This window comes from Tachypleus tridentatus, chromosome 4, assembly GCF_004210375.1.
Source record: "Tachypleus tridentatus isolate NWPU-2018 chromosome 4, ASM421037v1, whole genome shotgun sequence".
NCBI classification, from domain to species: Eukaryota; Metazoa; Arthropoda; class Merostomata; order Xiphosura; family Limulidae; genus Tachypleus; species Tachypleus tridentatus.
Window position 1 is genome coordinate 90,463,726 of NC_134828.1, and position 72,089 is coordinate 90,535,814.

The 72,089-nt window shown below is 33.2% G+C and overlaps 3 protein-coding genes across 11 annotated transcripts in view; 1 reads left to right on the plus strand and 2 right to left on the minus strand.

Annotated features, from left to right (window-relative positions):
* The first annotated feature begins 10,454 nt into the window (after window positions 1–10,454).
* On the plus strand, window positions 10,455–40,548 carry LOC143249671 (transcriptional repressor p66-beta-like). 9 transcript variants are annotated; one of them, XM_076499952.1, is made up of 7 exons: window positions 10,831–11,060; window positions 13,302–13,444; window positions 13,574–13,612; window positions 21,401–21,501; window positions 25,648–26,257; window positions 32,854–33,081; window positions 38,629–40,548. In XM_076499952.1, the coding sequence occupies exons 4-7, from the start codon at window positions 21,413–21,415 to the stop codon at window positions 39,565–39,567; spliced, it is 1,866 nt and encodes a 621-aa protein (XP_076356067.1). In that variant the 5' UTR covers window positions 10,831–11,060; window positions 13,302–13,444; window positions 13,574–13,612; window positions 21,401–21,412; the 3' UTR covers window positions 39,568–40,548. The 9 variants fall into 9 exon arrangements, with proteins under 9 accessions (XP_076356071.1, XP_076356070.1, XP_076356063.1 ...); XM_076499951.1 differs by lacking the exon at window positions 13,574–13,612; XM_076499953.1 differs by lacking the exons at window positions 13,302–13,444; window positions 13,574–13,612 and adding an exon at window positions 20,944–21,118.
* Window positions 40,549–42,137: 1,589 nt separating this feature from the next.
* On the minus strand, window positions 42,138–51,836 carry LOC143249672 (tRNA (adenine(37)-N6)-methyltransferase). The gene is given in 6 exon segments (XM_076499957.1): window positions 42,138–43,067; window positions 43,070–43,386; window positions 45,378–45,550; window positions 49,073–49,256; window positions 49,988–50,187; window positions 51,692–51,836. Coding segments are annotated over 6 exon segments (1,614 nt in total). The 5' UTR covers window positions 51,796–51,836; the 3' UTR covers window positions 42,138–42,431.
* Window positions 51,837–67,285: 15,449 nt separating this feature from the next.
* The window catches only part of LOC143249673 (cytochrome P450 307a1-like), a 6,345-nt gene continuing 1,541 nt past the window's right edge, over window positions 67,286–72,089 (minus strand). The window contains exons 2-4 of the mRNA XM_076499958.1: window positions 70,934–71,725; window positions 70,530–70,629; window positions 67,286–70,000 (exon numbers count right to left, since the gene is read on the minus strand). Coding sequence (XP_076356073.1) covers window positions 69,721–70,000; window positions 70,530–70,629; window positions 70,934–71,725 — 1,172 coding nt within the window. The 3' untranslated portion in view covers window positions 67,286–69,720. The remainder of the gene's footprint in view (window positions 70,001–70,529; window positions 70,630–70,933; window positions 71,726–72,089) is intronic.

The following is a 72,089-nucleotide window of genomic DNA, read 5'->3' on the forward strand; positions in this document are numbered from 1 at the left end:
TTTCTTTACACCACAAATTAGGGGATTTGGTCGAGCACCCTCAAACCACCCCTATACAGGAACCTGATAGCAATATAATACTAAAACAAAGGAAGGAGATACTTGATATGTTAAATGTGAGTTACGTCCTTTACAAATTCAGGATATTGAAGCTAATAGTATTAAGGTTGCAATATATTTTGACTTCTGTTAGTGGTTTCAGGAAGAGAAAGCTTTTAGCTAGAATTTCTTACGGACATCATGATACAACTAATGAAATTAATGAGACGTTCCAGAGTGTGATAAAAAAATTCAGCTGTTAATCTATATAACTGAAGTACAAAGAACCTGTGTGTCTGTCTGTTTGACCATTATATAACTACACTTAGGTCGTTGGACCAACATCAACAAAACATTGTGAGATGATAGTTTGGAACAAACGACATGTTAATAGTGGGGTCACGACCCCTCCATTGTCCATTACTGTTATTATTGCGCATTTATCATGTTTGACATTACTTAACGTTACTAACATTCGTATATGACACTACTTTCTCATACCATTGTGGGGAATGGCACACTTAAGGTCCATATAGCATTATATATGGAAGACTTCAATTACAAACGGCAGCTACTATTGCAATAATATATAAATTCAGACAAAGTTTATATTATAACGGCCACCATAACGCTGATATGAAGAGCCGTTTCTTGAGTTATACCCACTTCTTACTTTGATCCGTCGCCTTACAACTTTGTCCCGTAAGATACTTCTACGGCCAGTGACCGCCAATTAACTAATATGTGTGTGTGTGTGTTCTTTTAGCAAAGCCACAAAGGCTATCTGCTCAGCCCACCGAGGAGAATCGAACCCCTGATTTTAGCGCTGTAAATGTGGAAACATACCGCTGTACTAGCGGGGGCATTAACTAATAACGTGGAACAATGTATAATTACTTTAACAGCTGGGAAGCAGATAACGGAAAACATGCTTAACGCTACACTGTGGCCGTCATCTCTTCGTACAAAATCACCCTAACAGTGTATTGAAAAATATATATGTAAGAACGGCTTGTTTGGGTTGAGAAATATTTTTAAGTAGAGGAGCGAGGTCCACAAAGAAAGAAAGAGGTAACTGACCGAAGGCTGACCACCTGCTTGAAAGGGGTTATGTAACTGCGTATCGGAGTGCACGTTAGGGATACACTATACTTATGTTGTAACTCTTAAGGTAAATTGACAGCATGGGCAACCCAGTATCACCAGTTCTAGCCAATATTTTAATGACACAAGTTGAAACACAAGCAATTAACACAGCATTACATCCACCACTATACTGGTACAGATATGTAGATGACACGGTTGCGGGATTCAAATCGACAGAACACATACTTAATTTTTTCAATCACATTAACTCTATACATCCCAACATTAACTTCACATGTGAACAGGAAGAAAGCAATCAAATATCATTTCTTAACCTCAAAATTACAAGAACCGACACACAATTCAAAACAGAAATCCACCGAAAAATCACCCATACTGGACTATACATTCCTTGGAACTCAGCACATGAAACAAAACAAAAGCTCAACATACTAAGAAACCAAATAAACACAGCCATAAAACTATGCTCACCAGATAAAATTAACGATGAATTAGACAAAATAAAACAATACTTCATCAACATCAATAAGTTTCCTCCACAAACCGTAGAAAACATTATACGCACACACCTAGACAAAAAAGCAAAATCGACCACCAAATACAGCTCACGAATCAAAACCACGAAACCATATACTGCTGTATACCATATATTCCTGACATCAGCAAACAAATAACCAACATTTGGCAAAATTAGTAACAAAATATGACATTCCAGTTAATACCAAATTTATTCAAAAACCAGGCACAAAACTGAGGTCTATACTATGTAAAAACTACACTGACAAACACCACACCAACATTATTTATAAAATACAATGTGATAACTGCCACGACTTCTATATTGGAGAAACAAGTAGAAAAATGGAAACCAGATTCAAAGAACATAAAAAGTCACCTTCACACGTTTTCGAACACTGCAAGTCAAATAAACACAACATAACCATAGAAAACACTCAAATACTAAATAAAGAAACAAACATAAACAAACGCAAAATTAAAGAAGCCTTACTTATACAACAACTTAAACCCAAGATAAACCAATATAAAGGAACACCTTTATACCTATATAAATAAAATTATATATTCAAACATCTAATACCGCCCTCTACATTTCGACACACAGTTACACAACCCCCCTTTCAAACATGTGGTCAGCTTCCGGTCAGTTACCTCTTTCTTTCTTTGTGAACCTGACGATGACCGAAGAAGGTCGAAACGTTGTTCGCTCTTCTATGTAAAATATTTTCTCAACCCGAACGAGGCGTTTTTGCATATAAGTAACTGCGTATCGCAATGTAGAGAGCGTGTTTAGATGATAGAATATATAATTTTGTATTATTATTTATTATATTATTTTTAATATAGGTATAAAGGTGTTCCTTTGTATTGGTTTATTTTGGGCTTCATTTGTTGTATAAGTAAGGCTTCTTTAATTTTGCGTTTGTTTATGTTTCTTTATTTATTTAGTATTTGAGTGTTTTCTATGGTTATGTTGTGTTTATTTGACTTGCAGTGTTCGAAAACGTGTGAAGGTGACTTTTTATGTTCTTTGAATCTGGTTTCCATTTTTTTACTTGTTTCTCCAATTTTGAAGTCGAAGCAGTTATCACATCGTATTTTATAGATAATGTTGGTGTGGTGTTTGCAGTGTAGTTTTTACATAGTATAGGCCTCAGTTTTGTGCCTGGTTTTTGAATAAATTTGGTATTAACTGGAATGTCATATTTTGTTACTAGTTTTTGCCAAATGTTGGTTATTTTTCTGCTGATGTCGGGAATATATGGTATGCAGCAGTATATGGTTTCGTGATTTTTTGATTCGTGAGACATATTTACTTTTGTTGGTTGATTTTGCTTTCTGTCTAGGTGTGTGCGTATAATGTTTTCTACGGTTTGTGGAGGAAACTTATTGATGTTGATGAAGTATTGTTTTATTTTGTATTATTATATGTAATATAAAATTCTATATTCAAATATCTGAGCATGCCCTTTACATTTTGACACTCAGTTACACAACCCTTTCAAACATGTGGTCAGCTTCTGGTTAGTTACCTCTTTCTTTGTGAACCTAACGATGACCGAAGAAGGTCTAAACGTTGTTCGCTCCTCTACGTAAAAAAATTTCTCAACCCAAACGAGCCATTTATATATATATATTTTTTCCTTACAAGTGGGTTTTCTCGACATATTGCACAGTGTGTTGTTTTTGTTTTTGAATTTCGCGCAAAGCTAGCCGTCCCTAATTTAGGAGGGTAAGACTAGAGGGAAGGTAGCAAGTCATCACCATCCACCGCCAACTTTTAGGCTATTCTTTTCCCAACGGATAGTGGGAGTGACCGGCACGTTATAACGCCTCCACAGCTGAAAGGGCGAGCATGTTTGGTGTGACAGAGATTCGAACCTGCGACTCTCGGATTACTAGTCGAGAGCTTTAACCACCTGGCCATGCCAGGCCTTGCATACTGTATACCAAGTTTTGCGTTTTAAAATAGTTAAAAATCAGTTGTACGTCCGAATAATGGAACATAAATACAAGACGATTATTAATGTTTTATTAATTTGATGTGAAGGATATTTAACTGTATGCTTAATTGATTAAACTGTTAAACATTACGAAGTTCTTTAACCTTATGTAGAATTTTGGGTGAAGTGATAATGTGTTACGTGTTTTGTTATAACTACGGTACGTAAAAATAAGATCTTTGTATTATTCATCATATTATCTTCTGCCCCCTCACACACACATATTTCTTTTTCAAGTTCATAACCCCGACAAAGGAGGGGTACCTCAGCTTGTTATAAATAATACAATAAATTAAACATTTAGATGTGCAGGTGAAATTTAAATACAAAAGGTACTTAAACTGTCGTCAGCGTCTTTATAATGTAACTTGTATGTTCTTTCAAAGTGACTGAGTTGTAAAATTGTTCTATAACCATGATAAAATATAATAGAAGTAATTATCAAGTTTTTATGCTTTCCATTTAATGGTCTAAGGGAACAGTAAAGGCTAAGTACATGAGCAGGAACATGTTTCAATGATTCACGATATAGTTTCAATTAGGGAACCATGAGCAGAAATTACGTCATTGATCTGACTGCACACTGTTTGTGATTTTACGATTTATTGCATGGTTCTGGTATTATACTATTACGTGTCTTTAACTTATTAAATTACATTAAGTGGAAGAGTAAAGTGTTTTTTATTTATTTTTTAATTCGTTAAGTAATGTTTTATTTTAATTTCAAAAGATTTTGTGTAGTTGTTGTGTAAGTGTTTAACCTCTTTTTTCGTCATTGGCCCAGCATGGCCAAGTGGTTTAATGCGTTCGACTCGTAATCTGAGGGTCGCGGGTTTGAATCCTGTCGCACCAAACATGATCGCCCTTTCAGCCGTGGGGGCGTCATAATGTGACGGTCAATCTCGCTATTCGTTAGTAAAAGAGTAGCCCAAGAGTTGGCAGTGGGTGGTAATGACTAGCTGCCTTACCTCCAGTCTTACATTGCTATATTAAGGACAGCTAGTTCAGACAGTTCTAGTGTAGCTTTGCGCAAAATTCAAAACAAAAAAATTCTTCGTCATTAAAGCGCGTGTACATATTTGTTTAATAAATTTCTTTATTGTGGTTACGAAATATTTGTCATTAAATATTTTTTTGATAATGTATTTCCGTACGTTATCAAGTAATTGAAATTTCCTTTCCTATTTGAGTTAAATTCAGTTTTGCGAAAAATCTCATACGTTTCTAAGTTTCGTTTATTTTATTTTGTTAATTTATTGTTTTATTTTTGTGGTTTTTGCTGTAACGTACAAAACAAGGAAACACACAGTATCTGCTATGTTTTTCATATAGTATACTGCTACTGCATTTCCTTTATATTCTAATTTTTTTAGCATGTTTGGTATGCAAGCATACTAAGTGTTTTTCTCCCTCACTTTATATAAGGCCTGGCATGACCAGTAGGTTAAGGCACTCGACTCGTAATCAGAGGGTTCGAATCCCCATCACACCAAACATGCTCGTCCTTTTAGCTGTTGGTAAAAAGAGTATACCAAGAGTTGGTGGGAGTGGTTATGACAATAGCTGCCTTAGAATGCTAAATTAGGGACGACTATGGCAGATAGTCCTGGCCCGGCATGGCCAAGCGCGTAAAGTGTGCGACTCGTAATCCGAGGGTCGCGGGTTCGCGCCCGCGTCGTGCTAAACATGCTCGCCCTCCCAGGCGTGGGGGTGTATAATGTGACGGTCAATCCCACTATTCGTTGGTAAAAGAGTAGCCCAAGAGTTGGCGGTGGGTGGTGATGACTAGTTGCCTTCCCTCTAGTCTTACACTGCTAAATTAGGGACGGCTAGCACAGATAGCCCTCGAGTAGCTTTGTGCGAAATTCCAAAACCAAGCAGATAGTCCTCGTGTAGATTTGCGCAAAATTTAAAAAACCCAAACTTTATATAAATATTTCAACATATTCGTACATACTGTGTGCGTAACTTTAGTTCCCCGCTAGGGCAGCGGTACGCCTTTGGATTTATAACGCTAAAATAAAGGGTTCGAGTCCTCTAAGTGGACACAGCAGGTAGCCCGATGTGGATTTGCTATATGAAAAACATACACGTAACTTTAACTATACCAAATATTAAAGGAAGAGCAGTGACATTCCAGTTCGTCTAGAAAGTCTTATTCACTAAATTAAACCAAATACTACAAAAAAACAAAAAACACTTAAAGCCAGCCCTTACCATCTAACAGTTTGTCAAGGTTTTCCTTAAACTCCATTCAGTTAACTGCACGTACTATATCTGAAGGCAATCCATTCCAAAGGTCAGCTGACCTGCTAGAAAAATAAAGCTGTCTTAGCTGAAGTTGACTTTTACGATGATAAAATTTATATTTGTGTCCCATTGTCAAACCATTCTCACCATTAAACACGAAATAAAAAGATGAGGCATCAGCACAATCGATTCTCTTAACACCCTAATGATATCCCTTCAAACTCTTCTTCTTCCAAGAGAAAACAAGTTCAAAGATCTTAACCTTTTCTCATATGACAAAATTCTTAATCAAAATATAATCGTAGTAGTATTCCTTGAGCTCTCTCCAACACGGAAAATCGCACAAGAAAGTGACTAAATTCGATCAATCTGGCTATCTATGGAACTGGGTCATCCATTTAGGGGAATGTGATACTTTCTCGTAGGAAATAGTTTTGTAACGTTAACGTATTAAGTAGAAATGGAAAGTGTTCTTATCTAATAGCAGGTAATGTGATACCCTGAAGCTACAACTTTCTTTTTTTTCGATGTAATGATCAAAAGTCACGTGTTTTCAGGTTGTCCTAGAAGAAAATAATTAGCATATCCTATATATAATGGTGTTTTTTGTCAGTCTGAAAAAACGATACTACATTTTTATAGAGATATTTTAGTAAAGGCACTACAAACACCTATTCATCTCATCATTGATTGCTCTTTTTGTATTGAATACAGATTGTTTTACTTGATAACCTTTGTGTCCAGTTGTTATTTGTTCAATTAAACTGGGATAAGTATCTGATATGACAACTTAATAATACGGGAATTGAGCTTATAATGTGTAAAGTTAATTGAATTTGAAAACCAGTTGAATTATAGGCTTTGTAAGAAATTGAGAGGCTGGATACTTATGATATGAAGTGAAACAATCTTTCTTAACAAAGAAGCTACAAAGTTTGCATACTTGCATAAAGAAAAGGACAATTATTTCGACTGAAATGGGTCAGCAGATATCCTTCTCTCAGGACAGATCTCTGTTAAACTAAATACTTCCAAAACTAGGGAAAACTTCAAAAATAACAATTTTCTAGACTTATGTTAAAACTATGCATAATTCTTTAAAAAAAAAAACCATCACCATGTGATTGGAAATCCTCTCATAACATTTGTTGGATGGAACACACACACACAAAGACATCATTTACACGGCTAGTGAATGATATTGAACCTTTCTGACATTAATACATGAAGTTGTTGCAATATCCCCATGAATAGAGCTGATGACATCTGCTATAGAGAACAACAAATATACAAATTACCTAAAGTTAAATAATTTCAAAGAATTCTGTACAACATTGTTATGCTAAAACATACTAAAGGAAAATAGAATAAAATTCCTTTTTCAATACAGAAACACACGAATTACCTTTTAAAATAGGAAAACAATACATAACTACACACTGACATATGCACAAAATACATTTTAGTGAAACATACAAAACACAAAATTATATACTAATTTAATAAAATACATGACCGATATCATCTGTCTCTTCAGAAGAGACTAGTTTAAAAGAATATGCATTCCAAACACATATAAAAAGCCTAAACAAAACATAAAACTTTCAACAAAAAATACCTGTCCTCTTAGACTTTGAGAGTCTTAGAAAGTTTAACACACGATAAATTACACACCAAACTCATTATTAAAATAAAACCTCTGTGAACACAATTGAAAATATTATTGTTGAATCATAAATAAAGCGCATTACAACGTGTATTTTCAGTTAAAAGTGCAAGCAAATGAGCAAAGATGAAAAGAAAGTGCTTTAATCCACGCATAAGAATTGGTGGTACAGAAATAGCAGCAGAAAAAACCGTTTTGTAAAATAAACCTATGAGACGGTTAAACTAATTTTTAATTAAAAGTAATATAGATAAAAACATATACACAAATACACCCAGAAAGATAATATTACAACAGAAGGGAAACACTTTTTTCGAAGATGAAACACAAAAACAGTAAAGTAAAAAGAAATTTATTGTTTCTTCTCTCTTTCTCTGTCTCTCTCTCACACACACAGACACTCGTGTGGATGAACAGGCAATGATGTATTATATATGTACATAATAACAAAAAAGGTGGAAAAATAGGTGCGAAATGAATATTAAGATAAACATTTCTTTTTTTTCACATACATTCAGGCATCTGAAAGACAGAGATTACTCTTAAATTAAAATGCAAAATATGAACAAGAATCAATACTCAAAATATACATCAAGAAAGAAATATTAGAAAAAGACCCGTTAAAGTTCTGTATTCTGCATACTCTTGTTTGTGTGATAGGTAGAAAATTGAAAGACACACAAATAAATCATACATGGATATAAAAAGTATACGGTATAAATGACAATAAGCTAATAAATATATACAAACTTTAAATTTAACTCAATCTTGTCTGCAGATTCTCTAGAACTGAAGTTGTTGTTTCAATGGCCGTCACTGAGGTTTTCAGATTGTCTTGGGTTTTTGTGAGAGCTCTCTCAGCGTTGGTTAACACGTCCCATTGGTGGAATATTTCATTCTCTTAACTTGTTAGATTAGTTGCTCTCCATTGTAAATAATCTTCTTCTCAGTTGTACAAGGCTCAATCCTCTGTCGAATAGCCAGACATTTCCTGACAGGGGCTTTCAGCATTAAATTTGCTTTAACAAACGTCAGTTTATGCCGACCTTTGGTAGCTTAGTAGAAAACTCTACCCTCCAAATTTTAGAAGTCTGCTTCTATAGGGTTTTTGGTAGATGATGCTTCTTCCATAACTGCTACTCCTGTTCCCCATTTACTGAGAGTCGAACAATTAAAGTAGAAGCCTCTTCATATGCTCTGAACTTCCAACAAGGTGGTGCTAGTGATAGTAAACCTTATTGAACTGGCTGACTAGTTCAGACTTCCAATGAGGTTTTGGCCATGTTGGATACATCAGATTGGGGAGGGGGCAGTGCACCTGTGGCAATTTACATCTTTTAGGTGTTCATGACATCTTTGCCTTTCCATGACTCAGTTGACTCTTGATCAGATCTAAAGTATAAAAGTATTTATGGGCTTTAGAATACAACAATTCGTTCACTAGAAGATCCTAAGGTTTAACATTTGTATGGTCTTCCACTGTTAGTAGGGGCAGATTGGCCTCTAGTGATTTCAGGATATGTGTGATGATTAATTCAGTGACTTATCCTATGATTGATACATCAACCAGTAGCACATCTTGTCCATGGGCTTGGCCAGAGAGAATGCCAGTCTAATGCCAGGAGTGACTGGTTCAATAATATCTTAAGCATCATCAATGTAGAAAAAGTCCTGGGTATTCTGGAGGACTTCTGATTTTTAAAAGAAGATAATGGATCTGTGTGAGAAAGAAAATATTTCGATATTTCTAGATGCTCAGCAAAAATAAAGTAGGAGAGAGACCACTGGCTAGTTGACAATACAGATGGTGAAAGTGGCTGAAATTTGACCTTAAATACTAAAATTCCGTGTTCGAATGTAAGGATAAATGACATCTAATTGTTGGTCAAGTGCTCAACTAAGTACTTGTGTTATAGAAGGATTATCTTTTATGGCTATGACCATAAACTATGACTTCAGGTATAGCCAAAAGACATTTCTATGGGCTTCACATATATATACTTATTCATTTTACTGCCCATAGAACCTGAGATCTTCTAAATCCCTAGGCTTTCACAGGTCTTCAACTTACCAAATGCTTGTGAACTCGTTGCTAAACAAAAATAAAAACATGCTGTTGTATATGAAAATGTATAATAATTGCAATTTATGTAAAACCTGTAACGAACTGAAGATGGTGTTTTGATATTCTTATTTTGTTGCACTTTTCTTTCAAATTATTTGATGGAAATGAGGCCAAGTCTAATCCATTTAACTATAACAAATTATTTTTTTCTTTTTTATTCTACGAGTTAGTTTGTTTGTTTTGGAATTTCGCACAAAGCTACTCGAGGGCTATCTGTGCTAGCCGTCCCTAATTTAGCAGTGTAAAACTAGAGGAAGGCAGCTAGTCATCACCACCCACCGCCAACTCTTGGGCTACTCTTTTACCAACGAATAGTGGGATTGACTGTCATATTATAACGCCCCCACGGCTGAAAGGGCGAGAATGTTTGGTATGATGGGGATGCGAACCCGCCACCCTCGGATTACGAGTCGCACGCCTTACGCGCTTGGCCATGCCAGGCCTCTACGAGTTAACGTCACCTGTAAACAGTTGTACTTGCAGGCCTAAGTTTATATATATTTTTACTTTCAGATTTAGCAGAGATTCACGCAGTAATAGTACTAAACTAACGTAGAAATATACGTAATTTTTTAATTTATTGGGAAATTAATTGAGTAACTGAATATACGCGATGTCTAACACTGATTCAAATACTTCACTGACTGAGTGGCACTATCAACGGAAAACTGACATAGTGCTTCATTGATTCTTTATTGATAATGTAGTCTCTTTTTTCAGACACTACGAAAAGTCTCCGAATCGAAAATCTTCACGAACATTCTAAGTATTCAATGATTCCTTTTTTAAAGTTACTTAAACTTAACTTCGTCCGCCGTCTAGTTAATATCTGAATTAAAACACTGAAAATAACTTAAATCAACAAAACCAAATTTAGTTGTTTTAGTTTACAGACAAACTCACATTCAATCAGATATAGTGAGATTATTATAACATATTAGTTACCTCGTGAGTTATGCAACAGTATTACTAATGTAATGCAAAATACTTGACTGTTTTTCTTTTTTGTGGAAGATTCTGTTTAAGTACGTTTCTTATATTGTGATAGGTTTATAGTTAATGCATATTTATCTGAGGCTTTTTCTTAAACTGATTAGCTTTTTCGTGACACTGTAATTATATAAGTGTGTTATATATATTATGTTAGAAAGTGTTGTATGAGATGATTACAAATGTTTTCATTGTCCTTGGACTAACATCGGAAACCCCGTGTTTACCTAAAGATTAGTATAACGCCTTCAAGGGCACGCCATGTTGTGTCGTGAATTGTTTGATGTTGGTATCTCATGTTGTTCAGACAACCTAAGTTTATAGGGAAAGAAATAATTTTGTGCTCTGTTTGTTTCCTATGGTAATATGCATTTTAATATGTGATATTATTAACTTATAGTGTTTTGTAACATGTAACACACTAAGTTTTAAAGATGTAGGTAATTAATATTGTATATCCAATTCACACTTAACATCTTAATCATTTTATTAATTCAGATTTACATTTCAAAAAAGAAATGTGCCTTTAGGGTTGTCAAATATACGTTGCGCTGAGACTGAGAGCAGGAGCAACTAGGTTTTCCATCGGCTGTGAGAGGAGGCTAGCCTAAGTTAAGCCTAATATTAAAATTTAAAGAGTTGTATGTTACCTGGAAAACGTATTTTATATCTTGATTGAATATAAAATGCTATGCGTCCGTGTAATTCAGGCTTTTAGCCTCTAAATTACAGTAATACATATGAAAAGCCTTTCTGAATGAGTCGGTGATGGCGCTAGTGCATTCACAAAGACTGGATGGAGTACGACTAATGCCTGGTAGCGATAATTTTGTAGGAAATTGAATGTAATTTGAATTTACATTTGTTTTAATACAAAAATTAACGTCATATTATTAATGTGGGAACTGTAAATATAATCAAAATTTCTGGATTTGAATTTTCTCAGTTTGTATTATTTTACTAATATTCTGGAGCTAAAATAATTATGGTGGGGGTACCTAACTGATAAAACAATTCATTTTAATTTTTTAATACTTGTTAGTATAAAATTAGAAGTAAGAACATAATTGCATGTACTAAATATAAGTTAACATTAAATTTTGTTCATGTAGGTAGTTTTCTGGGATTGGAAGTTACTTTTGAATAAAATCAAAAAGTGAATGAGTACTGTAAACATGCATCAAATTTGACTGTACTGGTAGTAAAATTAAAATACTAATTAGTTGTTAGATTGTTTATTAAACAGAGCTATCTCTTCTTGTTTTCTTACATTTATTATGATCCATATTTGCAGATTTTTAAATTTCCATTCCTTTATTTATCTTGTTTGCTGGATTTTGTTTATACTCACCTATGGGTTATTTAATATGGTAACAAAGTTTGAACACTGTAATGGTAGGAGCTAGATGGTGTGGTTTGTGATGATTTATTGTAGTTGTTGACTATTTCACTACATTAGTTCAAACTTAAAATGTTGCAGAAGATTTGTTTGACAATATAGTGAGAATTTATTATTTCTGTGTAACTAAATTGTCAGTGTATAATGCATAGCAGTGGGGAAAATAAGTACACTAAGACACAACTTTTACTAAGCATATATAAAATTTTAACAGAAGAAAAGTAGCTTTTTCAGGTAAAACATATATATTTAAAACATTGTTTTAAGTAAATCTTCAGTATTGTTGTAAGATAATTATTCTACAAATTTGTGTAATAAAATTTAATATGTAGTTCACGACTGCACAGAATACCTGTATACCTAAATATGTTTTTTACTATCTAATATTCTAATTCTTGCTCTATCTTTCAAATCATGTTTAAGTTTTCATCACAGCTATTTTCAGTTGTATTTTTATGTTACAACCTGTAATCATTCTGAAAGAGTAATTTTAGATTTCTTTTCCATTTTTTTATGGTATTTACAAGGTTGATCAAGTTGGCTGATTCTGTAGTGTTAGAATAGAGGAAATAACATGAGGTTTTACTGCAATAAATGTTTGATATTTATTAAGGTGCTTTTAGAGGTTATAAAAAAAATCTGAAAACTTCCAGATGAAGGAAAGTCTTCTAATCTTAACGTGAAAATCACTTTGTACTCGGAGCAGTTAGCGTTTTGATTCCATACACTCACGGACAATTTTTTTTAAATATCTAATTAAAAGATTTTTTGTATACAAAAGACTTGTGTTGTTTACTGAAAACTTACCAGATTTCAGAAAATACACAAAACAGTTTAAAAGTTATGTTTTGGAAACGTCATTGATTAAGAATATTTTGTTTATTTATTTTATATAAAATTACTTATTATAAGTTTCTAACTTTTACATTTGAACTGGTTCTATGACAATAAATAAAAATATGTACACAGAAAACAAGACATATGGTACTTAAATCTGATATCTTGTCTTCAAGAGTTTATACGTGTATAATCCAGGTTGACATCAAACCATAGTAATAATACATTGCCTGACCCTGTATTTAAAAAGTTAATTGAATCTTGAAATAATTTAAAATAACATAAACAAATAAAACAAGTCATTTTGGTTAGTTTATTGTTTTTATGACAGTTTCATCATAATTTCGTGTAATTCATTCTCAACAGATTTGTGTGAAATAAAAGACCATCTCAGGGGAATGACACTAGTGTAACTTGAAGATTAGCAAAGTAAAACTATTTTATCTGCAGATGCCAGATCTTTTCTTTTTCCCTTTTTCCTGCCATTCTCACCGTTAAATATGAAAAAGGTAATGTGACACTATCAGTCCTCTTAACAATTTTAAAACCTCTCTCAGGTCCTTTTTTTTTCTTCTTATTTTGAAAGGAAATTTTCAGAGATTTTAAACTGTCCTTTTATGATAACCTTTTCTTTCTAGCAACTTTCTGAATCCTTTCCAAGAAGCATCCTTTCTATGGTAAGGAACACTAGAATTAATGCAGTATTTCAATTGTAGCTTAATCTGTGGCCTTATAAATTCTATAGACATGTATTAAGTATCTTTATAACAAAAAACAAAAATTCTGTTTTGCCATACCATTAATTATAACAAATGGCTTAAGCCACTGATCAACCAGAACAAAAGGATTATTTTTCTTTCCATAACACTGTTAAGGGTATTATGATCAAATTTATTATCCAAATTATAATTATCCATGAGCGATACTTTGCATTTACTATAATTAACCATTTAGGCACGTGTAGGCCAAAGTGCATAGCTTGACCATTTTACAGAGTTATATTTAAAATATAACTAAATTACATTATTATTAATGTAGATCAGCATAGTTTATTTCAGTATTATATAAGTTTTAGTTTCGTAATTTTAAAATAAAATATTTAAATAAATGATCTGTCAGCATTATGTTACTTCATTCTAAACTGCCCATTTCTATATTTTCTGCTAATGCTATAGGTTTGCATCATGGAGATATGACCACTAAAGTGAAGGCTGCATGCCACTCCCACTACAGTGGTTTAAAAATCAACATACATTTTTTAAAAACTTGTTGTATTCTTTGTAAAGAATAGAGAACAAATATTTCTTTCACCTGATATCTGTAGGAACTAAAGGTTTAGTATTAAACAGAATTAAACATTCTTGTGACATTTGTTTCCCTGTTTCAGTTGTAGCTCTACTTGACTGTGTACGGGAGTTGTCTTAAGCCACTTATTTCTCACTTACAGAGTAAGATAAATTATATTAGCTTTAGAACATAGTGTTTCATATGCATGGAAATATTTTGTTTTCTAAATTGCATATTGGTATTAAAATATTCCTGAGACCAACTTGCAATCACTTTGAATTATGACTAAGGTTTGATGTCAACTTGGATTGAACATGTATAAACTCTTGAAGACAAGATATCAGATCTAAGTACCAAATGTCTTGTTTTCTGTGCACATATTTTTATTTATTGGTGTGGAAACAGTTGAAATGTAAAAGTTAGAAACTTATAAGTAATTTTAAATGAAATAAATAAACACAATAATTTTGATCAATGATGGTGTGCACCATGTGTGAACAGGGTTGTGTAGTTCAAGCATGCTAATAACTGAATCTGTTTTCCACACAAGACTGTCTGGCATAATAAATGGTCTGACAAGTTCAAAGTTCAACTATATATACAAAATAATTAAGTGAAAAAAACATAAACTTAGGCTGTAAAAATACTATGCAATTGGGTATTATAATTTACAGATGTTTTAGAATGGGTAAAATGGAGAATTCTTATTTTATATATATTTTTTTGTGATTGGTTTGAGATCAATAAAACTATATACAGTATTATATACAGTTTTATACACAGTATTATATACAATATTATACAAAGTATTATATACAATATTAGGGTAAAGAAAATAAGAAATTAAAAAGTTCCTGATATGAAAACTAAGATGATAAAAACATTTTTAATTTCCATTTGTAAATCACCTTGCACTGAGTCTGGTTAGAGTCTGACTTATACTCTGGCTATATAAATTCACAGATAAATCTTTAGTAAAAATACTTAATGAAAATATCTAAGATTTAATACACAAAATAGTTGAAATGTTTACTAAACGTTGATCAGATTTTGGGAAGTTACACCATTTCCATTAAAAGTTGTATGTACATTGTTACAGTTCTAAGGCTGGTTATTTTGACCAATTCAATACAGATAAGAGTTAAAAGCCATCAACATACAATTGCCAGACTGACCAAATGATTTAAATACTTTTTTAGAGCTGTAGCATCCTTTTTACAACAACATAGACCTTAATGATATTAGCAAATCAGAGCAGTGTATTGACCATTCATTCATCTACATTGATAATATAAGTTAAAAAGAGCAAAGGTTCAAACATTGAGCTCTGAAGTACCACACTTTTGACGTTAATTCATTTTGACTGAACTGTGTTTCTTGACAGTACTTTACTTTTTTCTATCAGCCTCTTTTCTATCTAATAAACCATCTTTTCAAGTGTTTTCGAAAAATCTAAATCACCAAATCCACACTCTTACTCATTTATGTAACAACTTATTCGAAGAACATCACTGTGGTGGTTACATTCTATAATTCTAAAAATACTTAATTTTTATGGAAGTTGGCAACTTTAATGTTTACTTTAAACAGTAAAACTCTCTTGTAAACAGAAAAAAATCAGAATTATCATTGAATTATTTTTACTAAAATTATATGGACTTGGCATATTCACTGCTACAAGTACAAATTGATTTTCATGTTCAAATTAGAAATAGTTCATTTTAAATTTTTCTGACTTGATTTGAGTAATCTTTAAAACCTACTAAAATATAACAAATGCTTTTTTCCTCCAGAAAATCTTTATATTTTATCTGTTATTTTCTGTAATATAAATTTTTACAGGATTTGTCGATTTGATTGATCTTGTAACCACTAGTAAAAGTAGAAAATGTTTTAAATTACTTTTCTTTCTAGAATGGCTGAAATTGTAACACAAAACCACAATAGTTTATCATTAATACCTTAAAACTTGTAACAATATGCATCTATTTGTATTTAATTTTGTTGTATTTTTGTCTTTTGAACCATGTCAAACTAACAATCATGTCTCACAAGTTGAAAATCGCTTAACAAATGCTTATCTTACTCTACCATATTGAATTACGTAATGAGTGAGGTGTTCAAGAGCATATCTCGGAATAATTATTATTTTTATCTTACCTAATCTACTCTAGTAAGTTTCTGATTTTGGCATAAATTACTTTTATAATAATGAATAAAAAATACACATAAAAAATGAGAAATATGGTACTTACTTGGGTTTTCTCCTTTTTTTTTTTTTGCTATTAACTGCCATTGAAACTTTACCTTATGATAATACTACACTAATTAACTTATTTGAGTAGTCTGCTGAAGAACATGGTATAATAACACACAAAAATTAGAAAATATAACAGTTTTTCTGACTTTTTAACTGTGCAACGAGAACCATTAAAATCCATCAACTTTCATTCGTGTTTCCAATCAAAATTAGGTTAGAATCAAAAGAAAAATACTTAATTCTCTGTACTGAAAACAGTGTAATATAATAGTTAATTAACAGATTAAAACATTGGCCTTCTGTTGGTTCCATTGGTTATAAATAACAGTACAAAATGTCAGAAACTGGTAATTTGTGAAAGAAAGGATGTGACTGGTGGTTCTGATTTTCTAGAAAATGGCTCTGTAAACAGATGAAATTGAAGGCTATAAACATTGTTTTGCCTGAGTACTATACAGTTCTAAATAATAGTTTAGGGTAGAAAATGGATGTTTTTTTGTTTTTTATATCATGTCACATGATCCTTCGGGCAGTTGGCTATTGAAAGGCTATGGAGTAAAAAACTTGGAAACGTTTTAAAATTGAAACTTCACCGATAATGAAATAAACATGTTACAATGTTATCAACCATCTACACAAACTGGCTAGTTACAGACTTGTAACTTGCCAATTTCTCTTATGGCCAATGGAAACTCGTCTACATTGAGTTTCGAATAGGCCAAAGTCTATATGCTGCTTTATTACACAGCATACGACATGTCACAGAGCGCTATAATTATATAAACGAGCCTGCATTTCCTTGACTTTCAGGGTTAATGTGAGTGATACTCGCTGGTGGATTTGCCAGGGAAGTGAGGTCTAAGATTTCTCTCAAATAAGCAAAACTGGCAGACTTTTCTGCCTCGTCAGTCAAAATTTAATAATCACACAATCCAGAATAAGTATTGTACAGGGGGGAAAAGTGCCTGAACATAGATAATTGCATTTGTGTGATTATTCAGAACTCTATAGTAATAATATATTAAGTAAATTTTACATATTTTTTAGTGATGGTAAATTAGAGAAGAGGGAAGACCTAGAGAGGAAATGTCACAATTCTTATACTATCAGCTGTATTTGTGGTACATTAATGAACTTATAAAAGTCATATTATATTCCTGTATAGATGTAATTTGGTTACTGTAGTGCTGTTGCTTGGTGATTTTTGTTTAATGTTCCACAACATGTTGCTGAATTTACCAATACAAAACTTTGTATGCCAAAGGTTATAGTCACATAGTTAGGCTTAGTAAATTGCTAGAGGATCTCTCACTCTGTTAGTGGTTTAAATCTGTAGTTATATTCCAAATATTCTTCTTTGAAGTGTTATAAGTGTTGTTTAAAACTTACTATTTTTAGTTTGGAAAACTATTTGAAACCCATGCACCACAAAATAAAACACTTTAATGCTTTTTTTTTTAAATGTGGATAATCTTGTATAGGACCTGTTAATTAATTTGAAAAGGAATTAACATCTGTTTCATATTCTTGACTTGTGTCAAAGGTAGGTTTCATTTTTTCTTCATTTTGAGAAAATAAATATTTTATTCTGTTTGATGTTCTTTGAACAGTCATCTAGTCTTGATGATGGTAACTCCTATTCTTTCTTGAATCCTAGTGTCTGCATGTTTATTATTTCTTGTCATTGCTGTTATCATATATTCAGTATCACCTATAACATATCCCACATTGTTTGTTGATTTGAACAATTTGTTTTTGAAAATCATTATTGTTCTAAAGTCGGAATTATCCATGTGTCAATGAGTATGTACCTGATTTTCAATACAGTACATTACCTTTGCCCACATTCTCGTTCAGTACTACCTTCTATATGCAATATGTTTCTTCTATGCCACAATTTTTGAACTATCGTGTATTTTACAACCAGTGAGGTTCAACTGCATCTTGCATATAAATCATCCTGTTACAACCGTCCACCAGTAGCAGTACGACACACTCTCCTGGTGTATGTGGTTTCCTCTGCTCAATTCTACTGAACTTTCACTTCTCATTAGGCAGTGAATGAGTGCATACATTTTTCAGTTGTGCTTTTTTACATGTTCAATTTTTTGTGATGTAGTGATTTATTCATTTGCTACAGTTAATTTTTTTCTTAGTGGTTTGCTGTGATAGTTTACTTTTTTCATTGACTTTTTTTTTCTTCTAATTTTCAATGGTTTAAGAGGAATATTAGGGGGTCTGTCCCTAATAATTATATCCATTTTTTCACCCTAGTCTCACCCTTGCATAACATCCTTTCTGAGGTACTTCTTCAATATCTTAAGGATTTTGCAGATGTACTTTATCTTCTTCCTTTTCCTTGGTGCTGTTTTCTTCTTGCATGGTTCTGTTGCTGTTGGATTCATATTATAAAGAATGCTGTCTTTTCACCACTTCATCTGTTTCCTTATGTTTGTGACTTCTAGATGGTTCTTTTTCGTCATCTGTTTGTTTTTGGAGATTTTTTAGTCTTTAATCATGTGGATCCTGAGAGTTCACAGTCACCAATATAGCCTTTGTGTACTTGTTTCTCACATTCTGATACCATGAACTCTTATTTCTTGTTCTGCAGCCTTCTGTCCTTTACTTGTTCGTACCATTAGGGGGTTTGAAAATTTCTGTCTTTAATTTAGGTTCCTGGTTGCCAACAGTTTCCATGACTTTCAGGTGGTTTCTAGTTTGATGGGGGCACTGTTAGCCAATTCTGTTCCCCTGTGGTGGTTATTCACAAAAGATTCTTGGGTGATCCAAGTTTGTCAGATGGAGTTTTCATACTTTACATTGTCCCTCCACTTTTTTTCTTTTGTACCAGTTTCCATCTCATTAACCCTTTTGTGATAGGTCACAAATCAAAGGCCATGTCATCACAATTTTTGACTTCCATTTAAAATGTTATTGCACTACTATTTTATGAATTTATGTTGGTAAGTATGGTATCAGATTGTAGATCATAATTCAGTTGCCTGTGTATGTGACACCTTTTTTCACATTGGGTGCAGAGTACAGAAATGGTGAGTCTCCCATGAACATTCCTCTGCCAGGTGGTTTCACACTTCATGGGTGTTCTTCAGACACTTTCAAAGGGTACTGATATTTTTTTTCCCTCACACTGTTCCTTCTGTTTATTCATTGTGGGATTCCAGCTAAACAGGTGAGTAATGTACAGTATTGGGAATTATTTTTTTCCTCTACTGATATACTACTACCAGTATACTAGTGCACTATATATTTTCAGTAGGTACTTACCTCATTTCACACTTCCTTTCTTCCTGCTCAAAAGTGGTGCTTTTCTTTAGTGCTTAACTTCAAAGTAATAGTTTGGTAAACTTGAATAGAGGGGTTCACATGTATCTGAAGGGTACCATACACCTAGTAATAGTTTGGTAAACTTGAATAGAGGGGTTCACATGTATCTGAAGGGTACCATACACCTAGTAATAGTTTGGTAAACTTGAATAGAGGGGTTCACATGTATCTGAAGGGTACCATACACCTAGTAATAGTTTGGTAAACTTGAATAGAGGGGTTCACATGTATCTGAAGGGTATCATATACCTAGTAATAGTTTGGTAAAGTTGAATAGAGGGGTTCACATGTATCTGAAGGGTACCATACACCTAGTAATAGTTTGGTAAACTTGAATAGAGGGGTTCACATGTATCTGAAGGGTACCTTACACCTAGTAATAGTTTGGTAAAGTTGAATAGAGGGGTTCACATGTATCTGAAGGGTACCATACACCTAGTAATAGTTTGGTAAAGTTGAATAGAGGGGTTCACATGTATCTGAAGGGTACCATACACCTAGTAATAGTTTGGTAAACTTGAATAGAGGGGTTCACATGTATCTGAAGGGTACCATACACCTAGTAATAGTTTAGTAAACTTGAATAGAGGGTTCACATGTATCTGAAGGGTACCATACACTTAGTAATAGTTTGGTAAACTTGAATAGAGGGGTTCACATGTATCTGAAGGGTACCATACACCTAGTAATAGTTTAGTAAACTTGAATAGAGGGTTCACATGTATCTGAAGGGTACCATACACCTAGTAATAGTTTGGTAAACTTGAATAGAGGGGTTCACATGTATCTGAAGGGTATCATACACCTATTGGTGGAAGGTTGTTGCATGATAACACAAGTTGGACCATGTTGATTGTAGGGTACATGGGAATTTGAGTCTTGTGGCATGAAAAAAATGTTTGCATGTTGATGGCAGCATTGAAAGAGAATGGCTATTTATGTGAGTGGAGATAATACTGGAAATATATTTTCAGTACAGGGAAATTATAATTTAGAAGGCTAGCTGACAAAATGCCTATGAATTCTAGTGTTAGGCATTACAGTGACCATTAAAGGATAGTAGCATTGTTTTTTGTCAGTTAATAATCCAAGCATGATTGTAAATATTCTTTCCAGATTTAGCTAAGGATCAAAATTACTGAAGAGAAATAAAGAAAAACTGTTTGACAGTGCAACAAGTACTGGTGGTGGGGTTTGTTGCACAGATATTTTTCTAGGGCTCACCAGGCTTGAAAGAGCAAATTAAAATAGTATGTTCAAATGATGTTTCATTGTTCTATGCTATATGTGTGTAAGTGTTTTTCTCTAATTTTATCTTAGGAACTGTTACTGTTATAAATGTACAACTTAAATATAGTAGTATGTTGAGAATACAAAATTGAAAAATTCAATGTTTTTGAAAGTGCTTTTTAGCTGACTTGTTATAACTGATTTAGATTGTTACATATTTAAAAAATTATGTATATGTTTGTGCATAAAATATATATTTATAATATACATTACTTGATGGTTTTCACAATCAAGCAGAATTCAGTTACTAACTAATGCATTTCTTGTTTTATATTTTCCACAGATTTAAGTAGTGATGCAGCGTGAAACGTATGGTTCAGATGTAATTTTTATCCCAGAAAATGACAACAAGGAAATAGCAGAGGTAGCAGATTTGTCAATAAAGTAAGTCTTGTAGGTTGTTGTGATTTGTAATGGAATATCCTATCCTTGTTCATTGCTACAATACATTAAGGAATATTAAGCTACAAAAATTTTGGTAGTGTTCTCTCAGATGAAATTTGGGAAAAGACAAAGATATAATTTCTTTTCTGATAATTAGGTTTAAGGTAAAAATGTGTGTGATTATAGATGTTTAAAAATACTTTTTATGAAGGCGAGTCATGATTATGATGTGCTTTGTGAAACAATTTTATGTTTAAAAATGTGAGTAGATATTGTAATGTCCCTACACTTTTATAATACATATTTCAAGTAATTATTTTATAACTTTTGTGTATTTTTTTGTTAAATTCATATTACATTCTTTTGCTTCAACTTTTTTTTATTTATAGCACAACTATTATTTTTTAAAATATATTATATAAAGAACAAATACAAGTCAAATATGCAAAATTTAAATGAAGTAACAACAAAATATTTTCCCTCTGTGTTGACATGACTCCCTGCCATAAAGTTTTCTATAGCCTTCTTCTCTTCTCCTTTTTAAAGAGGTAGCATGTTGGGCTGATTGGTCAACTTGCAGAAGTTGCATCTCACACCTATTTAGTTTTTTATTCATTTGGGCATTTATTTCAGTTTGAATCTCCATGGGGCCAAGCCTTATCCTTATCTTTTGAAGGACATGGAGCAGTTAGTTTCTCACTTTTATCCTTTTCTTCTCTTGCTGTGTGGAAGGCTCTCTCTATCTTTCTTTTGGGTACTTGGGCACAGTGTAATCCTGTAGCCTATTGGGTCTTAATCATTTGCAAAATCTATAGTGGACTCTGCACAATCCTAAGATTCCTTGTCCTCTAGCATTTTCCTTCTACCTCCTTGATGAGATGGGGGAGGGACATGTCTTGATTTTTGTGTGAATTTGAGTTGGTGGTCCCATGAAAGATTGTTTCTTTGTATCCATCTTTTAGTACTTTTGTCAGTATTTTGAGTTTTGGATAATTTTTTGATGTTGATTCATGGATGTTTGGGGATGATATATACCATCAACTATGCAGTTGTCTTTTATATCAGTCACTGATAAGAAACTGCCCAACTGTCTTTTATTCCACCTTCTTGACCTCCTTTTTTTGGATTCATTTTTTTGAAGTATATCTAATAGCTTGTTATATTTTAATACCCTGAATCTTGTAGATTGTCCCTCATTACACGTCAAGGTAATACCTAGGGAGTGGTCCATTAATTTCCTAGTGTTCAAGTAGCTGTACTCTCATCTGCATACTTTCTGTGTATTTCTGCCACTCTTTTCAACAACATACTTTCCCTATTCTGGTTAGCTGTTCCAGTTTTTTCATCTCCTGCTGTGGATGTATTTAGTTAGGTCTGGTCCAAATTATTTCTCTGTGCATACCCTGCTATTTTTCTTTTCACTTTTGCACTTTCATTCATTCTTGACACTCCTTGTTCTAATGATGGCTTATCACTCGCCTGCTCAGCATTGGTTTTCTCTTTTGAACTTTCTCCATTCCTCTCTTCTACTACCTCTGTCACACTTTCAACTTCATTTTTCTTCTTCCCATCTGTCAGTGTGATGAACTCTGTCTTCATATATGGACTTTATCTGGTCCCTTGTGAAACATTCTAGATTCTCTTCACATGTAGCCTTTCTTCCTCCTTCCTTGTTTATATGTAAAAAATGGTTCACATTCTGTAGTTCATCTTTGCATCATGCTTTCTCACCTTCCCATCCTTCTATTCCCCCATCTTTCCAAATTTTACACAGCTGTTCAACCAAGGCTTGTTACTTGTGAGTTAAAGGGCAGTTGTACTTAATTATTTCATGTTTTCTCATTTTCATCATGTGTTCTCCTGTCATGTTTTGATCTTACAATTTTTTGCTGTCTTCATCCTCTCACTCCTGCAGTTCTTCATTTGGCACTTGATTACAATTCTCTACATCTTTACTTTTCCTTTCTTTGAACTTTTAGTTTCTTGTTCCTTGTACCATCTTTTGCTTAAATCCTATGTTGTTTTTTTTACGTGTGGTAATAGAAAATCTGATGTTTATGTTGTTGCTATTCCCAATATGCTTTTTCATTGTTATCCTGCATGTGCTTTTCTTTCACAGACATCTGTGGTTTGTGAAATGGATGGCATGTTCACTCCTGTTTCCATCCCTAAAGTTGTATGCTTGAGGAGTCATGTGACTTGGACTGAAGTTGCAATTTCTTTGACATGGAATGTAATTCGACTTAAATGACTTGTTGAAAATTCAAGTAAAAAGAAAAACGTTCTTGAATTTTTATGTGATAAACTTTGCTAAGTGGATGTTGTAAACATGTTTACATAGCTCCAAAGTGCGTGGGAATAGGAGAGTAACAAGTTACTGCACATACATGTACAAGCATATTTTTAAAGTATCAGGGTAAAAAATGCTAAAGAACAACAACAGTCTTGTCTGGAACTCCTTGCAGTGCATTACCAAATCATTTTTCTTATGCCAGCCTCCAGGTTATCAAGTTCCTGAATTGGTTAAACAGCTTATCACATTACTGTTATGTGTTTCCTCTACAGAGAAGTGAGTTTGTGATTCCCTCTGTTCTGCTGAGCTTGAGGTGAAGATGGTATGATTTTCTTTTGCATCTCCATCAGATAGCAGGGTTTTGTATTGTTGTTGACTTGTTGGAGGTATGATCCTCTTTCCTACTCCCACATGGATGTTGGTTTTTGGTGGCTGGGTTTTGGATTGAAGTTGCCTTGCTGGTGGTATGATTCTATTTCCTACCCCACACAGATGTTGGTTCCTGGTGGACGAGTTTAGGATTGTGAATGACTTACAGATGATGTGATCTTCATATTACTATGTGTAGATACTTGTTCCAAGTGACTGCATTTTTAATGCAGTTGATTTGGCATGTACAGTCCATTGTACCCTAGCTACTCTATCTGGAGATGCATCCTTTTTCTTTTGCCTACATTCTAGTACTCTTCAGATTTGTTATATGGTGGTTCTTATTCTTATCCTACCATTGTTCTCTCCCATATGGATCTGCTCCTCCCTTTTTCTACACATGTGATATTGTCTCCCATATATGATCCTTGTGAGGATGTACTCTTTTAGGGTGTTCTTTGGTTGTCTTTGAAGAATGCTTCTTTGTTTTTTCCTTGCACTGGTCCTTACACCTATTAAATGTGAGATTCTAGCTATTTATTTGAGAGGAGATAATGTACTGTATTAGAAGTTGTAATTTTCCTATACTGAAAATGTACTTCTGATTAGTACTTACCTCTCTCTTACATTTCCCAATCTTCCTCCCTTCTGTAAACTGATGCTTTTATTTTCTGCCAAAACTTGAAATGATAGTTTAGTAAGATTGAATAGAGGGGTCGATCGAGTGTCTTAGTGGAGGGTTGTTGCAAGATGAGTTACATGTAAGATGCATTTGAACCAGTTGATTGTAATGTACGTGGTAGCTCTAGGCTTGTGGTATGCAAAATACGTTTGCATATAGAGGGTAGCACTGAATGTTGATAGCCATTTGTGTGAGTAGAGGTAAGCACCTATTGGAAATTATTTTTTCAGTATAGGACAGTTATAACTCCTTAGCCTAGTTTTCCAAGTCTCTAGCTCCCCAGTAGCACAGTGATATGTCTGTGAACTTATACTGCCTGAAACTGGGTTTTCAATACCCATGGTAGGAATAGGAATAACATAGATAGCCTCTTGTATAGCTTTGTGCTTAATAACAAATGTTATCATCATTTAAGTCTCTTAACTGTTATATTTCTAATAAACATTAATAAAATAACAAAAACCACAAAAAGTAGAAATCTTTTACAGTTAATTTGTAATTTAAACAATTTTACTTCCCTGTAAACTTTTGTTTAGCACTGTAATGTACTTATAAGAAGTTTATTGAGTTAGTTTAAAGCATTAGAAGTGTATAAGAGATGGTTAAATAAATTTTATTGTAGGAAAGAAACCGTATCTGTTCTAATGAGAAGTAGAAAATTCACATGAAATCAAATACATAATATAAACTTAACATTTGCATCATTGTCATATAAGAATTTTAAAACTACAATTACTGGTAATTATGTTGTAGATTGGATGTATTATAGTCATTTGATCAGCTAAATTTTATTTTGGTATAGGAAGAGAAAATGTAGAGATGATGAAGTTCCTGAAATGATTGATTTAAGTGTAAAGAAGAGAAAAGTTGACACGTTCCAAGAAAGCTTAAATATTGATAAGAGTGCATCATCCTTCAGCACCAGTTTTGATGATGAAACTGGTGGTAAAAAAAAATCTTTAAGGTGTCAGCCGTTCAGAGCTGTTCGCTATTGTGATTCTTACAATCAAAACAATGCCACTGATCAGGTTCAGCATGGGCAGCAGGCCAGAGAGTATGATTCTCTGCCTGACTCTTCTGATTCAGAGGAAGTTGAACTTCCATTACCAACTCTCAGAGATTTGAGTGAAGAAGAGTTACGAGAAAAAGAAAAAAAGTTGCACAAGTTACGTGAAGAACTTAGGAATGAAGAGATGAAGCTGGTTTTACTTAAAAAACTAAGGCAGAGTCAGACTGTGAAAGAGAACATGAATACAGCTCAACCTGTACCAGGAAAAATAGCTCCATCTGCTGGTCGAAGTATCCAGTCAAACTCTGGACATTCTGTTGAGCAAGGACATCACTCTGTTTTGCATGGCAAAAATTTTGGACAGAATTTACTTCAGCAGTCACCATTCACTATTTCTCAGTTGGTGAGTATAGTAGCAAAAGGTTTAGACTGCATCTGTATTCCCATGCTTCATATGTGCTTACTTGGTTAATATATTAAAAAAAAAAGTAAAATTGGTGTCAATTGTTTTGGTAATTAGCTTACTTCATCAGATATTTTATGAGTTTATGAAACCTTTTATTAAAACAAAAAGAAACATTTAAAATTATTTGTTTGATCATAAGAAATAAATTATATGTAAACCAGTTTTTTAACTAAAATTTTGAAAACATTTTTCAAAGTTGGGAAACTCAGACACTTCTCAGTGAGTAAAGTGTTTGATTCTTGCACTTCACTATTTAGTAACATTATTTTAACATGATTAATGTCTTAGTATTTTTTTCAAATGTTGTTACTAAATTATTCTCTGTCAAACAGATGTAGGTAGAGAACATAGTTTTATTTTGTAATACGGGTTTCTTCTTACCAACGTTTCTAGTTAAGTACATACACAGTTTGTGAGCATTACAGTTACTAAGACATTTCAGTTTAATTACATAACTGTTTATATTTGCCTTTCTGTTTTCTTAGTTGATAATATTTAGAAGCATACATTAAAATTAATAAAAAAGTTTTGTCTCTTAGGTTCCTCAACATGTAACTTTAGTTACTCACGTAAGTAACAGACAGTATGTTTGTTAAATACATTTTTATGAAACTAGAACCTCTCAACTTACTGTTAGAAGTTCCTTTTCTATTGATTAAATGTCAAGAATTATATGCCATAATCAAATCAGTCATGTCATCTGATGTGAACATGCAATTATACTGAGTATCATCTTTTTTTTTATTTGAATTTTTTTATCTAACTGATAATAAGCGTATAATTTCTACTCTTTAGTTACTTCTAAAACAAAAATAAGAAAATGCACATAAAAAAGCTAGAAATGGAAAACAGTGTGTCTAGACGTGCTCTGTTTGGTTGAATGATGATAGAGTGTAAGCCTCCTTTATTGTAATAATGTAGTGGTCCAAAATATTTTAATTTCAAACATGTCGTTTAGAATACAAAACATAATGCAGTTATAATTCAGATGGTTTTCTAACTAAGCTATAACTAGGTCTTAAAATATTTTGTTTGCTGATAGAGCTAAACAATGAAACCGAGACTAAATAATTCATAACATGATACCTAAAACATCTAGCCATCAAATGAAATCTGTGAAGAACAACCTTCTATTTTTATTGGTTGTAAATAATCCAGAGAGAATAATTAAAATTCATTAAGGTACAGGATGAGATTGGTGGGACATGACATGCAAGCTCAACTTGTATATATTTGTAAAACAAGAAGTTTGAAGGTACAAATTTATTTTATGACTTTGCAGTATCTATTGTATGAGAATGTAATAGATGACATACTCAGAAGATCATATGGAGACAGAAAAATCTAAAGTTGGTAATTTAGAGCAGAGAAGTGTCACATGATACAGAGTAGTGAATATTAATACTTTAAATATTTCCTTTTGAAATTAATAAATTCAAACTAGTAAATAGATAACATTGTGTTTCACACTAAAAGTATAATTTGTAGATAACTTGAATAAGGTTGATAGTGATTGCAGCTCACTTAACTTAGTCATTGTTTTTGATAATTGATGACAATGATAGCACCTAGACCACTACAGTATCTATTGTTTCTAGCTCTGATGAAACTTGGTGTTGGGTAAAAGGATTTGCCATGCTAAATATGACAGATGTAATGTGGGTAACATATTCTTGACTTTTTAGAATTGGTTATTAAAATTTGCTTTACAAACTATGTTGATGCTAAGTTTATTGACGTATAATTATGATAAAGTTGATTAATTACGTTTTGATTGTAATTGTAAAAAGGTCACACATGCTTGTAAGGTTAATGTGCAGTGGTGGGAGTTATGCCACTCTTGACCTTTCATTAATAATTCCTAAAATCACTGTATCTGAAACATATTTCAAACATGTGGCATGAAAGCTATAGAACAGTTTACACTGTAAAATATGTATATATATTTTTATCAACTTACAATTTATAGTACAATAAAAACCAGTATAGAAGATGCATGTTTATAATGCCATTACACGTGAACCATGTAACCATTGATCCCAGAAGCCAGTTTTTACACATGTACTATAGTAAGCATTATTACATTATATGTTAGGGACATTTTTAAAAGAAATGATGCAATAAGAAAAATTATTTATGCCACTCTATCTCATACATACTTTTCTATGTTCTCCTTTTAATAATTTAGTCATGCTAAAAAATCTTATAATGTCTGTTACCTTTGCTGCTGAGGACAAAGAGTGTTCTTAGTGCTGATAGAGTGGATGATGGTTTTGAGTTAAAATGCTTTTGAGTTGTAAATAGAAAATGGGCTGCTAAGTAAAACAAATAAATAAATAGAAAAATAAACTCATTAAACTACCTTCTATCTCACACTACAGCTGTTAATCGACTACTAGGGTTTCCTTTCTTTGGACATCTAAACATTGGTTTGATTTTTTGTTGCATGCTCCAGTCTTTTATTCCCCACGTAATTGCCATTAATGATAACTGTCTCATGACACTTTCCATTGAATAGACAAGATCAAAATATTCTGGAACCAAGATGTTTCTCTCAGATATTTTGCTAGTGCTAACTGCACTTGTTGATCATAATGTGCATAGTTATGAAGGTGGCTTCCACTGGATGTTTCTGCCCATTTGGACTACACTTACTTGTTCATTAGAACTCCAAGAGGTATCCTGGATATGTGATATGCAATATAAAGTATAATGACTCTACTCAATTGAAAGTAGTAGAAGTTTATTCCTAGGGCTTGAGTTTTGGATTTAGAGGAGAACAATTTGACATGATATACATGTTGTGTACTGGCATAAATGTAGTTTATCCCCATTGATGGGAATTTCTTATTCTACCCTTAGAAGGAAGATGGTCCCCAGTAGTTGAATTTTGAATTTAGAGTTGAACCAATAAATCCTCACATGAGTGTGCAGTGTTCTTGGCCTGTAACTCAGTTTGCTTTGAATGTTAGTCCACACTGTTGAGAGTCATGGTGGTTGCTTTGCTTTTTCCTCTTTCACTGCACTGTGATGTTTTCATGTTGAAATGGTTATGATCTGTTTAATTTGAGTGAAGTTTATGCTTTATGGGGACATCTTTCATACTTCTCTTTGTTGTGGGTCACAGTGGTTGCTCCATTTCTTCCTCTTTAATGTCTTTATGCTAAGGATACTTCTGCATTTGAGGTAGTTCCAGTCTGTTTGGTTTGTGTGTGACATTACAGTTTACAGGACATCTTTCTTGCTCTGTTTGGTTTGTGTGTGACTTTACAGTTTACAGAACATCTTTCTTGCTCTGTTTGGTTTGTGTGTGACTTTACAGTTTACAGGACATCTTTCTTGCTCTGTTTGGTTTGTGTGTGACTTTACAGTTTACAGGACATCTTTCTTGCTCTGTTTGGTTTGTGTGTGACTTTACAGTTTACAGGACGTCTTTCTTGCTCTGTTTGGTTTGTGTGTGACTTTACAGTTTACAGAACATCTTTCTTGCTCTGTTTGGTTTGTGTGTGACATTACAGTTTACAGAACATCTTTCTTGCTCTGTTTGGTTTGTGTGTGACTTTACAGTTTACAGAACATCTTTCTTGCTCTGTTTGGTTTGTGTGTGACTTTACAGTTTACAGGACGTCTTTCTTGCTCTGTTTGGTTTGTGTGTGACTTTACAGTTTACAGGACGTCTTTCTTGCTCTGTTTGGTTTGTGTGTGACTTTACAGTTTACAGGACATCTTTCTTGCTCTGTTTGGTTTGTGTGTGACTTTACAGTTTACAGGACGTCTTTCTTGCTCTGTTTGGTTTGTGTGTGACTTTACAGTTTACAGGACATCTTTCTTGCTCTGTTTGGTTTGTGTGTGACTTTACAGTTTACAGGACGTCTTTCTTGCTCTGTTTGGTTTGTGTGTGACTTTACAGTTTACAGGACGTATTTCTTGCTCTGTTTGGTTTGTGTGTGACTTTACAGTTTACAGGACATCTTTCTTGCTCTGTTTGGTTTGTGTGTGACTTTACAGTTTACAGGACGTCTTTCTTGCTCTGTTTGGTTTGTGTGTGACATTACAGTTTACAGGACGTCTTTCTTGCTCTGTTTGGTTTGTGTGTGACTTTACAGTTTACAGGACGTCTTTCTTGCTCTGTTTGATTTGTGTGTGACTTTACAGTTTACAGAACATCTTTCTTGCTCTGTTTGGTTTGTGTGTGACTTTACAGTTTACAGAACATCTTTCTTGCTCTGTTTGGTTTGTGTGTGACTTTACAGTTTACAGAACATCTTTCTTGCTCTGTTTGGTTTGTGTGTGACATTACAGTTTACAGAACATCTTTCTTGCTCTGTTTGGTTTGTGTGTGACTTTACAGTTTACAGAACATCTTTCTTGCTCTGTTTGGTTTGTGTGTGACTTTACAGTTTACAGGACGTCTTTCTTGCTCTGTTTGGTTTGTGTGTGACTTTACAGTTTACAGGACGTCTTTCTTGCTCTGTTTGGTTTGTGTGTGACTTTACAGTTTACAGGACGTCTTTCTTGCTCTGTTTGGTTTGTGTGTGACTTTACAGTTTACAGGACGTCTTTCTTGCTCTGTTTGGTTTGTGTGTGACTTTACAGTTTACAGGACGTCTTTCTTGCTCTGTTTGGTTTGTGTGTGACTTTACAGTTTACAGGACGTCTTTCTTGCTCTGTTTGGTTTGTGTGTGACTTTACAGTTTACAGGACGTCTTTCTTGCTCTGTTTGGTTTGTGTGTGACTTTACAGTTTACAGAACATCTTTCTTGCTTCTGTTTGTTTGTTGTTTTGGTTTCTGGTTTGATATTGAATTTGTCTATAGCTTGAATTATTTAAAATTCAAATTCTTCACCAGTTACATTGTCGTGAGTATAATTACCACTAACAATGGCATTAATCACAGTTAATTGCCAAAGCTTGTTAATGTTGTAAAATATTTGCAAAGTTTTCAATTAAGCTGTGAGAATGTTCAGAAAGAGCATGTGTATTAGTTTTCACATTTTTATCATTCCTAAATAAAGTTATGGTATTAAAACAGTTTATGTATTTTATTGCATTTGCCATATTAGTTATGCATGTACATAACATGACTGAAAGTGTAGTTTCAGAGATTGTAACATCATACTTTTAAGCTGATTTTAGAAAGTTACAGAACTGTTTAACAGTGTTTCCTCAACATATAAATTTGCTCAGCTTTAAGGGTTAGTGCTATTTTACTGAGATAACCAGTAGGTACAGATAAATATAACTTGCATACATTGTTGGGATTGAGTTTATGATTTTATATGAACAGAACTGTTTTGAACCAGTCAATTCCATGGTAGTGAAAAGAATACACATAGTTAAATAGAAGTGATGAAACATATAGATACCTTAAGTATGTCTTCACTGTATAGCATGCCAGCCACTTTCACTTGTTAAAGGAAGAGGAGAAAAGATTATGCTGGAGATAAAATTAGTCATCATTTTGTGAAAAACAGTAGTTTGGTGTGGAATCAAAATTTTACAGGTTCCACTTATTTGTAAACACGTTTTAAGTTGTTATTTTGTGCAATGTAAAGCTTGTAGTATTTCAGAATATGCCTGATTGAAAATAAATGTTCATTTCCATTGTAGATGCAACTGTTATTTGTCATTTGTAGCTATGGCCCGACATGGCCAAGCGTGTTAAGACGTGCAAGTCGTAATCTGAAGTTCGCGGGTTTGTATCCCCGTCGTGCCAAACATGCTCACCCTTTCAGTCATGGGAGCACTATAATGTGACAGTCAATCCCACTATTCATTGGTAAAAGAGTAGCCCAAGAGTTGGTTGTGGGTGGTGATGACTAGCTGCCTTCCCTCTAGTCTTACACTACTAAATTAGGGATGGCTGTCACAGATAGCCCTTGAGTAGCTTTGTGCAAAATTCAAAACAAACAAACAAACATTTGTTGCATGGTTATGCCATGTATAGTTTCAGATGTAATTTACTACACACTGGGTCAGTATGTAACAAAACATTGCAAAATGGAATAAGCTGTTTTAGGTTATTAAATGTCTGTAATAAAAAAAAAGTATTGGAAAATATTAACTGGTTTATTTCTCTTGACTGTTATGTGCTGTCATGCTTGGTTGGAATTGTTTTTAGTTGTTTTGTAGGTATGTTTAGAGGGGTGTTATTAGTTTAAATAACATTTGTATTGTATGTTATATTCATTCCTGGGAAGTATTCTTCAATGACTTGTGTTTAGTTGTAACTGACTTTCATAACATTGCATTTCTTGGTGTAATATGTATATGCATAATACATATTCTTGAAGTTTCACTTAATTACACTGTTTATTTAAAAATGCTCTTTATGAACATGTGTACTTATTAATTTTAATAAGCAAGGCATGTATTGTACCAAAAACAAAAAACCTTATATAATGTTTTGTTTTAATATTCATTTAAACAGAATTTTTTTTTTGTGAAACACCAGATTCCTGTAAAAATGTATTTTTTTTTATTTGAGCTTCTTTTACTATATTTGTTTTTTAAACTATTATGAAAATCTTCAGATGAGAAACCAAAGTATTCAAGGATCATCTTCAGTCATGATGGGGCCAAGAAGTGGAATGCATTCATCTTTGCCTGCAAATGTAATGTTACAGCAGTCAGTAATGAGACCAGGAAGTGGATCACTTTCTCGTACACCTGTGACCACACCTCCTAATGTTGTCATGGGTTATCCGGCACAGAATAGGTCAAGTGGACAACAAGTAAACAGTGGCCATGCACAATCATTGGTGAGTTTTATACTAATTTTCTGAGTACAGAAACATTACTCACCTCTTTGCATTAAAAAAAAGAAAGAGGGAGTTATTACTTTGTGTGCACTGTATTTCTACAAGTCTTGATTAAAGCTCCCTCTACCATACATATTGATAAGTATTGTACCAGCCTATAATGTAACCATCATTAAACTATAGCCCTCTACAAGTAAAAGGGTGACATTTTTCATGCACAGTGACCCCCATGAGCATTTGGCATTTGAACAAAGGTTCATTCTTTCTTTGACACTGCCTGTCTTTACATGTGAATGTTTTTTTTAGGAATTACCAGAATTGTTGCACCTATTATTTTATTGTTTCATTGCCACAGCATAGCATTTATTTCTTTAATCTATTGTTTATGTGCATCAACAATACCATATTTGGAATTTTATTTAGAAATTTGTTTTTTTAGGACTCAAATTTGCACTTTTGGGACATCCCACTCTCAGTTCTTGTTGTTTAACCCAACATACAGGTTTTGTTCTGAGCTCTTCTAGGTCTTTGTTAGGCCTGTGTTTCACTTCAAAACTGGGCTCATTTTATTTATCAAAAACTGAACAAATCTTTTTGTGATGTTCTTATGTTTTGCATTTTACAAAAAAAAACAGCTGCTAGAAAATCAGTTTCATGGTCATTTAATTGTAATATGTATTCATAGTTTTGTGTTACTGATATATCCCAAGGTTTTTTACACTCCTTCACCAGTACTAGAATGCCAGATTTTAAAGTTTTTTTTCTTCTGTGTCATTTTCTGTGATCTTTGTAAAATGCAGTTTAAAAATATGAAGAGGTTAACTTACATTAACACAATGCAACCCCTTGATTGGCTTTCTGCATGAAAGATTTCACTACACATGTAGTGAAGTATAGCTATGGCCACCTCCATCATATACATGTGAAGACAGCAATTTGTCAGGTGAAAATGAAATAGAATCTTTATAGTTTGCCATCTGACTTCAAAACATAATCTTTAGACTATCCTATTTTTGTATGTTGACATGTTAGGTAAGTTGAGCCGTTTGTCCTAAAATGAGCTGTGAAACTTAGATAGAAATGCTGTTGTAGTTATTTCATTATGGAACTGATCAATCATGTTTCAATAGCTCCACAGAGCTATTTTAGCTATCTTAATGTAAATGGGTACAATATCTCTGAGATATAAATGCTAGGATTTAAAGAGAAACTTATTTTGACATTCTAAAGATATCAAGTTTAGGCAGAAACTTTGCTGGGTTTGTGTGGGTGATGATAGGATTACTTACAAACTTAGTACATGTGATGATCAATTGTTCTTCATGAATGGAGAACCAGAATAGACAACCTCTTTACTAAGGAGAAACAGGATTTTTCACAGGGTACAGCACATTTGAAAATATTCATATTTTGTGCTCCAGACATGACCTGAAAGCACCCAATTGTCAAAAGTTTTTGGGGACTCATGGCACTTCCTGAACCCACAGCCAGATTTATTTGTGCAATTAACTTACTTTGCAAAATATACTGGTAACTGGGACATTCTGACAGCCAGTGATGTTACTGCTATTGTGCACCATGTTATTGGTTTTATCCTGATTCAGGATTCTTGACCACTTCCTTTTATTACTTCAGCTGAATCTGCCTCATTTATCAGTGTTTTACCACCGTTGCTTTTAGTTCCCTCTTGCATTCATGTAGCAGGAATTTCCACCAATATCTTTCACTTAAATTTAATGGGTGCATGTGTTGTACAGTTAGTTTTTGCTGTTCCTTGGTCACCCTTACATGGATCTCTTCTTTCCATTTAGGGATCTCACTTTTTCTCTCAATCTATTCATTTTCCTGTCTTTTATCTTCTTTGGCTAATCTGCACATGTTGGTAAAAAGGAAAAACACGATAGGTTTAGTTGTATGTGTGTGTGTACGTGCCCTCATATCTGACTTTCCTCTGCTGTCTTTAGTCAGGGTAACTTACTGCGCTCTCAGTGTGGGATCTAATTCCTGATGATTGTGCCTAACAACATGGTCCACGTGTCCATCCAGTATTCTCCCAATACAAATTCCTTCTCTCAGTTTTTTTTTGAGAAGTATGAGAAAATTATTGCTTTCCTGTCCCCAAGTAGTTGGGGAAGTTAATATTGAGTTTCTCGTTGGCAGTGCAATTCTAGTGGTACAAGACAGAATGGAAGCACTCCCTTGTTTGAGAAGTAAGGTTGAGGTGTTCTCTAGTATTGTAGTACAGAATGTCTCCCATGTTGTGAACCAAGCTATTCCCAGTGGTTTCTTCCATCTGGATGGGTCTTGAATTTGCCTCAAGACAAATATCTGAGATGTTTTTGCACTTCATCTGATTGCTGTGGTCAGAGCTGTGGTGAGAACATTTTGCACCCCAGGCACACCACGCCTTTGTTGGTTCCCTTTATGAAAATTTCAAAAATAAAAGAAAAGGATACTAATATTCTGAAATAATTTTACATATTCAATTATTCTATATAAACAAAAATACAAATGAGGTACTATTTATAGAGTAGAGAGTACGTAAATACAGAAATAAGAACAACTAAATTTTATTTATTTGTGATAAGAACATGTCAATTAATTTATCATAATTTAATAATTTTACTGTTTTATATTCTATGGAAAGAATTGCAAAGGAATTAAGTTATTGTTGGCCTGTTGATCCTGATAAATAATAATTAATTTACTAAAGCTTCATTCATTTGAAGCAGTTCCAACAGGAAACATTAAGAATATTTTCAGTAAAATGTCAGTATTGGGAAAAATTTCTCTGAGACCACTTTCTCATAGGACATATGAGTACCCAATTCATCAACATTGGGTACATGTCTTTAATGTCAAATTTGATAAAATGTTTTAAAATGACCTTAAACCAGAATGTATCTCCATGAAATCAACATCGTCAGAATGAAATTCACATAAGATTTTACATTTCATCATAAATTCATCATTTGAATTCAATAATGACTTAGATAAAATTTTGAATTTTTTGTACTTTTTGTTGATTACAGCAGATCTGTTCTTTAGTTTGCGTTAGAAGCCTGTACAACATTATGTAATTTCATTTTTTAATGACTCTTTACGTGATTTATTTCTTCTAGTTACCTCTGTTGAAATATTTAAATTTTGACACATTTTTAAGCTGTTTCTCAATATTTTTCTCAATGCTTCTGACATTAGATTCTAAATCCAATAAAAGTATCAGCAACTTCTGAAGACGAGAGTTTTTGTACTGCAGCACCTTTGTTGTCTTATTAATTTATTGCAACATGAGCCCCAGAAATCTGAGTAAAAAATGAATTTCAGACCAGTAGTAAAGATGTGACTTTCTGCATCACTTTTACTAATTTCCTTGAAGATTTCCATATTTTTTTTGAGTTAGTGTCTAAAAACTTCCACACCGTTAGCTTAAGAGCTCCATCTTGTCAAGCAGCATTGTTTAATTAAAATTTATTTTTTTGTTGTTTCATCCCACATAGATGTTAGTCCTGATAAATAAATATAAAACATATCAACTCTGTTGAAATATGAATATGCAAGTACTTGATAAATTTAAACTGTGTTCACAACGTGGTATATAGTGAATATATTTTAGACACTTCTAACGTTCTTGACTGGACCCCCTTGGTGTGTCCATTCGTATTTTTACCATTGTCGTAGTGATATCCAAACCATTTTTCTCTAAGTTATTAAAACTTTTCTCAGTGATTGTCTCCAGTTTTTCCATGGATATTATTGAAATCTATAAATGATTCTTCATGGCACACACACTTGTTTTTTTTACCAATCTTATCAATTCTGCAGTTTCTTTATGGGCATGATTTTGCTTCTTTCACTGCCTTGATTTTTACATTTGAACTTTGTTAGCTGTCAAGTTGAGTATCTCATTCTGGATAGAAGGCAAAAAATAAGTTTTATGTTTCAGTTTGTGCTTGGATATATGATGTTTAAATATTAAGTCGTATTCACTGAGAAGTTCTATTGTCAATAGGAAAACTGTTAGATCTGTTGCTGAACTTTTCAGTACTTTCTGGTAAGGACAAATTGTTTTTCATGCCGTGTAATATAGTTTTCATAGAAGCCTTCACTATATATCTCTACTTTTTTTTTTTCTCATTCAAAATGATCATCTAGAAAACTTGTTTCTCCACTGATGTTAGATACTTGAGTTTTCCATTGAACTGTGAATGTTGCTTATTACGTTCGTGTTCACTGATTCTCTGGTACATTTTTCCAGTAAGTGCACTGACTTTTGTTGTTTTATTAGCATAAAAAATGCAAACACAGCAAAATATAGAATTATACTTTTTAGAATAAATCAACCAGTGTTGCAATATCTTTTCACTGTTTGAGTTTTTTTGAAAAATATTTCTTTTTTAAACGAATGTCCTCTTTTACTTTGTGACTGATCTGCATTGAGACCTTGATCCATCATATTTTTTAATATATATTCTCTCCTCGATCTATTCAAATTCAACCACTTAACAGGATCGCTGAAGTTGAATGATTCAGTTTGGCTCTTAATTAGAGAATTTTTCTCAAATATATTACCAGTATGAACAGAATTTAATGGAGGGATGAATTTGTAAATTTTAACATTGTGAACTTGTGGTTGATATTGCTTTATAAATGTTTTTTGCATTTTTTTAAAAATAAGTTTGAAATTAAGACTTATTACAGAATTTAAAACGAAAATATATATACCATCTGTAAATTTGATAAAACAAAGAAATTATACATAGGAAAATCAAATACAGTACTTTACTAATAGGCCTAATATGAGCTGATGGTTAGGGTGCTCAGTTTGCAATCTGTGGGTTTGAATACCTATCACTGAACATGCCCTATGAACTTTAGTAAAAGAGTAGCCCAAGAGTTGGCTGTTTACTGCTTAATAGCTGCCTCCTTTCTAGTCTATCAGTCAAATTAGAAACAGCCAGAGGAGATAACCATTCTGAAAGTAGATTTAAGGGAAATTGAAAAAAACGTTCATACAAACCTTCTGATTTCTGTTGATCATTCTCACATTTCTGCTCTACATATGGTTTCACTTATTTAAAGTGGCTTCAGTTCTCCATCTTTGTTGTGATAATTTTATTTTCCAAAGAAAATTGTTTCAATTTTTTCACTCTGTTCCCTTTGCTTACTATTCTGTATTGAAGTTAAATTTATATACATCTCTAACTAAAATTGATATAATCTTTCTGTATAGTGAAATACATAAAATCATTCTGGTAATTTGTATTTTATAGACTTACCTCTTGTTGATGATAGTCATAAAACATACCAGTTGTAAAGCCTATGTGTGTGACTGTACATCTGTTTCTTTTGTATATTCACAAAGTTGGTCTGCATTGAGGGACCTATGTTAGTTGTCAATTTAGTTTTTAGTTGTGTGCATTTTTATTGTTCATTCCTAGATTTATATGGTTTCAGCTTGTATGAAAACATTTTTTTGTTATTTGTTGTTTTTTTTTACTGGTTATTATGTGACAAATATTTTTCAAAATGTATTTTTTATTCTAGCCAAGACCATTATCAAGCTCTTCTCCACAGACTACTCAAGGAAGTGAGAGAATGGATAATCAGACTCCTGCCCAGAGACAAGCTGTGGCTAAACTAGCTCTTCGCAAACAGCTAGAGAAAACACTGCTTCAGATCCCACCTCCTAAGCCTCCACCACCTGAGATGCACTTTATACCTAATGCAAATAATCAAGAATTTATATGCCTTTTGGGTCTGGAAAAGATTGTAGACTTCATGATGCAGGATAATCTAATAGCAAGGGCTCCTCCAGAACCATTTCTCTGTGTCCAGTGTGATACTGATTTTACTCCAGTTTGGAAGTGGCAAGATAAAATCACAGAGTCAGGAAAGAAACATCCTGCTGTAATTTGTGAAATGTGTGTCACCTCAAACATTAAAAAAGCATTAAAGGCAGAACATACCAATCGCTTGAAAACTGCTTTTGTAAAAGCTCTGCAACAGGAACAAGAAATAGAACAGAGCTTGTCTCAAGTTATTCCAAGCCCTCCACCTTCTACTTCCCCCTTAACACAAGTTCAGTCTTCCACTTCAACCCCAACAACAACAGTGTTTTCTAATCGTGGTACTCCCCCACCATCATCCCACAGCCCTATTCCAAGAATGAGTACCACTAACCCTAGTGCAGCAGCAGTTGCTGCTAATTCAGCTGCTCTTCTTCAGCAAATACCGAAGTTAACTCCAGCACAGCAGTCCATTTTGCAGGCTCAAGCACATCAGTTGCACCAGATTGCACAGGGCTTGCCTCATCAACCACAGCCTGCACACATGATTCCTTTTAATCCATTACTAGCCCAAGCCTATTCTTACCAGATGCTAGGAAAAGCTCCTTTCACCTCTCCTGACTTGCAGCGACAATATTTACTAGATATGATCCCTCCACGTTCTCTACCCCAAAGTCCAATGAATTGGAAGTCTTGATTTAAAAATGTTTATACAATAGGAGAATCTCATATTTGCATTTTTCTTTTTGACATTAATCACTTGTGACTACAACAAACAAACTGTACAATAATTTCTTGGGTGATTTTGTACATGTATTTATTAACTGTTAAACTATTAATTAATGCTTACATTGTGGCAACTAATGTTCTGTTCTATTTTTTACTTTTTATCTGATTAATTTATGCTTATATTCGAGGGTTTTCTGACATACTTTTATTGATCTCTTGAAAGTAAAAAAAATGGTATTTTATGTCAAAGGAACCCCATCTAGAAGTATATCAAAATGTTAAGTTTTAGCAGGTGTTAATTTAAAATTCATTTGTACTATGGGTAAAAGAAGGGTTTTTTTTTTCATAAAGATTGTGCATTAAATTTCAGAAATAAACATTTTTTCATAACTGGCATCTTTTTTTTTTTTATGCACTAAGTTATATTATAGTAGTAATTTCTACTTTCATAAAGTGACATATTTGTGAAATCAGTTTTCGGTTATTCAATGTAATTATGTATTGCAATTAATTTTTGCAAATTAATGTTAGCTTTTGAATAAAGTATTTGAAAGTCTCAAATTTAAATTTGTTACATATTGAAACTATTATAAACAATAGGAAAACTAACTACCAATATACCTGGTAGTGGCAGTTCTCTCGCAATTAACTGTAAACTTTGTTTAGCTTATATAGAAGGAAATCTTGTTGCTGTAATAAAACAGTGTATTGAAATTCCTAGAAACTTCACATAGTTACACAATTTTTTCAGGAACTGTAAGAAATTTCATGCCTCTGAAGGGGGGTAATAACCCACAAGGTTCTAAGTAGAAGGTTTATATTACTAGATGTACAAACAAATTAGTTACTTTAGAGACATGTTTATGTTATTGTTAGAATAATGTCTCGTCAGATGCAAACTGTGTAAACCAGAATCAAAATAAATGAGTTATCAATTAATATTTTCAAATTTCAGTAAGATACTGCTTTGTAAAACAAAAGTTGTTTTTTGCCCTTATTTGCATGGGTGATGATCAGGGTACAGAATGCCATAACCTTTTATGGATCAAAGTACTTTGTTATCAATAAATTTGGTATCAAAATGTAATTGGTAAGTGAAATTTTAGTATTATATATGTTTTAAAATCTTATTTCAAAAGGTAATATTTAAATAAATTTATCACTTTTCTTTATCAAGTGACACTTTGTTTGTTCCAAACCTATTTTAGTTATTCTTACGACTGCTGATATAGATGCCCCGAGTATGATATAACTTTATACATTTGTAGTACAGATATTGCTAAAACAATTATATTGATTTACTGACTTAAATAAGGAAGCCAATCACACATTCTCCTGTTGCATTCTTTCTTCGTAATTTAAGTAATTCTTTCTCACATCAGCTGTTATTTACAACAAATTATTTTGATTTACTGAGTTTTCTACAAGAATAGCTTGTTCTTATGATAGCTATGGAAGTGTTCAGTCTATAAGTTCATGGGTAAAGATCAGAATATTACATTTCCACATTCCTGAGGAACTATTTCTTTAATTGAAGTTTATTATTATTATTGATCAATAATGCACAGTCCATCACTATTCCTTTAGTTATGAACAATGAATTGGACATATACATGGATTAAATAAAAACATTTCGTGAGGGAATGTAATCTTCCTGGTAACATTCCCTTAAGTAAATGTAATAGTATTTCATCATTTCTATCTGATGGAGGTCACTTATACCAAGTAATGGAATTAACTTGCATGTCATTGAATTTTTGTGTTTAAAAACTACAAATAAATTACAACCATTGTTATAAAAAAAAAGTAGTGTAAAGTTCAATGATTATTGAGCACCGAGAACAAAAGTCCAGATGTAAGTACTATATTTGTTTTTTTTATGTATATTGTTATACAAGTATAAAAAATGTAAATATTTTATAGTAGTTAAGTTGTGGGATGAAAAACATTTAAACATTCAACTCTCAAACAATATTTTCAACATGACAGGCACACATCTCAAAGCTGATTTATTATTTTTAAGTTTCAAGTCAATGTAGGACTTGTTGACATTTCCTTTTAAATGAATGAGGTTGGAAAACTTGCTTTTCTTTGTTGTATATAAATTAATTTTCTCACTGAAACAATGTTTTATATTTGGAATACATACTGACAACCTTATGTCTTGTTTCTAGAGAATACACTTATTAATTTGACATGTGCTTTCTTATGGGACTTGGAATATAAAATTTGCTCAAACAGTTTACTTTCTACTACTTGCTAAAAGCTTGAAACTTTTATTAATACACACAAAAGGTGGAGATTTATGCTGTTCTAATTCTAACTAGTATAGATGTTGTACAGCTAAAATATCTTAGAGTATTCTTCACTTATTTCTATGAGTGGACAACATTTTGGACACTGCTGATGCTTTTGTTAAGTCCACCCCAATATTCAAGCAAGGAACAGTCAAGATATTTTATCCCTACATACTATTTTAATACTAAAACCACCAGTGACATACAAGAATCTCCCTTTCAAATAGTATACATCTAAATTTGACTTAACAGAAATTCAGCTTTTATTTTTTTTAAATAGTTGTACAATTAAAGAATGTTGAGGTCACAGTAATATTTTTATTTTTCTTCAAGATTTTTTCATAAGACACTTATTTTTTAAAGGCATTCCAAAATTTTAAGAAACTTAGTTAAACAAATAGATTTGATTGAAAAATCTTTATATACAATTAGGGAAGCACAAATTTCAACATTTTATTACTTTCTAGTGACAAACTTGCATATTTTACAGTTGTGTTAGATGGCAGAAATATGGTTTTTTATTTTACACCATATTTTAACCATCATCACTTGTACTTTCTGTTGGTTGTGTTGGTACACATTCCAAAGGCTTACAGTTAACCACTTCAACAAATCCATCTGAGTCATCAAACCAACAAGTAAGATGAACAGTATCTACTGCAAAGAAATATAATCTATCAGTACAATGTATCCTTCTATAAACTGATCTTGGATCTGCTTTAAGTATACTAGTAATGGTTTTTTTAAGCTCATCAGCTCCAGAAAGAAATTTCAAACAGTAGTTACATGTAGAAGAGTGGGCACTGTTGCTGTGGAATTTGTCTAGCATTTTCTCAGTTCGTTGGGTAAAATACACAGCTAATTCAGGAACATGGCCACCACAAACCCATGCTGGTATCCGAGACTCTGAATGTGGTGGAGTTAAATGAAGAGGAATTCCCTGAGTTGTTACAACATCAGCAACATTTTCACCTTTATGTTGTAAGAAACAGTGTTCCTGGGATCTGATCTCATGATGCTTATCTGAAGTTAAAAAACATCCTGTATTTTTGGGATAATCTACTTCTTTGTTACCTAACGCTTTATTATTAGACAAAGTATGAACGTTGTCACAATTTAGTTTTTCATTTGTTGGCTTGCTATCAAGCCCTAAAACATTATTACATTTCATTTCAAAACCCTGTTCACAGCTGTAAGAGAAATCAACTTTGGTATGAAGCTTGCTTTTCTTGTCTTCTCCACAGTCTTTTTTGGAAATTCAAGATGTTTCTTGAACAGGCAGTTAGTGTTGACACTCGAACCATTGTTTTGAATGCAGTACGATGGTAAATGAGAAGCAGTTAAGTCAAGTTCTTGTTTTTCACCATGTGAAACACTTCTCATTTCTGAACTTTGATGAGAAGGTGTATCATAATGAGGGATATATGGCTTTATATCAACAACAGGGGTTTCATCAAGAATGTCTACCCCTGTCAAATACAACACTTCTCCTACATGGAAAACATAATAAGAGCATGAATTAGATAATTATACTTTTAACTTGATTGAAAAAAAGTGAAACAGAAGGTATCCAATATACACCTAAAACCATTATATACAAATAACTGCACACAGTAGTGTTATAAAATTATGTTCATCTCTTCCAAACTATTCAAAGGAAACAGTATGAAAAATGAATTACCTTCCACAAATATTTAGCATACATCATAGAATATGCTTTTTTAAGTATGTGGTTCTTGCTTTTCTATCATATAAACCCAGAGAGATAGTTTTAGTGGGGTGGGTCAAATGATTGGGAAAATCATTAAAAATAAAAAGAGAACATGGTGAAAACAAAACAGCCTACTTAACTTTCATATTTAGTTGTCCATAAATCACTATACATTTCATTTTATTATGCTGTTGAATGTGTTCTTACATTCCTATGAGATTTTTTTCGATCATGTACAACTTGCTTATTCCAAGTGGTTGACCACGTGTTAGAAAGAGTTCTAGAATGGAATCCTCTTATCACAGAAGAGTCATGTTTAATATAAATATTCATCTGCAATGCTATTCACTGTTAAATACAGGCTAAAAATGTATGACCATATAATTTTCAAAGCTTGTGAACTAATTTATTCTTTGCTTCCCAAGAAGATGGTTGATACTTAAAGAAAATGATAAAGCAGCTTAGTATAAAAGACAAGTATAGAGAGAAGTAAAAAGATTTTTCCACTGGAGATAAGACCATGAAAACAGTACACTCAAAGTGGAGTTTGGAAAGCCAGGATAGTTAGGAAGAAACAGTTATGAACACCAATTACACTATGTAACACAAATTTTGTTCTTGGATAGTATGTGTTATTTCTTAATTGCTTATATTGTAAAAATACAGAAAATAGCATTTTTCCCTTCAAACTTTATTTTGTGATCTGGATAATGAAATTTAGAAATTAACCTATTTTCTATGTAAAAATGGGCAAATTTGCACATTTTCATTTGCATAAGATCTGAATAAAACAACATATAAATCAAGATTTGCATGTATTTATACTTAAGTTATACAAAAATAAACAAAAATGTTTAGAAGTGAGGAGTTTTTTAAGATTTGTGACTGTAATGTAAATCACTTTCACGTATCAGCCCTCAAATATAGTCTCCCATCATGTATTCGTTATACACTCCCAGGTTACAAAAGCAAAGTTTGAAGAGAAAAATATGTCTTTTCCATTTACTTTAGGCATAAGCAATTGGAAAATAACACTTTCTGCCCAGGAACATGAAAAAGTAAAAATTTTGTTACATCGTGTTATTAAAGACATACATGAATTTGACTAGTTAAAAATAACTGACATTTTATTTGATGCAATGTTTTTTTGTCAAAAAGAAAGTAATGTTTTCATCATTTTTTGTTGGTGTTATGGTGAAACAAAGTCCAAATTATACCAATAGTTATAGCATAAGAACAACTGATAGTTTTTAACCTAGTATTAGATAAAAGACTGAGACAGGAAAGAAGATAATTTTTAAACTAATGCTAGAAGAATTTGGTCTCTACTTTGCATGCATCTAGTTTGAAATTATACCATTTTCCAAGTAAGTTTCATTGCCAGTAAGTATATTTCTTTTCAAGTAGTGTGACCTTATACATTGATACCAAAATTACAAAAGTTGCTAAACAAAAATAAATGTTATTTAATTTTAGTGTGTATAAACATACATCTTTTGAGTTGTTAAATATACTAATAGTTTTGCTATCCTATATCATAGCATTGTCATATAAAATGATGAACAATATAAATGTTTAGATTTTTTTTTGGATTCAAACTAACTTTCCTGATAAACTTTGCACCATTGTGCTAAGAATAGTTTTTCTGTTTTAAGAACTATTGTACACACAATGTTGATTATGCATTTAAAACATTTTTTTTATAGAAAACATAATTGAAACTCCTTTAGAACATGCAATTTTTTATTTATTCATGAATTACAAACTTACCTTCAACTTTTTCTAGTTTAGCTAGAGTTAGTCCTAGGGCATTTATTCGATGAGGTGATCTTGTAGCAAAAGTTCCCATTGATTTCCCATTAAGTCTTGGAGGATGAACCTTAGCTCTTGTGAACATTTCAGTTTTTTTGGAATATTGGTTTTTGTGAAAGATAAAAAATATCCTGTCAATATAAAGAGGAAATATTTTAAAATCTGCTTTTTTGTGCATTATAAAAGTGTTAATTTTCACAAGAAACACATATTTAGTAGCATGAATGTAGCCAAACATGTAATATCTTACAAAACAATATGATGTTACCTTAGCTTACAACAGTTTAATTTATTTTCCATTATAACAGATTTACTTGTATACATTTAGAAATACATGTAAAGTATATTATTAAATATGTATTGTGAAAGTTTCACCTGTTCTCTAAATTTGTAAAAGATTCTTGACTGTAAGAATCAACAATGTACAGTGTATGTAAAATGCAAGTGATTTCTAGTATTGTTGTCAAGTGAACTTTATAGAAATTCTTCTTAAAATTTATAAATTGCAACATGCAGAGATGGTTTAATATTATTGGTTTGCTACTGAACACAGCAAGTCAACTGTTTCCAAAACTTGACCACCAGGAATTCATATCCATGTGGGGGTAGGATGAGGATCATACTCTTAGTAAGCCAGCTAGAATCCAAAACACAAGTGATAGTAAGCCAGCTAGAATCCAAAACACAAGTGTTAGTAAGCCAGCTAGAATCCAAAACACAAGTGTTAGTAAGCCAGCTAGAATCCAAAACACAAGTGTTAGGAATCAGTGTCTAGGTGACAGTATGAAGGACCATCATATTGTCTTTACCTGTATTTCAGCTGATTGGAAGGAGAAACTCCACCACCTATCTGTAAGTGTGTTCATACAGAGTGAAGTATCATTCATATATATCCCATTCAAATCAAGCAGACTGGAACCACCTCAAAAGCAGTAACATCCTCAGCATAAATACAACAAGGGATAGAACAACACAAAGGAGCTGAGCAATCAACAAGTGCACCCACAGTAACACACAACACTCAAAGTGAATTGAGTTATTTCTCAATCGGGAAAGTTCCACAAAACCATATTTTGAAAACAAGATCAAATTATTCAATTTAAGGGATGTGCAGTAATCTCCTTCTGTTTTACCCATGAAGTCATGAGTTAGTACAGTCCACAATGGACATATATGGCAAAAATATAGCTAAGAATACTCTAAAAATAATTTTGTGAGGTATTTCATCTCTAGTTTATGAACAATGTGTATATTGTGGCCTTGGAAATTATGAAAGTGAAATCAATATATCATTATAGAGCAGGTTTCAGTATAATTCGAAGTTATTGAAGAATACTGGGACACCACTCGCCAGAGAGCGGGATCCTGATCAAAACAAGGGACAGGTCCCTGAAAAATAATATATATACCAAGGGAAAGAAAACTTTCCCAGTTACAGACTCACAGAGGTATGAAGAATGGTGACAGGAAGAGAGAGGATGGTACCTGATGAAAAATAAAGTTTCCCAAAGCAATGTATGGAAAACGAACAAATGAAGTGTTGTCCTAGTGCTCAACAAGTGAAGTCTTCCTTATAAATGACAGGGTTGTTATGCAGATAAAAGGTATGGTGATTAAATGGAGACACTAGGAAGAAGATAAGGAAAAAAAGGCCAACTGAATCACAAGCCAAGTCCAATGTGTAAGGGAAGAAGGAAAAGATTGTGAACAGAGGAGTGGAACAAGGGAAATGAAACTGTAGAAAAGGAAGTCAAGGGAAAAGAAGCCTTAAAAACAATGAAAGAACCCAAAGCATTTAGAGGACAAAGGGAGGAGGAAGAAAAGAATATAGCAGGTAAACCAGAAACAGGACAAAGCATATCATTATGCTCTAATTTAAAAACTGTAACCTAATAATGATATGCATAATATCATGAGAAGTTTATGTGGATCCTGACTTCTGGGGTCACACACACATACAGTATTAATATGAAGGATAGAAGATTAAAAATAAAAATGAAATAGGTGTTATATTGGAAAATTACTGACAATACCATATCCATCAAATGTGATATATTAAAGAAAAAATAATATTGTTACCCTCATTTGCACTGTACTAGTAAGTTAAATTACAGGTAATCCTAATACAACAAAGACACATGTTAATCCTAATCTAATGTTATGGGACAAAAGATACAACTGAGCTCTTAACTTCAAATCTGAACATACCTATGAGCATTAACCAATCTAAGTTTATGTTATTGCACCAAAATAACTAGAGATAATAATGGTAGAGTGCCTTATCTTTCTAAAGTCTGTGGATCATTTTACAAAATGTGTAGGCCCCCAAACTTGAATCAAGGCCCAATTACGTCCAGCTCACTGGATGATAAATTTCATGACAAAGCCAAGCCCGTGACTCCCTAGTTGAGGACCACCACCTGACACTCATATAAATGTACTGATATAAAACAATCTCCAAACTGTAATTTTGGTTTTGGAATTCATATTCAAAATGAATAAATAAACACAACTATGTTGGCAGAAAGAAACACGAAGTAGAAAAAAATTTGTAATGAAGTATTAAATTCCATAACTGGGCAGAACTATAAAATAATTCCACTTTGGAAAAAGTTACAAATATTACTATTGTATAACAAATAGTAAACTTCCTGAGAGAAACTGATATGAAGTTACAAAAAAAAAATTCAGGTGAGCACAAAATAAACATCTGAACATAAGCACTGCCAAACAGGAAGTGATATTTAGGAAAAATGACAAAGAGGAAGTGACACGGATGTGTGTCACTATTATTAGTGAAGGTTTGTCACATGATAACTTGCATGTGAAGATCAGTTAAACCATGTTAGTTAAGAGGTGCATGAGAGTGAAGGGTTTGTTGTGGCATGCAAAATATATTTACAAATAGAGGGCAGCACTGAAAAAGAACAGCAATGTATGTAATTAAAAGTAAGGTACTTTGTAAGAAGCTCTTCAGATGATTTAAGCAGGTAAAGGTGTGGGGCTAATAGTTTCCCTCCAAATACAGAACATTTTAAGAAAGAAAAGAAATGTTCACCAACTTTAATTACAAAAACATGCACTCAAATACACGCACTTGACTGATAACATTTCAATAACCAATTTACAACTGGAATGACAAATAATATCCTTAAAAATTATAATGGATGTGAGACACCTTTTACCCATTTAGCTAAACTGAGTTTTATCTTATGCTACACTAGAATCACCATCTCAGATTAAGTTAAAGTGGCCTGAACAGGTTCCTCAATGAATGGAAGAGCAAAAAACATGACCATCAATAACAGATCTTTTACAAGCCAGAATGAGTCATACATTAGTTTCATGGCCTGACAAGCTTTTTACTGAATCAGAAAAAAAGTGGTTAGGAAAAAATCATTAATCCAGTACTAAATGCAACCACAAATGTGAAGGGAGCTCTAGAAATTATCTTTTCACACTGCAGACTTTTACCCCAATGAGGAATAGGAAACAGGTAGCTTTATCTTTGATATTAAATATTTTATTTTACTATGTTTAAACCCTGCAATCAACATTAATAACATGTTAACTTGTATTACTTACAAAGGCTAGCTTACAATAACATACAAGTAGTAGCTGTAATAAGAGTTAAAAAGAAAAAAGAAACTTACCAGATGTGAGAGAAGTCTTCTATTCCTTGTAGTGCATGTTCAGGATTACTGAAGACATGTTTATCAACTATAAGTTTGGCTCTTGCAGAATCACACACTGAAGGTTGTCGTGGAGTTCCATTCTTAGTCTTAAACCAAGAGTGAATTTTTCCAATACACCTCAAAGTAAAAACATCTCTACCAGCTGTGTAATATAAACAACTAATAAAACAGATAAAAATAAGAAAATATGTGGCACAATATTTCATCTATGTGATAATTTCATTGTATGTGAAGTTCTCCACCGTATAAACAAACAAAATTATTTTACACATACATTCTGTATGAAATCTTAGATAAAAAAACCATATATACAAGTGTAGAAAAACAAGAATGTTCAAGACCAAACATATATTGGTGAAAGTTATAAAGTAACATGCCCATTTTAAAAATGTGATACTTAATTAGTTTTGTAATTACAAATAAGCAATTTTTTCATCAGAACATTGGCAAAATAAAAATATTAAAGAAATAGGAAATGGGGTCTTTAATTTACTTACATAAATAGCAGGTTTGTTAATTTCTAAATATGCAATACTTGGCAAATCAGTTCACTGTCTTTTGTTAAAGTTGTATACGAGAAAGTTGTATGTTTTGTTTAGTTTTGTATTTATTCACCATTGGAAAAAAAAAAGACAAGATTTATACTAAATTGAAATGTTATTAAAAGTACAACAAAAATAAATACTTGAATGAAAATATATGTAGTTACTAAATGAAAAGCAAGTCTCAATTTGCTACAATAACTTATTTGAATGTGTATATTAAACGTCTCAACAACTAAAAGCATGGGAGACTACAAACATAGGGAAAAAATAAATATTTATGTCCATTGAAAAATATACTTTTTCTTATAAAGAAAGAATGTTAACCTACCATTGCTATCAAGATTATTTTGCATGTGATCTTTATTTTCCATTTTACTCGTTCTATCATTCTTTAATTGTTGTATATCTTTCCTTACAGTTGAGCAATCAGCACATGAATCCAGTAGGAAACCTAATTCACTGCTCAGTAAGTGACGGATCTTGAATACTTCTTTCTCATGTCCTTTTTTTAACTTTTCCATATTTAGCCTAACAATACGAAGTGGAAAAGAAAAATCAAATGTGTATGCGATATTCTTAAAACTGTTTAATGAATTTAGTTTAAATATATTTCATAAATACCAACTACAAAATGAAACTTAGTGTCTGGTACAGTAGCAGTTTTCATCTCTTACCACTAGCTAGATATACAATAAACAATGTCACCAAAGTGCAACTGTACATTGTATATTGCAGTACAAAACTAGAACTAACTGGAATGGTTGAGATTCTGAAAAGTTTTACTAGAACCAGAAACCACATTAAACTACAGTAGATTTTGTTATATTAGTTAAATTCTAAGAAAAATATATACTAGTTAAATCTCCCCCCCTCCACCACTTATTTGTATTCTTACTGTACTTAATGCATGAATAGTGATATATAAGGTAGAATAAAAGTATTGGTAGACAGATTAACTGTACTTATGAATGGAAATCCTGTAAAATGGACTTAGTTTTATAAAGTCCTTATATAGAAACTAGAAGATACACATTATGGTGAATCCTCAATAAACTCTCAACTAATGTGTATATCTGTATATTCAGGTATTCTACTTATGGGCATCCTAGATACATGCTGATGTTCTAATCACACATGAAGATACTGTTGGCAAATTATTTTATCTTAACTATGCTTGTAGATTCTTGTAGTTTCTATTTATGCTCATAAGAAAGAAACTCAGTACATTACACAAACTTAAATTTATTATGCTAAAATTTAAAACAAATTTCTTGATACATCAATTAATTGCATTGGGATATCTTACAGTTCTACATTTCCTTTTAAGCACTTTGGCAAAATTTATTGTTATTTCAACTCTAATAGCAATTTGCAGGAACATCAAGTAATTAATGAAATGTTTTATATTACTTGAACATATTACAAAAAAATAGAAGATTTCACATCATGTGATTGGTTAAAAAACCATTTTTAGCAAAGGGCAAGTTGAAACACTCACAGTAAACTTGTTCTTTTTGCATATTTTTGTTATGAACTCTTTGTGGATTCACCCCAGTGTATACTTTCTAATTTTTCATATAATTATATAAAACTGAGTGCTTTTAACAAATTTTCCATTTACATGTATTAGCATTACTATGTTTATCTCAAATATTATTCATATTATGTAACAATAGTATTCAATAAATAACAGTAATAGTGATTCTAAGTAAAAATTCCTAAGAGTACCGAGTTCAAACCAACATTGGACCAATTACACCCTTCTTCTGGTGATTGTAAGTTTAAACATCTATTCAACACTAGCCATTTATCGAGGTATCACCTTTATTGTTTTCGATTTCATCGTACTACAGCATTGTTTTTTATCTGATTTTCTTATTAACTGGTGTCGAATAATCTTACTAAACTCTCACTTAGTATTGATAAAGAGTAATTTACTATTACTTGTTAAGTAATTTATGAATAATCATAAACTGAGTAATTTATTTTTACAAAGTATAGTAATAATACACTGAAATTTACTGATGCATACCTTAAATTTTTTAATTCTTTTCTTGCTATTTCAATTTGACGTTTTAAGTAATCATTTCTAAATGTTAATCTCTCAATCTCACCACTTTTTCCAGACGCTGCCATGTTTACAATTAATGCCACCTACAGTCTTGCACGCAAGTGTCAGATATATGCAATATTTACTTGAATTCTGTTCTTGTTTTTCAATATACTCTCATTCATTAGTACTTTTTATGGATCTCTAAAAACAATATCGTTAAGATAATTAATACACAAGTATAAATTCTGAGATTATAACTTAAAGATATCAAAAAACGTGTTTATTGTTATTTCGAATGAAATATTTGTACTCTGTTCACCATGGGGAATTGAATCTTAGATTTTAGCACTAAAGTTCGTAAACTTACTTTTGACCCATTGGGGGATATTAAGAAGTATTATGTTGTCCAGAAATAAATGTCGGAATTCTCACGATGATACTTAGAGCTGAATATTAAGTAACTTATCGTTTGTCGGTTGGCTTAATCCAATGTTTGTCTCTTACAAGGTGTCTTAATTGTCTGTTGTTTCGCAATACCCAAGGTAGCATGGACAGGGAGAACTTTCGTCCGATTTTCCTCTACGACTTCAAACTTGGACGAAAAGCTACCAAAACTACACGGAACATCAACCAGGCATTCGGCCATGGGTCTGTTACTGAACGTTCAGTTCAGCATTGGTTCCAAAGGTTTTGACATGGTGATGATAGTCTTCAAGACCACAAAGGTCGTGGAAGGAAGCCATCCTTAGATGAAAACACATTAAGGGAAGCAGTTGAGACAGACCTTTGAACAACAGTACGTGAACTTGCAGAAAAGCTAGGCACAAGCAAATCAAGCATTGACAACAACCTGAGTGAGATTGGAAAGACAACAAAGTTTGATAAGTAAGTTCCGTATGAGCTGACTGAAGATAAACAAAATCGGCGTTATGAGACCTGCTCTACGCTGCTATTGCGGAATTGAAATGATCCACTTCTTGAACATATAGTGACATGAGATGAAAAGTGGATCCTGTACGAGAATTGGAAACAATCTGCACAATGCGTCGGTCGCAAAACAGCCCCAAAACATTTCCCAAAGCCAAAGTTCCACCAAAGAAAGGTCATGATGACTGTATGGTGGAATGCGGCTGGCATCATTCTCTACAACGTTTTGAATACAGGAAAAACAATCACAGCGGACAAATACTATCAAGAATTGGCTGAAATGCACTGAAAGTTGCGCGAGAAACAACCAGCTCTTGTCAATCAAAGGAGCCCTATTATTCTTCATGACAATGCTAGTTAGTCCCCACGTGTAAAGGATGACGCTCCAGAAATTGAACGAAATGGGAATCGAGGTTCTGCGTCATCCACCTTATTTCTCAGATCTTTCTCTTATAGATTTTCATTTTTTCAAACACTTTAACAACTTTTTGAACAATAAACGCTTTCAAAACCAGGCATTTGCGGAAGAAGCCTTTAGGGAGCTCATTGACCATAGAAATTGTGATTTCAACAGAATGGGTATAAACACAGTATCGTTACACGTTGGCAAAAGTGTGTTGAAGCAAATGGTGCTTACTTTGATTAAAACATGTTTTACAACACTGGTTTACACTTTTCCAAACTTCGCAGTTCAAAAACGACATTTATTTCTGGACAACCTAATAAATTATAGACACAATTAAACTCAAAGGGTATTATTAATTTTCGCATAACAGTGAAATATGGTAAAAAGATGTGTTACCATGAGTTATTTGTTTCCTTTTCGTTAATACAGTGATCTAACAGTTTAAATAGATCGAGGACTTAAACCGATTAATTCATGTATTGATTACTCACTAAATGAATATCAGACTTTTCTTACTATATTTTATTTAACTATGCAATCTAGTCTAACTTATTTTTTTATGTACGACTCAAACTGTTTCCAAAAATCCAGATATTAAGGTCACGCCTGACATCTTATGTCAAACTTCTCTTCAGCTAAACAACAGAGTACATTTTCAGAAAGCCAAATTTAACAACATAAGCTATAACAATAACATACAATTACGGGTAACGAAAGACTAGATCATTTGATCCTTCAAGATTGTTCTTACAAATTGAAATTCACTTTTTATTTTCCACAGGAAATCCTACATTCTCTTAACTGTTATATGTTGCTAGTCTTCACACTGCTGACGACATCTTATTCAGTGAACAAAACTGTGTAAAATGGAACTTAATTTATCTTTTCCAAGTTTTAAACTACGTATTTTTTTTTCCTACAGTTTCCTAATATCACAAATATATATTAAATCTAGAAGCGGGAATACCAGTGATCTCATGGGTAAGCTTACGAACTTAAATATTGTTAGGTTTCCACAACTATTTCATTTAAGTTTGATGTAAAAGTTGTGATTTAGGTAGTTGTAAATCGCGAGTGTTAAATTTATTATTTTTAGGAGCGATAATGTATTGCAGGTTTGCTTGCTTTACTGTTTTCGATTAATTTGTTTCGAATTGGCGTCACGTTACACGAACCTTCCGAATTTTCATCCTTCATTTAAGTGAATATTGTTACATTATAACGTCTCATACCTTTCAGAAAGATTTAAGCCTCAGTTGGGAAATATATATTTAGAGATAACCAAGTTAAGTAAATAAGCTGTTAGAGTGAAAGTGAGATAAAATTATTAAGATATCTAGATTTAGAATGTGTTTGTAAGTTTAACCATAAAGAATTTGTAGTAGTGACTTTTAAAGTGTTATAACAGCAGTATGAATTGTAATAACAAAGTAGAAAATAATAATTATTTTTGTCAGCTTGTGTTGATTTCTCACGTAAAATAGAATTATTTAAAGCTTTGGATAGAACTTCGATAACTGTGGGATAACATAAATTAATTTATTAGTAATTGTATTGTAATAAGAGAGTATAGAAAAATAATTTATCTTGTCAAAGGACTTTCTATTGTAATCTAACTCACACGTGTGGACTTTGGTAAAAAGAGACAATTATTTCAACCTCTTTTACAGCTGTGATAACATATAGTGTAAATCATTTTTTTGTACGTATGTTGATTTGTTTTGAATATATTATTTTAAAACATATAGATTTGGTGCTGTCCATTTATTGTTAAAATTTATTGCTAACATATCACATACACCTGCTATTAAGATTTGCGGCCCCATAAAAACCTGACAGATATCATTAGCTCTTACTTCTCTTTTCTCTATAGAAAATAAGTTACAAGATATTCAGGTATCTATGTAATATAAACCTTTCATTCTAGTTTGCTTCTTCTGAAACACTTCCCATAAGTCAATATCTTTTATAGGGCAAAGTTGGATACGATATTTTTAGACACCACCAGAGATATTTTATTTTATAAGCTGGAAGCCCCTTTTAGTCAAATGAAGCAAATAACTTTCTTAACATCGAGCATACAATGCTAGGTAAGATGTTAACCGCTTCCTTAAATATTTCAAGCATGTAACTGTTTGAAATGGCTGGATGTGGGCATAGGCAGTACAGTAGCTGCGCCTATTGCTGAGCCTGGATGGAATAACATTCTATCAGTTGAACATGAACATGGAGCAGCTGTGTCACAAACAATCATAGTTGAGTTGTGCTCATATTTTGATTTAGTAAAGGAGAAAATACTTACCGAGCTGCATTTAAGTTTCACAATATATTGGGGCCTATGATAACCTAGCCATTCTATGCACTGTATGTGATAGTTATATGGGAAGGTGTATCTCGAATGAAAATAACAGACCATTAGGATTTCATTGTCGATAAAGTTGTCGAAACATTGCCGAGTGAAACAGTATGAAATCGCATGTGTATTACAGAAATCTAAAGCTTAATGGAAGCAATTTCTGTGGGAACCAGTTTGACGTAGTTGCTGTGGACAGGCCACAAAAGAGGAAAGCCACAATGGATCAACCTTTGGTTAATGATAATTCTACTGTTCTTTGAAAGATTGTTTAGGCAGATTTTTCATGATGAAATTTTGTAGAATGGACGGCAACTGTCTGCTGTAGAGACACAAGTGTAGAGGGCGACATTTGGAAGTCTTCAGGTCTCTACTGTTATCTGCATTGAGAAAACATCAAGCACGAACCTGAGCTTTTCTGCTGCAAACATCTCATATTGTTTTGGAACAGCCTCACTAGATGTCAGTGAGTAGCATTTTTCACAATTGTTATGTTAATATAGCAACAGGTACATCCATCAGGTGTTAGTATGAATAGGAGAGGAAGAGTGTGTTATGGATGTGGAACACCAGGAGACTAAAAGCAAAATTTTTTATATGATATTCTCGGACAATATAAGAGGAATGTGCAATTTTATTCGACTCAACAGCAGACAGACTACAAACTGTGTTTGCTGTGGGTCTCTCTAGCTTTGTTAAGCTGTTGGAACTCAGGTCATGTTTGGTTACAAGCCCAATAGTCAGTTTGTGTCCAGAAGTGTATCTTGTACAGAGCAAGGTAAGGCTTTAGAACGTACTTGTAAAAATAAAAAGAAGTGAATTTGGGTTCCTGATTAATAAAGTAGCTGCGATAACCCTAGATGACATTTCTGTGCATCAGATATACAGGGTAAAGCAACCACATTGGTAACTTGACACAGACTTCATTCTTGCAATTAAAATCTGGTTAGCAGTAACTGGATAGGCGTGTGCCTGATTCCAGTATGGTTCTGTTATTCAAAAAACAAAAGCATCTGCCTCCAGCTTTAGTTCTGACAGCAGTATCATCAGCTAACTTTGTTTGTGCAACAGGTGAGCTGTAGTTCTGTGGGGAAAAATAATTTAGTGCTGACGATTTGGGGGGACCCAAAAATATTGAAGTGCATGATTAAATGTTGAGAAGGAATAACAAGTCTGATAAAAGATTTAGCTCACGAGATTTAAACTGGATGTAAAATAGTAACATTCGAGTTTTCACTATATTATATGTCTTACACAACTTGATAAATTACTGGCTGTTGGAAATAACCAATTAGTCTTTGTGAATTTCTCTAGGTTTTCTGAATTTTGTTAGTCATATACAATAAAAAAGATAAGCTTCAGTCCACTTGGTGAAGTAACTCACAAAGATTAACACAATATGTTACCAGATTTAGCTTCGAAGAGAGGATCAACTATTTTCTGCCATGATGGACCAGCAAATAACTCTTCGCAAGAGTTTAGGCTATCATATCCAGTTTTAATTCTAGGCAGTATACACTGTAAAATGTTTACATCATTGTTTACATTTGAGACACTAGTGTACCCAGAAAAAAACACACTGTTTTGCGCTAGAACATATATGGGTAACATTTGGATGTTTTTCTTCTCAAGTTTTTAAATTATGTAAAGACTAATTTATTCTGTGCCCAAAAGTTCTCATTACAGCTAGCTGTATCTGAGATGAGTAATCATATCAGCATTCTCTAAAACTGTGAGGGTCATAATTCACCTTGATACTCAAAAAGTTTACTCCCAAGTTAACTCCAGAAGTTCAGTTGTTTTTCCAAAAACTCCTAAAATGTCATTCGTGGGTCCATCCTCCAGCGGGATCAACATATACTATCGTGTTCTTATTTCTGCCATAACTTTCATCTTAACATTATGTTCAGCATCTAGAAATAAAATCGAAAAACAAGCTGTAACTGTTTGGTGAGAACATTCACTGGTGTTTCTATATTGCAGGAACAATTAATGATGTACAAAAATCATACTCTCCCAGCATCTATTCTAGATGGCAAAATTGGTTGCATACAAATATAGGGTTAAACAAAAACAAGGCTTGGCATGGCCAGATGGTTAAGGCATTTGACTTGTAATCTGAGGGTCGCGGGTTCGAATTCATGTCACACCAAACATGACTCCCTTTTGAGACTTAGCCTCCAGATATTCGAAACTTGACAATAAGAACAGGTTCGAAAGTACTTTCAGTACTCTAGGTTGTTTTCTAAAATTCCTCGCCATGTCATTTGGTCCGAGTTAATGTACTTGTTATTTCTGAATTGCTGATGTGGCGTACTGAAAGGTCTGCAATGAAAGATATCAACATCTTATTGCTTAGTTGCACTTTCAAGGTGCTGTTAAAAAGATGAATATGGTTCGTCAGTGGATGAGAAATTGAAACCAGAATGTATTAAACTCACTAAATGAAAGTACAAGTCTCGATGGGCCTTGTAAAGATTGCGGTAATCCAAGACTCCCTCAAACCCGTGTTTCCAAGATTTAACATCATATTACAAGTTATCCATTGCCATCTTCTGCAAGATTTCGAGCATCATTTTTCCATGACTACATCTCAAATACATTTTATGTGGCTTTGCATTTTTATTATTAGTTGTGATTTGGCAAAAGCTCTCGTGTCAGCATGCTTGAGACAAGGCTTTTCATTCCTGATCATTACTTATGTCTGCTATAGATTAATTAAAAGAGTATTTGGATGATGCAGGATTATGTAGGACATGTAATCGCATATATTAATCTTATGTTGGTTACCATGAATAGAGGTAATCTAACACAAGAAAAAATTAACAGATTTTGTTTTTGTTTGTTTGTTTTGAATTTCGCGCAAAGCTACACAAAGGCCATCTGTGCTAGCCGTCCCTAATTTAGTAGTGTAAGAATAGAGGGAAATCAACTAGTCATCACCACCCACCGCCAACTCTTGGGGTGCTCTTTTACCAACAAATAGTTGGATTGACTGTCAGATTATAACGCCACCACGGACTCATTTCAATATACTCGGATAATTGTCTTTTTGTAGGAACAAAAGTTATAAGTATGACTACTAGATTCATGGATCTAAAATGAACAAAGAACCTTCTTCCTCACAATTACCTCTGAAAATGACCAAATCCTCACTGATATAGTTATATACTCAGTGATCCAGGAAGTACTTTGATTGTTTGTAGTTAAGCACAAAGCAACACAATGGACTATTCTCTTCTGCCTGCCAGTGGTATTGAATCCCGGTTCTTAGTTATTTGAGTCCGCAAATGTACTACTATGCAATTATGGAAGTGATCTAGGTTATTATACAAAATGTTTTTTTATTGGATATGCATCATCCGTATCTGTAATATGACAAGTGCCGTTGCCCAATCAAAAAAACATTTGCATATTTAACCAAGACCTTTCTGAGTTTTTCATTGTTTTCAATCTAAATTCTTAGATTTGGGGTGAAAGAATCAACCGCAGCTGTGTAATTATTTATATTTGCTTTCAATTCATTGTACTTAGATGTTACACCTTTCCAACTGAAAGCTAAATATCAAAATGTTCACAGTTACCCGGAATGGACTCTGTCATGACTTGGAAAGATAGCTATTTGGAGGAGCTGTCTGCTTTTTTTTTTAACAGAAATAGTTTCAAGAAACAGGTCTATCACTGCATTAAATGCCAATTTTTTGCGCTCTACTGAGTCAGTAGTTAACCGTACAATACTATTTGTGGATACAATAACATTATGAATCCAATGTAGTCATGCGCTGCACTATATTCATGCGCGATTTGGCTGGGTTTGGGTAATTTTTGGGCAATTTCCACATGGAAATAAAATTAAGTTAATTTCTTACACAGACAAAAATACCATAAAATTTTCACAACAGACCAATCACCAAACTTTAAGTGCCTGAAACAAAACCAGAGTCAACTATCTTCATCTGCTGAGTAACCATCTTATCAACCATCGTTTTACAGAAAGGAATAATGCTTTCATTGAAAGTGCCTCAGACACAGTAATGGCAAATACTATTCTGGTGTTTCCTGTATTAATCAGGAACTCGTTCTTACTTCATTGTTTCTTTATCAACTTATATTAATACAACCCAACCTTTTTTGTGATGAGCTGATCATCAAACCTTTCATCCTAATCTGACAACTATGCACCCAGGAAACCTCAAATTAGACTACTCCATTACATTTGCGAAATTAGAGTGGTTATAATTAAATATTTCCTTAGCACGTCTTACATCTTATGAGCAAGCAGTTGCAACTGAGCATTTTGCCTGTCTTCTTGTGGAATAATCACTACTCCAAGAAAGTATAATTATCAGTTGCCACAGGAATAATGCTCTCTACATCTGTAAGATGTCAAGGTTTTAATTGACCTAAGTTGATTTTAGCAGTATTTTCCTCAGATAAAGAAGCTCAAGGAACCTCTTCATCACCTGCCATCACTCACTGTCTCTCTTGTCATGGAGGCAACACAACTTAATAACTCTACCTGAGATACCTCTAGTTTCTTAGAACCAACAGGCCATAAGTTACTGATCCTCAGTTTTCTCTACCTTCTGTGCAATGAGGTCAGAACTTTGGGATAAAACCTTATCAGTAGCTATGGAGGACTCTGGCTTAAGTTTTTTCATGTGTCTGAATTGGCGGTGAAAGACTCGCATCCAGAAAAGAGTTTTCCTAGGCATTGCTATTTCCTCATACCTAAGTCTATTATTATTGTGCAACTTCTATTATTCATGAACTATTCAATTGTAAGACTAATGTTTACTTATAGAATGTTTGAACGTACGTTGCAAAAAATTTAGAGAATGATAGAAAAGTACACTTCTCCTTAGCTATAGGAAACTTTGCAAAAAGAAATGCTTTAGTCAAAATAATAAACTGTATCTTTACTACCTTATTAACTGGTATTTTCAAATGGGTTACAAATTTCATCAATAATAATATACACAATAACAGTATGTATGGCCAAAAATGGCATGCAGAGCTAAGGTATGTTTCTGACTTGACTCAGTTGAAAAATCGAGACTGAAAAGTTACCTTTGTATGTCTGTATTAGACAGATAAGTACAGAACTTACTCAACAATATAAAATGACTACCGAATGTATCTATGCACCAATCTTTAATTCCGTCGTTTTTGCCATCACTAAAATCAAGATCATCAAATTTACGTGCTTTATCTTTTATCCACATGTATGATGTCAAATGACTTCTCTTAACTTCAGCATTATATTTCAGTAAAGTTTCTATGTAGGTCTTGCACGCGTAAAAAATTGTGAGATGAAGGAATGAGTTTAACATTAAGGTGTCCATCTATTTTAGAAAACAGAGAATGAAATAACAGTTTACAAGTGAAGAGGTATTTTCGTCCTTTTACATTGCTACCATCACCTTGACAATTTTTGCCTTTACGTGAAGATACAATCGGACTGTATCTAAACATTCACCTCCTGATAGCAATATAGAAAGTTCGATAACACCTCTGTTGGTCACTGGAGGTAGAGGGTATTATTCAGTTCAATTACCTTTGTCCATCACATTTGTGTGGGAAGGAGGGAATATAACTCTAACTCAGAGCTTGTACACTGACAGGAGTTTTCATGTGGTCGAAGAGGAATGATTACTTGTCAGAAACGTCTGATGTTCTTCATATCTTACCTATAGAACATGGGACCTTTATCTTTCTTGTCAGGAACGTCTGATGCTCTTCATATCTTACCTATAGAACATGGGACCTTTATCTTTCTTGTCAGGAACGTCTGATGCTCTTCATATCTTACCTATAGAACATGGGACCTTTATCTTTCTTGGTTTTATTATGTAGAACACCCCTAGCCATTTTATGAGCTCCTTGTATGGGTCGTTGTTTTCCAGGATAGACAAATGGTTTTCCTTGTATGACATCAGATGATAATTTATAGCCGAGTTAACTGCCTGTTGTCATAAGGCTAATGCTTCTTTTATAAGAAATTGTATATTAGAGTGAAATAGGTTGCTTGAAACGTCTTCAAATCCATTTTCTATTGCTATTGACTACTAGTATAATAAGGTAAACCGTTTCTCACTTGACAATCGTAACATGCGTCAGAGACGCCTGGTTCTTAGGTGTATGGAATTGTCATGGTTACGAAGATGGATCTTTACGATTGCCCTTTCTTCTTCAAATGAGACAGCTCGACCAATGTTGTCCTTTATACCGATGTCCATTGTATGAAAAGTTTGTTTAGACACCGGTCTGTAAATGTTTCAGCGATCGTGTTTCCATCATGACCTGTAGCTTGAACAACTCGTATCTGTAGTACACAAGTATCACCGATAACACTAGGTTCCACAATATCCGAGTAAACGTAGAACAAATAAAATCTACTATGCATATCAACAGTATATGGTGGCCTAGTGGGCTCCTTTATCGTGTTATTATTATTATATCTAAGTGTAACTGACAGTACAGAATTTAGTGTTATAGAGATTCCATCTTTTAGAATTCAACCTCACGTTTCAAGTGAATGAATCGTAAGTAAATATATTTTCATTGTCGGGTTTAGGAAATGTATCTTTAATCTGGTTTAAAATTAGTTAAATATACAGGTTCTTTGTAATGACTTGGTCGAATATAATTTATTATGGTTGCAAAGTAAGAGTCTGAAAAGCACGGTATTCATCCTGTACCAACAGACACGTTATACTGCATGTGCTATGTTATGTGGGTACTGTGATTCGACCAAGGCCACTTCCCACGAACCTTCAAGGTTAATAAATCTCGGAAGATGAGTAATACAGTTTGTTAGAGTATTATTAGCAAAATAATTCATAGAACTGTTACTAGGTGACGTCACATACAACAGATCCGTGTTGAATAACGAGAAATGAAGAGTTGAACATAGCATTTTATGAGGACATGCAATTCAGGTCTGTTTGAGGAATCCAACTATTAAATTTATCAGGATATTCATGTTTCTACCATTTAATCGTTCACATAATGTTTCTTCAACAGCATAGACTTGATCGGGAGCTTTTATAACTCTTTGTAATTCAGATTAATAAAATATTCTATTTAATTTTTCTCTTAGAAAGTCTTGTAGTTTATGAATCGTTAGATTTTTCTCAGTTCTCTGGTAAATCGTAAATATTCCATCCGTCCATCCAGACTTACAACCTTTCTTAAATTGGTTCTTTACTTTACTAATACGTATTTGGTCGTTTATATTGAAATAAAATTTTACTTTGGTGAGTAGTTTGACAGTGTTGTCCATCCCTCAGATTGATCACAGTGATTAACATCTACTGGTTTTATTTTAATGGTACGATGGTACGATTGATTATAGGCACTGACCAAATATTTCAATACAGTGACATAGTGATATATTTATTTTTATATACAACATTTGAGATTCACTATAAAACCATACATTTGTTTTCAGTAATAGGATAAATTGCTTTATGTTGAAACTTTGCTTACAAACTATGATTTATTACTTCCTGTTAGACCTGGTACTAAAACATGTAAAAGAATCTAGTAATTCAGTTATCCATCTCAAAATATAATGTTGAAGTATTATAATGTGACTCACCTTATATATATCACGTTTTAATGCAATGAGAAAGACCCTCAAGGCCCTGCACATGCCCTTTATTTTCGGCCCCTAGACCATGGCGAGGAGTTAGTTCCATGAGTTGCCAAAAATTAATGTCCATATGGAAGGATGTATCATATGGTGTAAACTTGACGATAATTCTTTTCTTCTTTGTTGTAAATGGTCCGTGTCTTTAAGTTTCTGCAGATCTTCTTCGTCATTAGTGACTGTTATAGGAAATTCATAAGGACAAACATTTTAATTGATGAAAACTTTAATTTTTTACTGTTGATATAGTTAAGGGTAAACCCTCTGATCTTGTAACTTGGCTTTCTGACTTTACATAAATGACCACAGGTTTTTGGGCAACCACGACAAACAATGTTATATAGTGTTTCTCCAGCTCCTCTGTAAACTCTCCATGATCAGCTCTTAGAGATGGATCGTTAGATTCATCTGTAATACAGACAGTATTGGGTATGTGAAACAGATGAACCTAAAATTTCTAATGTATCATATATTTTAAATGATCACGTGTTGTTGTGAAAGATGCCAGAAAGATGTTGGTTTGATCTTTCAGGAACAGATATTCATGTTCATGTTTCCAATCGGAATTCATGTAGGTCAGTCGTGTTTTGTTCTTAAACATAACACCAACGACCTCAGAAAGAGTTAAGAGAAGGTTTTGCAATCGATCTGCCTGGACTCAATTCTATGTTTTCATGGAACGGTGTCACTCCTTCCTTTTTAGCATGCTGTTTAACACATTTCTGGTTTGCATCTGATGTAACGCAATATTAGAGACAGTCTGGACTTTCGTGTTTTATCTTTAGAAATGCATCTATATAAGTTTTAAACATTTCTATGGATCTTTAAGGGAAATGTAAATTTCTTATATCTGTGTTATTTTATAGTTACACGAGACTTCTTTTATCATCTTTCCTGTCACTCATGTGCCAATAAAAGCTCTCTCGTCATCTGAGTGCTTACACAGTGGTGATATTCTTAAATCGACACACATTTTACACAGAGGGAACGTCATTTTCCCATTACTTTTCGGAAGTAATAACGGGTGATAAAGTTTTCTTGGACCTAAAACTTTACATTTAATGAATCAAAAATAGCTATTTGAGGTCGAAACAACTTGTCCAACAGGATATTTAAAATATGTATTAGTCCGTAGAACCTACATAATGAATTTGTTCTTCTTGTTTTACGTTGTATAAAAGTCTTACAACATTAACTCTTTCTCCATAGAAGGAGTCTCGTACATCCAGGTGGAGACCTACTCTGTGGTCCCTAACGAAATTCATTAAATCAATGTCATTAGTTTTCATTTTCTTGGATTCATTGCTACCATAGACCTTTGAGTTGTTTTTGTACTTTAGTAGTACGGGTTCTTATAAATAAAATTGGTTTAAATAAAACCACATTTTTTTTTGGTATCAGAGTCGTAGCATTTACCACAAGTGTGATAATAGCATCCGTAAAAACTCACAGATGGTGTTCTTTTCAATATAGAAAGCGTTTACCCTATTCAGGAGTTGTTTCTAATCTCCATTAAGTACATGTTGGATTTTTGTTTGTTTGTTTGTTTGTTTGTTTCAAAAAGCTACACGAGGACAATCTGCGCTAGCCTTCCCTAATTTAGCAGTGTAAGACTAGAGGGAAGACAGCTAGTCATCACCACCCACCGCCAACTCTTCAGCTACTCTTTTAACAACGAATAGTGAGATTGATAGTCACATTACAATGCCGAGACGACTGAAAGGACGAGCATGTTTGGTGTGACGGGGAGTTGAACCTGCGACCCTCAGATTACGAGTCGAGTACCAGGCCATTTCTGTTAGTAAACACATACTAAACACTATAACAATAGAACAACAGGGAAACAAATTAACACTGTTAAAAACTTTATGGTCTTATAGTTGTGTTCATTTATTTAAACTTCTTGTGCGATATATGTATCCTAACAAACATAATTCCAACGTTTTCTCACAAAGGAAAAAGAGAGAGACTTTTTTGATTTACAATACCAGAAGGTTATTTTACCCATTCTATATAATGTTCCATGTAAGGCATCTTTGGTAAATATAATCAACTTCCAGTCTTTTATTTTTCTTCGCAAATAGTTGGCGATACTGATGCACACAGAACGTTGTCTTTTCTCCTTTATCAAACTTTACAAAATATTGAATAAAATGCGAAAAAAACAGAAGGAAAGTTAGTTATTTCATCTTAAGGATACATTCTATTAGAGTAACTGAGTTGTCCTGGTCCTGGTGATGATTTCAAACCTTTCTTATTTAGTTAAGAAAAGTGACCACATAAGGTATAAAAATAACTAATTAAGCCAACCATACTATGAAGCCCTAAAGTACAGATTAAAACAACGGATTCTGTTTAAGAGAATGTCTGTTATGCTCTATTAAACAAGTAGCTTTTACTTTGGAAACCTAAAGTACGGATTAAAACAACGGATTCTGTTTAAGACAATGTCTGTTATGCTCTATTAAACAAGTAGCTTTTACTATGGAAACCTAAAGTACGGATTAAAACAACGGATTCTGTTTAAGAGAATGTCTGTTATGCTCTATTAAACAAGTAGCTTTTACTTTGGAAACCTAAAATACGGATTAAAACAACGGATTCTGTTTAAGAGAATGTCTGTTATGCTCTATTAAACAAGTAGCTTTTACTATGGAAACCTAAAGTACGGATTAAAACAACGGATTCTGTTTAAGAGAATGTCTGTTATGCTCTATTAAACAAGTAGCTTTTACTATGGAAACCTAAAGTACGGATTAAAACAACGGATTCTGTTTAAGAGAATGCCTGTTATGCTCTATTAAACAAGTAGCTTTTACTCTGGAAACCTAAAGTACGGATTAAAACAACGGATTCTGTTTAAGAGAATGCCTGTTATGCTTTATTAAACAAGTAGCTTTTACTCTGGAAACCTAAAGTACGGATTAAAACAACGGATTCTGTTTAAGAGAATGTCTGTTATGCTCTATTAAACAAGTAGTTTTTACTCTGGAAACCTTTACCTGCGCAACAGAAGAACCAAACTAACTCGATAGAGGCTCTCCAATTTGTTTTTCTCAGTTGTTTTATTTTATAGGTAAATTATACATTAGAATAACAGAGTACTAACTACATTTCATTTTATAATGGAATTTCTTAGATCACAGTATATCTATATAACGGATCGTAACACATAACTTATAGTCAAAGTTTCATAACACATTTATTACACTTATGACACTAGACAGAAAGTGTTATTTCCCAATTGATTATGTCTAAAGTAAATGGAAAAGACCTATTTTTTCTCTTCAAACTTTGCTTTTGTGACCTGGGAGCGTATAACGAAAACATGATGGGAGACTATATTTGGGGGCTGATACGTGAAAGTGATTTACATTACAGTCGCAAATCTCGAAAAACTATTCACTTCTAAACATTTTTGTTCATTTTTGTATAACTTTAGTATAAATACATGTAAATCTTGATACATATGTTGTTTTATTCAGACCTTATGTAAATGAAAATGTGCAAATTTGCCCGTTTTTACATAGAAAATAGGTTAATTTTTAAATTTCGTTATCCAGGTCACAAAAGCAAAGTTTGAAGGGAATAATGGCTATTTTCTGTACTTTTGCAACATAAGCAAGTAATAAATAACACATACTATCCAGGAACAAAATTTGTGTTACATAATGTTATATAACCAATTTGTAAGGTGTTGGAAGAGATTATGATAAAGGATTTTTGTTATAAATTAGATACTGTTGAAAATTATATGAGTTAAGAATAAAGAACCTTCTTTATACAATCAAACTGTAGATTCTTGAAGTGTTTAATTATAAAGAATGTTTTCTGTATAGTCAATGCCCTAGGCTGTTTTACACGGTATTGATAAAATCTGTACACCGATAACTTTAAACGTAATAAAAAATAAAATATTTTTGTTATACACTGGTACTCTAGGATACTTTGCTTGAGTACAAAGAACCTATATATATATTTTTTATCAATATCAAAGATAATTACAACATTTAGAAACCAAATAATTCTTTGCTATACCATAAAGTTTGAAACACCATGAAAGAGTTTCCAGATGGTGTTTCCTAAGAACATACCAGTATAAAACTCAAATCTGTTTTAATAGATTACTTGTTGTTGGAAGCACCGTACAATAAATATCTCAATAAGGTTGCCATTTGCATTAATTCTATGTAAGTCCAGATAAAGAAACAACTGAGACATTTGTATGAACATTTTATTTGATGTAAGAAGTTTTTGTTGCGCTGCTTGACCAAGAGTCGAGGCAACAGAGCTGACATGAGCTTATTTGTTATTAAATACAAAAAGATACAAAATTTGTTGACTTTGTTGTGTTCATAACAGGTATCGAACTCGGAGTTTACCGTTATAAACTTTCAGACTTACTTCTGAGTCACTGGTATAACAGATATGAACAGAGTGAGACGTTGGTCCCATATAGTAATTAAAATAAAATAGAAACGACAAGTAATTAGTAAACCCATATTCATTATCAGACTGTCAAAATAATTTTCAAAACGTTTTGTCTCAATGTTGTATTTCACGTATAATAATCCAGTTGGGTGAGGAATGATGAATATAACAGTGAGTGAGATAGTTTTGTTTTGTATTAACATGAACAGACAGAAAGAAGTTAGAAATGATGATGTGTTCCCATAACATTTAACAACTCAGTTTTCCCCCATCTCCCAATAATTCAGAGAAGTTTTTCAAAATCCACTTAAAAAATACTCGTTCCAAATGTTTTTTTAGCCATATCATTGAGTAATAATTTAAATATAAATTATTCGAAGCTCAAAAAATGGTTAGAAAATGTTCAATATTATTAAATACGAGCTGGTAGCTGCTTTATTCTGATGTTCGATATATTTCGTTTATCCACACAACAGATAAACCTCAATATCTGAAAGCTTGATATTAATTAATATTTATCTTGCCTGACAAAAAGAAAGTTTTGATCTCACTTTATCCTTAGACTTTAAAGGACGGTGAGGTATTTAGATGCACAACTCAGTTTTACATGAAAGAATCAAAAGTGTGTTTTAAAAAGTCAACACCAGGAGATAACTCTAACAATTTCTGTGTGGTGCTGCCAATGGAAGTCCTTTCTTCAATGTTGATTACACTCATTCTGATAATTACGATTACACATTGTTGCTAAATGGCGCAACTTACATTGTAACAAGCAGAGAGCGTCTTTCTTAAATCACACAACGGTCTGTCTACAAACCAACGCGAACTTTCAAAATTATATTACGACAAGACCAAGGACACGAAAGTTCATTAGTTCAGAGGATCCCCTCTTCTAACCAAAGCTCCAACTCTATGGATTACCAGGTTATTCCTGACTGAGTTGTGATATGGAGTTCGAGGCCTGTTGCTGTCCTAAAATATTAGCTTTGAGAGTTTTCCTGTATGCATCGAAAACACGGAATGTCCTTGCTTGGAAAAGTTATGTCTGTTTCTTCAGTATTTTAGGAACACGTAAAAGGTGGCGATACGGCTCCTATGCAGAAATCCGCCACTGGATTACCATCTACAACGCTTCATAAACTGTGAATAATTTTCTATATAAGAATATTTAAGTATTGTTTATTTCGAGTAATAAAAACTTATTGTGAGGAGGCCAATTTGGAGATCGCATACCAGAAGTAGTAAACATTTTTATTGACTTATTTATTAAACATCCTAGAAATGTATCAAATAAATTACAGAAAAGCACACCAATTAAAGTATAGATATACTGACCAAGTTTAACAAATTAATCTAACGTACTCGCAGTCTGCTACGAGGTTCAAAACTAATCACCCTTTCATGATACATGTAAGGCTCATTGTACTTATCAAGTTCTTCTGTTATCCCTAACTACTACTTCTATAACTATCCCAGAAAGGTAAAGGACATGGCGCCCTTGGGATCTTAAGAGAAGACAGGAAGTCGGGAACACAAAACCCTATAACAGATTCGGGTCCATCGACCTTGAAAACTAACCCCTCTAAGATTTCATTATGACCTTCTGGGTGCACATTATCCCACCTATGAGTAGGAAATCTTAACAGAATGGACAAGGAAACTCTTGTCTTCGAGTCCTTTTACCAAGTTTGGTCCTGCTACCTTTAAAACTGTGGGAATAGTTTGTGGACAAAGAAATAAAAACAACGACAACTCACAAACACACATACACGTAATGTGACTTAACATAGGGTTTCAGCTAAACATGGCTTCGTACATATATATACAAATAAGAATATATAATTAGACACATGACAGATTAGTATGATAAAAGTTTTAAAATCTATTTTGATCAAGATTTTAAATCGCTAGTAACAGGTAATATCAGCAAAACAAAGCTATCTCCACTATTAGAAGAATCTAGAATGAGTGATATCCATTTTTCCATGTAAAATTTCAATCCTAACATTTTAATGACGGAAGTTCTTTGAAATATGGCGGATATTAATAACAATTCTCATTATAATACTTGTTTAAAACGTAAATACAAAGTTTTTCTCCTCTGAAATAGTTTTAGAATATACATACACTCCATTGACAGGTTCGTATAAAAGAAATGATTTAAAGAATTTGATTGCGAATACTACAAGATCGATAAATTTAGCTAATAATTTTAAACTTTTAAATTGAGCTTTGTATTAAAGCGTCGAGCAAAGTAAATATTCACTTTCATTCGTGAAGGTCAGTCGTGGCCTAAAAATAAGTTTGATCTCTTTCTGTGGAACAACAAGTCCTGAGATTGACTTCAAATCTGGCGCATTGGCTTCTCCAGTACAAATGTCAAACCTTTGAACAAGGGTTCCTAGACCCAGAAGAAGAGTGGACTTAACTAGACTGTCACCCAGGCATGTTCTTTTACCTGTTCCAAATGGAAAGAAGTAATCGGGTTTCATAACTCTGTCTTCTTTAGTGAGAAACCTGTTTGAGAAAAAAATCATTTTGATTAAAACCATAATTACCTTAAGGTTAATATTGATTAAAAAAATAAAGACGTTTGTTTTGAATTTCGTGCAAAGCTGCACGTGGGCTATCTGCGCTAGCCGTCCTTAATCTAGCAGGACTAAAGGGAAGGCAGCTAGTCATCGCCATCCCCCGCCAACTCTTGGGCTACTCTTTTACCAACGAATAGTTGGATTGACTGTAACGTTATAACGGCTGAAAGGGGGAGCATGTTTTGTGTGACGGGGATTCAAACCCGCGACCCTCAGGTTACGAGTCGAGTGCTTTAACTACCTGGCCATGCTGGGCCCATAAAGATGTTAAGAACATTAATTTGATATTTTAGTTGTAATATATAAAAACATATCTTGGGATTACGCTATTTTACAGTTAAATAAACTTAAACAAAACAATGTCTTTACAGCTTAATTTTGTTGGAACCAGTTTAAAAAAAAGGACTTACTACTTTTCTAGAAGTTGCAAAAAACAACAAAACAGAAACTCTAACCTTTCCGGTTTAAATCTTCGAGGTTCTTCCCAGTATCGGGCATCCATGTTTAGGTCGAATGTATTGAACATCACCATAGTGTTTCCAGGTATATGAAAACCTAATATGGAAAGAGCATTTAATCTAACCAGTTAAAACTAAAGAGAGAAAAATAAACTATATGTTATAATCGCTTTTTTTTGTTATAAATTCCTTAGAACCTGTTTATCCTAGGTATCTTATTTCGTAAAATAGTTGGTTTCATTTCAAACTGAGAACAAATTTCCTATCGACATTTAGCTCAGAAGAAAGTTATTCATTAGCCCTCTAGTCTCCAACTGATGGAATCAAGATCCTTTATCATAGTAATAGTAGAATACGGTTAAGTGTGTCAGAGATTCCCTACTGAAACTTGACCTACTAACCTTGAATGTTGGTGTCCTTGGTGGCTACGTGAGGAATTATTGGTGAAGAGACAACCCTTAAGATTTCTAGTGTCGCTGCCTCCGTGTATGGCAGTGCCGACTTGTCCTTCAGACACGGATTTCTCCGGTCTTCTGTGGCTCTCGATACTTCCGTTCGAATTCTCTCCTTCACTTCCGGGTATCCCGCTACCAAGTAAAGACCCCACAGCCATAGATTCCCCAAGACAGAGTGTCCACCGCAGAGATCGTCCACCGTGACCTCTGCGTCTTCTCGGGACAAACTATTCACGGTTCCTTTATTTGATTTAATATGTTGTAGGAAAATGTCAACCAAATCGCGCAGGTTTCCATCGTCCATTGTTTTCTCATGTTCGTTAAATATAGTTTCTGTTACTTTGGTAACCTCATCTGCATTGTTTCTAAGATTGTTCAGCCGTTTTCCATTAAAAACCTTGAGCCACGGCATAAAATCAATAGCAAAACCCTGAAAAAGTTCCCTGAAGACGACGTCGTATATTCTGACTGTCCTCTGGAAAATTGGATCCTCTGGGTGAAATCGCTTACTGCATAAATACTGATAGAAAATGTTCGCAGTACACGTAAGAAGGAACGGTCTAGGTTCGATTAATTGATTCTCAACGGTCAACAAAGTTGCAGTTAATTCTTGTAATTCTCGAGTAATGAAGATATTCATACGTTCGATGCCTAAAGACACACACTTTGGATGCATGTAAGGGAAAGCGATTTCTCGGCGAATTTTCTGTTTCGAAGACCAGTCACATAAAGCAATGGCTGTATCAACAAAAGTAACTAATCAGTCCGTTGTAGGAAATATGTTATTTCTTCACAAAATATCAATAATTCTGTTTATTAACTGCTAACAAACCTCACTGTATCAAGTTTACGTAGCTTTGGTGAGGAATGTCGTGCATTATTAGTAAAAACATAATATTTCTCATATTAGAAACTAAACAGGTTTTCCTTGAAACATGTGTGTTTATAGAACACGTCCTTGGAGCTAAAGATAAACAAAACTTTGATTTCAATAGATGAAATTTGCGGAAGTGGCCTTAGAGAAAGTGCTTATATTAGTCTTAAGACTATTAACATTTTGAAACTTAAGAGTAAAGTGGTTAAATATGTTCATAAGTTAATT

Coding starts and splice junctions, on each gene's coding strand:
- LOC143249671 (XM_076499956.1), top strand. CDS start 21,413: ATGCAGCGTGAAACGTATGGTTCAGATGTAATTTTTATCCCAGAAAAT. Junction 26,258..32,853: donor CATTCACTATTTCTCAGTTG/GTGAGTATAGTA, acceptor GAAAATCTTCAG/ATGAGAAACCAAAGTATTCA. Junction 33,082..38,628: donor GTGGCCATGCACAATCATTG/GTGAGTTTTATA, acceptor TTTTTATTCTAG/CCAAGACCATTATCAAGCTC.